This window comes from Lycium ferocissimum, chromosome 3 (assembly GCF_029784015.1).
Source record: "Lycium ferocissimum isolate CSIRO_LF1 chromosome 3, AGI_CSIRO_Lferr_CH_V1, whole genome shotgun sequence".
Classification (NCBI taxonomy): Eukaryota; Viridiplantae; Streptophyta; class Magnoliopsida; order Solanales; family Solanaceae; genus Lycium; species Lycium ferocissimum.
This window is the reverse complement of record NC_081344.1, coordinates 64,144,315-64,216,403: the sequence shown is the minus strand read 5'-3', so window position 1 is coordinate 64,216,403 and position 72,089 is coordinate 64,144,315. Positions and strand designations below refer to the sequence as shown.

Below are 72,089 nucleotides of genomic sequence, written 5' to 3'. Positions count from 1 at the left end.
AGAAAACTCAAATTGCACGTCCAAATAAAATTTTAACTTTCAATCAAGCTGAGTTCAAATCACTAATTTTAATTCATGATATCAAATCATGTCAAAAAACGGGCCCTAACACACAGATACACACTTTAACACTTTAATTAGTTTGTGACTAGATAGATAACTGTTTGATGGAATAATTGTGTCCCATGAACAATCGTACAAGCCATTAGCAAATTTGAAGTGTGAATTACAATCACCAATAACATGGCCTGAATACCTCTTACTTGATCTATATAAATAGTCAGAGTCCGGAACATAAATGACCTAATAAAAATCAAAATGAACTAAAATACCCCCAAGAAAAAAAATTGTTACCAATGTACCTTTAACGCAGGAATTTCCTGCATTAATGACGTTAGCTCTTATAACGCAGGAATTTCTTGCGCTATAGAGGTACAGATTAACTAAAACAAAAAAGACGTCGTAATCAGTAGATTAAATTAACAATTTTTCTCGTTCTAAGATGAATTACTGTCCGAAACAGAATTTCTTTCTCCATATATGCGCGACTCTTTTTTTTTTCTTTCTCATTTTCCACTTCTTCCACCCTCCAAAAGAGCCTAGAACCTTCCTCCAAATATATCAATATAAATTTAAGGAGAAATCAAGGATCAAGAGGTCAATATTAAGAGAATCAACGTCAATATTAAGAGAATCAAGTGTGGGATAACTTACTAGGGTTCGAAGTCAAGAATTCCATTGGTATTGAAGTTGGGGTTCCTCTCAAGTGAAGAACATCCATCCAAGGTCATCCTTATATGGTTAAAGTTGAGTTTTACAATTGTTTCATGTTATTGATGGTATTGAGTAGTTGAAGAACTTGAATTAGGAAAAATTTATGGAATATGAGCTCAAATATGCAAATAATGGTATGTTGAGTTGAAAGATAATTTGAGTTATGATTCATGGTGTAATATGGGTATAATCTTGTTACGAATGACATTGGTGATGTTGGGGAAGTATTATGTGAATGATGAACATGATGTTGTATTACAGTTATAGTTATGGAGGATTTTGGAAGTGAATTTGGGGAAGTTGAATAATGTCTAACTTGAAGGAGTTCGTGTAGTATGATATTATGGGTGTTGTTATAATGTTTGGGAGCTGTTTTATTATATGGGAAAAGTTGTCGAAACAAAGGAAATGCTATCCAATTTTTATTGGTCCTTAGTCGCTTTAGTTTAAGCTTAAGTATACTTCCGATTATCTGATTTTAGTACAAACCCTTTGTATGTAGAATTGTGAGCTCGGAAGGAGAGCGCTTTACTGATATAGTTAAGGAGACGTAAAGGTATGTAAGGCTAGCCCTTTTTCCTTCATAAGGCATGACTCTTACGTTTTATCTTCCATGTATTCCATGAGCTTCTTATATCCTAAAAGCTGAGAGTTTATGAACGGTAAGAGTTCTTGTGAGCTGAAAATGAGAGATGTTTCATGTTAATGATGATAATGCTATTTTGAGCTTGTTGATCGTATTTCTATAATTTCATTGATGTTATTCTTTGTTGTTGTCTCATTTCATGATACTAGTTCTTTCAAGGTGAGACATAGCGATGATGATGATGCCATAATGTAATCGGAGGTTACCGATCTTACGTCACTCTGATAGAGCTATAGCCTTTATTTGAGCTCGCATGCATGCTTGATGCTATGTTTATGTATGACTACACCGGGCCTAGTTGGCCGGGCATGACACCACTTCGGTGAGCAGCTTATGGATAAGGATAACACCGTGTCTTATGGCACGGGCATGACACCACTAGTAGGTAGCGTGAGATGATTACCCCGGACGCTGGCTAATGATGTTACTGATTCAGACAGTTTACGTATGTATGTATGATATGTTTTAAATGGTAAAAATGAGCATACATGATTCCGCCTCAAGAGGCACGCAGTTCGGTTATCTTTCTTACTATATTTTCTGTACTTTCCTATTATGTTACCATACATGCCTTACATACTCAGTACATTGTTCATACTGACGTCCCTTTTCTTTTATGGACGTTGTGTTCATGCCCACAGGTAGACAGGGGGACGACCCAGATTCCTAGGAGCCGGATTAGCGTGCACAGGAGCACTTCCCTATTCCGGAGGTACAGTTTTTGATATGTTCTTTTGTGTATATACTTGGGTATGGCGGGGTCCTGTCCCGTCTTCATGACTTCAATGTTTCAGTTAGAGGCTCGTAGATACATATGTGTGGGTAGTAGGTGTTATGTGACCCCTTTAGTGTATATTTTGTATATTATTATTATTATTTTTGTTGCCGTGGGGGCTTATGTATACATGCATGTTTTGTGGGATATTTTATGATCAATTCATGGTAAGCATTATCTTGGAGATTATGTATGTACAGCTTGGGCACGATAGTAGTATGATGTGTGGTGCTCGGTAGTTAGCTCCGGGACCCGTCATGGCCCCTTAATCGGGTCGTGACACTTATGGATCAAGTTTTATACTTAAAATTTTTGAAACCATGGTTTCAAACCCCAAATCATGCCTTGTTGGATGATTTGGGTTTCAAACCATGAGACCATGAGATGGAATGCATGTCCAAACGCTGATTTCATCTCATGGTTTCAAACCGCATGTCCAAATGCCTACTTAAATGACTCTAAAAGTGACAGGTGGTACCAAAATAATCCATCAAAAAAATAATTACATAACTACCTTTTGCGCACTAAATTAGTGAACAATAGGGGTATGAAAAAGTCCGACCCTTTATTCATTGGCCAATAGTTTTGAAACTCACTTTTTTTCCGTACTTTGACCAAAGATTAGTCATGTTTAATTTAGGATGTCGCACGAGTTATTATTAAACGACAATAAAAACTAAGATAACTAATTATCATTCAGAAAATAATACCAAAAAAATATATAATATTAACATAAAATATATATTTTATTTACAAATACACAATCTCCATCCTCTTAGGTCCCACATGTGGGAGCCTTTAGAATTACCTTAGGCCTAAGGCGAACCCCACCACCCTCACCATCATCGCCATCCCCCTTCTTCCTCTTAATCCGTACATGCTTTATGGCATGATCATCCTGCGTTCCCTTCCTTGGGGGCTTGTTCAAAATATGCTTCCTATGGGAGACGACGGTAGCCGAAATGTAAGCTTCAGTAGATGAGCCAATCTCAACAGGAGACGGGTCCATAGGCGCAGAAGAATGAACCTGAAATAACATATAAACAATTTAGTTTAGATTTATGCTAAACTAAACATGGAATAACATATAAACAATTAATTAATACATTCTTTTATTGTAAAAAATCAAACTTGTGTGTCGATGGGCTCCTGAGATGGCTGGCGAGAGGGCTCCTTAGAGGGTTCATGAGCGGGCTCCTCAGCGGTCTCCTGAGCGAACCCCGAAGCCGGAGATGTAGATGGTGCTGGAGCAGGAGACGGGTCCACAAGCGCAGAAGAAAGAACCTGAAATATCATTTAAACAATTTAGTTTAGATTTATTCTAAACTAAACATGAAATAACATAGAAACAATTAATTAATATATTATTTTATTGTAAAAAATCAAACCTGTGTGTCGACGGGCTCCTGAGATGGCTGGTAAGAATCCTCCTGAGATGGCTCCTCAGCGGTCTCCTGAGCGGGCCCCAGAGCCGGAGACATGTCGAAGTCCTCGAATAAGTAACCGAAATCTAGCTCCGTGCCACCCTGTAGATCACGAGTTGGCCGCTCACCCTGTAGATGACGAATTAGCGCCTGTGCAGGCGATAGCGGGAACATGTGATCTGGAAATAAATCCGGCGTATATACAGGTGTCGACGGATGCTCTGAAGTCGATGGTTGGTAAGAAGTTGACGGGATCTCTGAAGTCGACGGAGGCTGCTGGGCTGGAGCATGCTCGTCAGGCTCATCTATTAGACCACCATCCCCTCTGGCCCCACCCCCGCGTGACCGGCCCTCCGGCCTGCCACCGGCCCCTAGCCCCTCCGCCTACCCTTCCTCGGCCACCAGCCGCTCTGGCCCCACCTCCTCTGTCACCCCCTTCTACCACCACCACCTCCTGTATGACCACGACCACCCGCTACCTGATGTGGGACATCTGAAACACGCTCGTTGAGACATTGGAGCTCCTGTGCCTGTAGCATACCATCCGCGCTGCATATCCCGCTGTCTCGGGGGCATCCATATAGTCCAAGCTCTCCTAGCACATCCTCTGTACGGTCCGTAGCTGCATTTGTTTGCAAATATTAATGATTGAATAAATTTGTAACGTAATACATAAGACGGTTAATTAAGTTTAAGACTAATAAAACTTACCAACGCCTCATCTTGTCACTGCCGCGAGTCCGCATATCCTCGCGGGGTTGCCAATCAAGCTGCGAGTGATCCGGGTGTACCACTCTATGTACCTTTGGACCAGAATCGCATGTCCGACCACTGCTAGCGTCCCTACCCTCTGATCCCAACGGTGGACCTGGAGATGCATAAAGGCCCGCCATGCATCAATAACGGCCGCATGCTCGTCTAGCGAATAATGGTCGTGCTCCCAAGTAACTTGCTCAGGTATATTATGTACATGGCCGAACTGTCATAAGACGCGGTCGGGCACGTGATCCTCAACGTTATCCATATGTATCAACGGACACCGCGATATCCACGTGTGCATACCAGCCCTACAAAACGCCGGCAGCTGATCCAAAATCTGATTATACGGCGTCCATATAAAAGCCTATAAAAAGAATTGAATTAGCTAACAATAAAAGACTAAAATAGTAAAAAAAAAAAATAATAATAACATATTAATGTTAAATCAAAAAAACTTACCGTGTACGCCCTCTGTTACACCTTGGAAAATTTCCTGTTAACGTACAGTGAATAGACTAACGAAGGGCATAATGTATACGATGTTTTGGTAAGTAAGAAATAGCATTTGATGACCTTAATCAAGATTTCAAAGGCATATAAGGTAAGGAAAGAAAGTTGTTAAGGAAAGCAAGTTATATGTTGTGTGTCGGACAAGATTTACGAGCATCAAATTAATGAGAGTTTAATGATGTTTTGGAGAAGAGTCATAACTTCCCTTAGATTGTTAATGAAGTGTTAAACAAGTGTCGAGAAGGTTCCATAAGGATTGGAGATCAAACGAACGACGGAGATCATTTCAGGGAGAAGGAGTTATACGACTGACTTATACGGTCCGTATAACATTATATGGTCCGTATAAGGGTCCGTATAACACCCAGCAGAGATGTCGATTGCTTAGTGGTGAACCACGACCACTTATACGGGCCGTGCAATGTTCCACGGACCGTATAAGTGTCCATTGAAGTCCCGACGGACTGATTAAGTTGCAAACATAAATACATGTTCCCACTTCATTAATTTCATTTCCCACATTTCTTCATCTCTCTCAAGACCTATAGAAGGGTCCATATACTTCATATATAAGAACACAAGGGAAATTGATGATCAACTTCATCAAACCAACACAAATCAAGAGTGTGAAACACATTAAAGTCATCTAAGTCAAGAAATCCCATTGGAAGTGAATTAGGGTTTTGGTGCAAGAAGAGTATTGCCACTCAAGGCTTGTTCCTACAATATCTAAGGTAAGTTTTATGGTATTTTCATGATGTTTGAGGTATTGAAAAGTTGAAACACTTGGATTGTAGAAGAATATAGAAAATGGGTCATAAATGTGGGAATAGTGCCATTGTTGAGTAGTAGTTTGGAATGAATCATGAATATGGATATGTTATGAGTGTAAGTAGGTTATGAATGACATTTGAACATGGAATAAGCATTGTATGTGAAAGAACGTAATAGTGAGCTATGACCATGATTATGGAGAATTTGAAGTGAAATTGTGCGATGTGGATAATGCAAATGAATGATGATTGTTGTTTATGATATTGTGATTGATGTTATGAATGTTTGGGAGTTAATATGGAATATGGAGGAAATCGTATAAACAAAGGAAATGCTATCCAATTTTCTCTAGCTTTAGTAAGCGCGTTCTTATAATCGCTTAGCTAATGTTAATGCGAATTCTTTTGAAGGTAAAGACGTGAGCATTAAAGGAGAATGAGCAAGCAATAGAATAGTTAAACGACAAAGGTATGTGAGGCTAGTCCTTTCTTTCTAAGGCATGATTTTCCTCCTTCTTCATGAATTTCCTATATTCCGAAAACTAAGAGTTCTTGTTCATGAATAGCCATATGAGATAAGAGATACGTTATGAGTATGATAATGATATGATGTTTCTATAAAGTTAATGATCCTAATTATGATTCTTTCATGTTGTTCGTTGCGTTACACTCACCTTATATGCTAACTCCTTCAAGGTGAGGCAGAATGTTTATAAATGTTCCTTAATGGAATCGGGGGTTCACGACCATATGTCACCCTGGTAAAGTATAGTTGTCCTTGAGTTTCCATGCATGCATTATGATGAGTATATTATGATGAGTATATTATGATGAGCATATGATGATGACATTACACCGCGTCTATATGGTCGGGCCGACACCGCTAAGGCGGGCAGCGTATACACCATGGCCAGGTGGCATGGGCAGACACCACTAGTGGGCGACATGAGATGGTACCCCGGACGCGGGAGACCTGGACGCAGGCTAATGCTAATGATTATCACATCGTACCTGTATGGTCGGGCAGCTTATACATATATGCATACATGATATGATGATGATTATGAAAGTAAGCAAAGATGTATTATTTCTTTTATGATTCACGATCGATTCTGATTGCTCCTCATTTGATGCCTCATCATTTCATTGATGTATCATTATTGTTTATGCCTTACATACTCGGTACAATGTTCGTGCGACGTCCGTTTTCTTTGGATATTCGTGTTCATGCCCACAGGTAGACAGGGAGGTGATCCAGACTCGTAAGAGCTATTAGCTGATTGAGAGCACTCCATTGCTTCGGAGGTGCCATTGATTTATTCTTTTGGTATATACATGTTTTGGGCATGATAGGGTCCTGTCCCGTCTATATGTCTAGTACTCTAGTAGAGGCTCGTAGATGTGCAGTTGTGGGTAGTATGGTCTCACAGTTTCTCGTCATATGTATATATATTTATATATTATTTTGATAGCCAAAAGGGCTCATGTATATAAAGTGAATATGTTGTAAATGAAAATAGTTTTCTATGATTATGAGCATAAGAAATATGAATGAATGCAGGATGAGTAATAGAATGAGTGGTGCTCGGTGGTTAGCCCCGGGTACCCGTCATGGCCCTAATCGGGTCGTGACACCCTCATATGATCTAGCTGATCCCTGAATAGGAGAACTCGCGTGCATATCCACATCTCGGATTACGCCTCCCGTCCATCTCCGCGCGTAGGGCACCGCCTCAATAATATAGTCAAGCGGAGGGTCAGCAGCTGTGGGCTGAAAATCTCTCATCCTAGTCCATACCTATATCTGAAAGGGTCATTAAAAAAATATTTTATTAGTCGTTGTTTCAAAAAGTTATATTTAAAATAAAATTACACGCACTTAAATATATTACCTGGAAGAGCGGGCAAAATGCAGCGACATCTCGATGCTGTAGCGGGCATTGGGAATTCTAAGTTTAACCGGCTCGCACATACCTCATAAAAAGAGGGAGGTGTCCCGGGGAAGTACGGTTGTGAATCGTACCGGAAAAGTCGGAAAAACCCGCCAACCACTTAATGGTGCTCTAAAGGATACATCTTAGAGTCGCCACCTAATTTTTAGGAAATTAGGAAAACCTAATCTACCAAAGTCTAGGTAAGGGTTCTGGTGATCCCCCAGGGAAGGTGTTAGGCACCCCGGTATTAAGGATCCGCTCAATTACGGTTTACCTATGGGTTCTAATAGTGTGCCTTATGATTACAAGAGTTTTGATAAAAATTGCTTTATTTTTTATATTCCTGAAATAAGATTTAGTCATTTCACATACAAATACGCTTTTTCGAGAAATCGTCGAAGTATAGTTTTGCTCAAAATTGGGCGCGAGTGTCGAACTTGAACACCTAGGCTAATACCCGAAGGCTCTTAGCCTAGGTAGGACTCTACGTAAGTCTACCCAAAAAAGGTTTTTAAAAAAAGTTTTTTAAGTATTGAAAATAGTTTTAAAAATAGTTTATAGGCATATTATACGTATATAAACCGTAATTTACTTAACTAAATTATCTAATTTTTATACAAGTTTTAGGTCCATTTTTTAACATTTTCTATACAAGTATTTATCAAATTTTACAAGTTCTATATGTTACAAATCAGTCTAGAAGTCTCAAATCTGCTCTCAACGGTCCAGTCCACAAGTTCTTTAAAATGCCACTTTAGTCCTGAAGATTTTAGAAATCAATCAGATTCAGTCCCTTATCGTCCAAACAGTCCCAATTTAGTCTTTTACTAATTTTAGCGTCAATTAATTTGTGAAAGAAGTTTTAGCGACTCAAATACACAGTTTTAAACATAAGGTTCCCAATCTAGAATTTTAAAACTCATATAATCACAATTTAAATGGCATAAATGTAAAATTGAGGGACTTGGGCCGACCAAGCCCAAGAGAGAAAGTAAAATGCAATTTCGGGTCCTTAATCCTACGTATGCTCCAATTTGCGCTCCATTTTTGTAGACTCGATCTAATGGAGTTGATGGGCCTCATGGAAGCCCATCAACGAATTTTGGGGGTTGGAAAAGACAAGGGTTTAAAGGATTAGTATTTGCTCAATAATTATAAATAATACGGAAATTAAACTACATAAGATTACTACAAAGCCAAAAATATGAATTACAGCACTTTGGGCAAAGCCCAGTAATAGATAACAATAATCTGGAGCCACAGAGGCCCAAAATAGAGTACCAGACCTCAATTAGTAACCCAAAAAGATAAGAGAACAACATATATAGTTGACTGGAATAATCCAACTAGGTACCAGGCCCAGTTAATGGCCCAATACTTCCCCTTCCCCAAATAATTCTAAGTTTTATAGTGTGATATTCATAATATACAGCCTGATATATAGCCCACCTTTCCCTTACTTTTTCTAAGTGTTGGAAGAACAAATAATACACATGATATCCACTAGTAAACTCTCCTCTTTTCTTCAAATTTTTAAAGTGTAAGAACCAGATACACCCAAATATGCCATTGATATACTTGGATATGGAGAGCAAAAACCTCCTAAAAGGGACATACCCTCCCATATCCAAGATAACCTCACATATAATGCACATAACATAGATTCAGAACTTCTGAATATAGCAACCATTCAAGCACAAACCAAAACTCAAATATCAGAAAGCTTCAACAAGACATATAAGTTCACAAATCTTGGTGAGTCTCAAGTAAGCAATACAACACATAATATATGGTAATCAAACACAAGTAAAGAGCAAACCAAGACAGTATGATAATGCCATGAAGATACTAAGTTTCCAAAGGGTTCAGTGATGAGTCTACTATAGAAAACACAAAGGGGATTAACTGTACTAATAACAAACAGAGACAATGAGTAATATGCAATGTAGAGTGTCAAAAAATTTCTTTGTAAAACCAATTTTCTTAAATTTTAGTGCTAATGAAATGGCACAAATAGTCAACCTAACAATGCACAGGGGCACATAGGAGTAGGCTCTAATGTAAACTCTCAGAGACACAGATTGTTTTTAACTAATTATCCAAGGAGGTCAATATTTAATAAGCTAAGTTAAACAAGTATAAGCTAAGATCCCACCATGTTAAGCAGACAGAAAGATGATATAACAAGGCAAAAACATAAACACTTAGTACTCAAGAGACAAACAGCATAAAATTCTTAAATATAGGCAGTGACACTACCATTTCACAAGAAACAACAATCAGGGATGTGTCAATTACCAAATCACGTATCAACCTTCTTGTTTTACTCATCTTTAAACCAAACTCCTCTATAATTGACTGGACAAACAACACACAAGTAGATTTTCTTCACTTTTGCTCTTAAACTTTCTTATTCCTTCATTAGACATACTTAATAAGTAGACTAGGTGCTTTATTCCATTTTCTAGCCAGTTTTAGCCTCATTTGGACCATAGAACTTAGAAAATAAGCAAGCAGTAACCAAAGCACACCTTGCCTTTCCATATCTTTATCATTCAAGCCATTATCTTCAGAAAACACCCATTAACTTGCAAGTTTCTTAAAGGAGATATTCATACAGACTCAAAACCTAGTAGGACAACAATCTTAGAGCAAAAGATGTGCACTTTGGCTTTCAGAACCATTTAACCTTAATGTCATCAAAAACAATCTTGTAACATAATATAACTAGAGTTTTCACAAGTTGAGAGTCAATCAGAACTTCAAGAGATCTCAACTAACTCAATGAAACAATGAATCAACAATTACAACTAGACCTTAATCTTCATTTTAAAGCTTCTTCAACATCATTCCTAACTCAAATTACAAATAACCACAGTGGCTAGAGTATAACACAACCAACATGGAATTTTTAGAGTTAAAACCAAACAAAACTTTAAGAGATCACTCAACAGTAACTAGGGGGTATAAAATAAACCTTGTTCTTTATTTTAAACTTCTTTTAAACGTCACACTTGAATCAAGTTCTACATAACTACCATGGCACTGTCATAAAACCACAAATATATAGAGTTTAGGACTTTAGAAAACTAAATAAAAACTTATAGAAATCAGTTAACACTAGTGAGAAAATGAACTATAACTATGAGCCAAGCATATTCCCTTATTTTAAACCTTTAAAAAAAAAAACATATTTAGCTCAGACTAATCACAATATTAATGTCATATCATACAAATAGACCCCCATAAGCAATAAACAATCACAAAAAGAAACATTTAAGGCAGTTCTAACACAATAGGTGCAAAAATGGCATTTTTACAAATTAAATAAAGTAAATAGAGTTAGGATAGGTTGTTACCTTTCTTAGGGGCAACCTAAAGATCAAAGGAGAGATTAGAGTCCAAGTCTCAACACCAAGCAAGCCCTTAAACCCTTTCTTTCAAGAATTTTTTCAGAAAAAAAAAGTTTGTATTCTCCCTCAATAGTATGTTATAAATGTAGTATATATATGTATATCGGTTACTAATATTGTATTGTATATATGTAGTATATTGGTGTATATTTCAAGGTATATTGCTATATAGAGTAATAGTCTTAATAGGTGTTTTTAGGTTATCAAAAATCTAGACCTTTAACAATGAATAGAAACCTTCTATTTATAGGTAAATTCATATGCTTAGGGGTAGAAATGGTAAGAAACATTCCCAAAATAGATTTCCCCCCCAAAATCCTCAAAGATTTCGAATTTAGGCATAAAAATAGGATAAGAATTTTCTTTGATTTGTACAAATAGTACTATCCCCAATTCAGATTTTGTACATATCATACAGACAAACAAAATTCCAACCCATTCTAATTCAAAATCCCTAAATTAAGGAACAAATAACCGAATAGTACACCTAGTCATCATATAAGACAAATAACAGCCAATTAAACGCTAACATAGTACTAAAAACAAATAAGAATCCTTAAAATCGTACTCAAATGGGAAGGGATTCTAGGGATTTCCCCTAAGCTGATATCCCAATGTGGTAGGGTGCACAAGATGGTCAAGGACTCAAGGTCCTGCCCATGGCAACCCCTATTACGAATATAGCCCGAGTAATACCCAAGAAATTTATCAATTTGGAATTAAAAAAATACAAATTCAAGCAAACTAAACCTGGCAAACCATAGAGCACGCGTAGAGGAACAAAACCCCCAAGAAATCGAGCGGAGATAGCCATGGAAATGGCCGCAATTGAGTTTGCGAAAATAACCCTAAGTCAGTCGCGATTGGAGCAAAGCGAGGAAGACGAAGAGAATATTCTTGTTCTCTAAATGAGACGAGGTGGGACTGAAGTTATCAAAAGATAACTTTGGTCCCCCTCGTCTTATATACCCCCACCCCCAGAAGAGTTTAAAAAGTTTTAAAAGACCTCTAATGTTTTTAAAAAGTAAATAATTAAACCTTGTACACACTTTTAAAACAAAAATACTAAATTTTAAAAGAGCGTATTCACTTTAAAAGTCACTCGTAAAGTCATTTTTTATAAAAATAAAATTTATATTACGCCGTTTTGAAATACGAGCTTTAATACGAGCCCAATATTGACATACTTCCGGATAATATTTAAGTATGTGAAAAAATGCGGTCAAAATGAATCGTAACTCATACGTTGTTTTAATTAACAGTTTTTCCGAGTTAGACGGAACGAGATGTGTATTATTTATTTTTTGACTTACATTTATGAAAATAAATAACTCGTAATTTCTTATAATTGTCAATTTTTACAGAATAGTAATTAAACGTCAATTTTGCAATTTTCTCAGAATTTTTAATATTTTAATTTTTTTAAGGGCATCCTCACCCCTTATTGGACTCGGAAAATATGGAAATTAAAAATATACGTTTTATGAGATGAAAATTAGGTGTCAACAGACGCTCGACAGAATCCTCGATACATGTAAGCCAAGACAGTAGCACCCCAACTGTAACATCCCAACTTGCCCAGATGCTCCAGAAAGGGCAAATACCTTAAGCTCACATGGGAACCCGATGTGTTTGGGAACAGGATGCCCCCGAATATGATGAGAAGGTACAGACGAGTATGTCGGTCAACATCCACCTGAGGTGTGTCCCCTGTAATCGGATGCTCCATGTCCATGAGGCGCAAGTGAGTAAAGAGAGAATGCATCAACACCCGACTCTGTCCCCATGTATCACCCTCCTGAGGCGCGGAACCAGTGAGCCTAGTCAACTCCTGCCGATACGACGACATCTACTAAGGCTGCTCAATATACAACGCGCGTCCATCTACCTGTAGACCGTAAATAACCTCCACATCCTGAAGGGTGATGGTGGCCTCACCAGTGCGGAGATGAAATGTATGGGTTTTCGGTGGCCATCGCTCAATCATGGCTGTCACAAGAGCCTTATTATGCTGTATGCGACCAACAGCGATGTAACGGTAGATACAACCCTGATATAGTATATGTTAGACGCGACAATGTGGGGGCCGAGCGCCTAAAATATCCCATGCTTGTTCCATCAACCTGGGACTGACCAAGCGGCTATCATTTACATCTGAATCCCATACCAGCTGGGACCTATGCTGCTGCTGTAGATGAAGTACCTTTGACTCGAAGGGCCCCGAATGAAGGGGGCGGGATCCATGGAGGTGTCGTATCTGTTTTACGCATTTTAAATTAATCATTAACATATAATATTAATTATGTAATCTTTTATCAAAAATTTATACTAAGGATGTTCAATCCTAAACTAAGGATGTTCAATTATACTAACTACTAAGACTTTAACGGGAAATGACATTAACTATCTAAATTTGCTAATTAATTAATTATTATACTAACTACAATTAACTAACTAATATTATATTAATGCTATTTTAAATCTTAAACTAAGGATGTTCAAACCTAAACTAAGGATTAAATACAATTAACTAATAATTATAATATTAAGGATATTAAGGTTTAACTAAGGATGTTCAAGCCTAAACTACGGATGTTCAATCCTAAACTAAGGATGTTCAATTATACTAACTAACTAAGACTTTAACGGGAAATTATATACTATCTAAATTTGTGAATTAATAATTGTTAATTAATTATTATACTAACTACAATCAACTAACTAATATTATATTAATGCTATTTTAAATCTTAAACTAAGGATGTTCAAACCTAAACTAAGGATTAAATACAATTAACTAACAAATATATTATTAAGGATATTAAGGTTTAACTAAGGATGTTCAAACCTAAACTAAGGATGTTCAATTATACTAACTAACTAAGACTTTAACGGGAAATTATATTAACTGTCTAAATTTTCAAATTAATAATTGTTAATTAATTATTATACTAACTACAATTAACTAACTAATATTATATTAATGCTATTTTAAATCGTAAACTAAGGATTTTTAAACGTAAAATAAGGATTAAATACAATTAACTAACAAATATAATATTAAGGAAATTAAGATTTAACTAAGGATGTTCAAACCTAAACTAAGGATGTTTAATCCTAAACTAAGGAAGTTCAATCCTAAACTAACAAATATTTCACAAACAAAAATATAAAGATTAACAATTCATTATCATATAATTAACAATTAGCTAGAAAAAAATTAGCAAATAATTAACAAATAGTTAATAAATAATTAATAAATAAACAATTAACTAATGAAACTATTAACAAATATTTAATAAATAATTAACAAATAAACAATTAGCTAATCCGAAAATTAAGAAATACTGAATAAATAATCAACAAATAAAAAATTAGCTAACAAACAATTAAGGTGTCACAGCCCAACCGGAGGGCTATGACAGTGATGTGTCGTGAAATTACGGGATAGTCGATGCAAATTTCTTAAGCTTTTGTAACTCTTCAAGCATTTTTGTTGTTACTTTTTGTGTATTTATGTCGTTTTGTAGGATAAGATGCCCAGAGAGCATAACGGAGCAAAACAGAGCAAAATGGAGCAAAATAGAGCAAAAATAGAACAAGCAGCACTTTCTGGCAGCACATGCTAGCAGCACGCAGGGCATTTTTGTCCACAATTTGTTCCCGTCTTTGAATGTTATAAATACTCTTTTAGGGTTTGTAAAACATTATCTTTGGCAGTTTTTTACAAGTTTTGGAGACTAGGTTTCCTACACCACACTTTGGGGTTGAAGATTTGAAGATTTGGTTGAGCATTTCTTAAACCTTTACTTTATTTCTTCAATTCCTTGCTTTGTATTGTATATCTAAGTGTGTAGTACTTATTTTCTTCACTTGAATCTTGTTTATGGAAATATTCTATGATTAAAGTGTTGGATGAAACTCTTATTTTGCTTATGTATTGAATGATTTTTATTGCTATTGAAGTGGGTCTTTGTTGATTTAATTAATCTTGTTCTTTAATGTTTCTTAAGGGATTAGCTAACCCTAAGACTCGCTCATTCACTTTGATTGAGCTCGGAAGAGGAAATCTAGGTTGGGAAAGATTAATTAACAAGAATTTGGGTCATTAAACCCATCTAATAACATGAGCTCGGAAGAGGATAGTTACTTGAGGTTAAATTGATTGTGCCTAATATCACACTCTAAGGCTTGGAAAAGCTTAGAGTGAAATTCGTTGGTTTGGTTGAAAGACTTTCAATGAGATTTTAGAAATCATTATCTATTAACATAAACCTACTCTTAGTTGTAAAATCGTGAAATACATTGGATCGTTACTTGAGCGTAATTTCCTTTGTATCCAAACTTGTGGCCACTGATCATTTTACTCGTTTTCTAGGTTAGTTTTATCTTTGGTAGTTTCAAAATCAAAAACCAAAAATCTTATCAAGTGTTTGGCTTAGCGTAGAAAGTGAAAATTCCTTACTTGCTTGATCGCCTAGTATATTGTTCCCTGTGGGATCGACCCCGACTCATAGTTGGGTAAATTATATTGCATACGACCGTGTACACTTTCTCTTTGAGGAGTGAATTTGGACGTTATCAATTTTGGCGCCGTTGCCGGGGAACAATTTGGCGTATTTGGGTTAGTATGGGATTTTAGCTTACTTGCTTTGATCCAAACTTGTGAATATTTGTGAAAATGTGTTTGTAATTTTTTTTCTGTGTTTTGTGTTTAGTTTTTATTTTATTTTTACTTTTGTCTCTATGGCATCTTGGAATGAAAATGGGTTTGATGGTTGCAATCCATATTTTGATGATCCATGCCCATATTGTGGAGGACCCCACTTTTGGCAAGATTGTAAAAATGCTCCCGGGAGAGAGATGTGTGCACCGTCTCAATCCTATGATGGGAATATTTGTAATATATGTGATGGTCAAGGTGGACGTTGGGGTGATTGTCCCAATTATTTTGCTCCCCCTCCCCCAAGTTGTTCTAACGAAAATGGTGATTGTGCTTTTGAGTTTGATAGGGACAATGACATGACAAGTGAAGGACAAAGTGCCGGATTTGAAGGCATCATGGCAATGCTCCAAACATACTTAGATCGGGAAGTTAAGATGGAGGAAGAGAAAAAACTCCTCCAACAATCCATTTTAGAAAATGGAGAAGTTATGAAAAGAATGAATGATTCATTTGAGGATGCCAATTCCTCAATTGTCATGGAAGTGTCGACTCCTCAAAATGACTTGGTTGAAGAAGTGATTTCAAATTTGAAAGATGAGCCCGAAAATCCTTGTGTCCACAACGAAAGTTGTGAAAGTGAAGAAGTGGTTCAACTTGAAGAAGAGCAAGATCTTGAAGAAGAAATCTCCAATTCTCAAAAAGAAGAAGTTGAGGAAATTTGAAAAGCATAATGGGAAGGAATGAAAACTATGGGCAAGTCTTGACCAAATTGTGAGAAGAAGTTCAACATGGAGATGATGAAACTATCCAAAAGGTATATCTCACCATGAATGGATTTCTACAAGAGTTGGACGACTCTCACAATGAAGAAAAACTTGACAAAATGGAAATTTTGAGCCAAGATTTGCTAATGAATCAAGCTCAACAACTTGAAGCCTATGGAGATCACCGTGAAGGCACTTCACGGATGATGGAAGAATTTCTAAAAATGCATGTTGAGCAAAGTCAAGAACTGGAGCTACTTGAAATTGCTATCCGGAAATTGGAGGCCGGATTGAATGCAAAGATTGAAGCATGTAATGCTCAATATCAAAGGGCCATGGATTGTAATTTTGAGTTGGTTTCCAATGAAGAAGAGGTCAAGATTGATTTTCATGAGCTAATGGTGAATTGCCAACCGACCAATCCAAAAATAATGCAAGATGCCGAGATTGAAGAAATGATACTAGAGTTGCATAAAAAAGTTCATGAAATGGTTTTTGAAGACTCTAGTTCATTTTTGGGTGAGGATGTAAAAAATGAAGCGAATTTGAAATTGAAGCGCATTGGACCACATTCCAACCATTTTTCAACATTGTGCTTGGCTGATGATATGGAAGTTGAACTAACCGAACCTATGGAGAATTTTGGAGATGAAGAAGAAAGCGCTTTCATTTTGAAGTTTGCTATGCCAAGAAGACAAAATGGCATGCCTCACTTACGGGCCAAGAAGTGCAAAATGCGACACCCGAGAATTGGCCTCTTTGCTTTTCTACCACCGCCTCACGAGCATCACCGGAATCTTGATTCAAAGTTGAGGTGCAAATTCATATCTCCCAAATGGAGGGAAAAGTGGTAAAGGTAACCGTCGTGCCGCGACGTTAACTTAAGCGCTTGGTGGGAGGCAACCCATCGTTTTAAAAAATTTAAATTGTTTTTGAAATTTTATTTTTTAGAATAGTTTAGTTTACGGTTTTTGACAAATCTGCAAAGTTTCAGAATTTTTGGAGTTGTTTTGAGCAGGTCGGATTTCCGGGCATCCCCAAACTAGTAGCTGCTAAAAATTGCAGCACTGTTAACTAGATCGTTTTTGCACGCTTTTTTCAAAAGCGGTCGACTTTTTTGTAAAATTGCACGCTTTTGCAAAGCGTCCGATTTTTTGGTCATTGTGCAGTGAGAACACTGCAATGTTTTTAGTTGGGGGTGGCATGTCGTAGCACATTATATTTTAGTTATGCTTGATTGTGTGCCCTTGCCGGGCTTATTTTGTGACTGTTGGTGTGGCTGTGAATAAACGTTACGAATGGAACTTGCTCAAATTTCTGAAAATTTCGTTCTTTTGGCATGTTGTGGATTAGTCACTCTTATTGTTTTATTTTCTTTCTTAGCTTCTTTCATTAGTCTTGTAGTTTAGGTGTAGGTGCTCTTTTGAGGAAAAATGTGGAAACTCTTAGCTTGTTTGGTACTAATAGAATTAGTCTCTTGCATGTGAAATGTTGAAATGTGAATACCCCTCCAAATTGTTTTGCGTTAGTTAAAAAGCAAGGTGCATAGGAAAGAATGATCTTTGTGACAACTTTTTGGCTCATTTGGTGACTTTGTACCTACTAGTTGTGTTTACTTTGGATTATGAGATATTGCTCTAGTTGTTTTTGCTTAGGAAGTAAATTGATCCATCTTGACTAGTTCATATGCCATGTGCGGTGAGTGTTTGTTGAATAATTCTTGTGTTTACTTTTATCATCTAGAACTTGCCCGGTTAGTCTTTCAATGCTAAGTTTGAGTATGTTGGTTGGAGAGATGACCTTGGGCTATCTTTGTGATTTTTGAAAAAGCCTCTTTAGCCTTTCCAGCCTACTATTGCATAAATAATATCACTAGTAACCCCATTTAAGCCTATGACCTTTTTGTTGATTGCCACATTACAAGCTTTTATCCTTTTTGATGAAAAGTCTCTCTTTTGAATCTTTCCCTCCGTGAACATGAAATTGTGAATTTGAGGCCAAAAGCCTAAGTTGGGGGTGTTAGTGTTGCTTGAGAAGTGGTGAAGGTTGGTGTTGTGGAAAAGTCAAAAGAAAGGAAGAAAATTTGAAAAATACAAAAAGGTTGCAAACTTTTTGTGAAAAAAAAAAAAATGTATCTTTGTGAAAAAGGAATTGGAAAAAAAAAACATTAGAAATCAAGAAAATGGTTGCACAAAAAGAAGTTGGAATAATTGGGGAAACTAGTATCCAAAGGAAGGAGTGATGTTTTGAAATGAAGAGGATAGTGGACAAAAGGTATTGTGTAGTGTTTGAGGAGGGCGTAGTCACTTGTATCCCAAATACTTATCCTACCATTCCCTAAGCCTACATTACAAGCTTAAAAAGTCCCTATGTGATCTCCAACTGAATGTTCTTGAGTTAGTGATGATTGAAAATAAGGGCAAGCTTATGGTGTGATATTTGTTAGCACTAGAATTTCTTTGTTGAGTGTGAGTGACTTTGTGTATATATCACTTGTGTTGTTGTCGTGAATATAGTGATTTTGGGACTTTCTTTCTTGTGAGGGCATGTGGATTACGATAGATTGGTGATGTTGAAAAAAAAAATTTCAAGTTAAGTCAAATGAGCATATCTAGTAAGCTAGTGGTTTTGAGTCACTTATTGAGGCTTGAGTGTTGTTGCTTGATTGTTTTGAATCTCTATTGTATTCTTGAAATTGTATTTTGAAATGAGGGAGTTATTTGGTTGAAGTTTCACATGCTTGTAGCCTAATTGTTGGTACGACCAAAGTCGTGTTTTTGTGCTTAAAGTGGATCCTCATTGAGATTTTGGTTTTGATTTGCTTGAGGACAAGCAAAGACTTTAAGTTGGGGTGTTGATGTGCGTGAAATTACGGGATAGTCGATGCTAATTTCTTAAGCTTTTGTAACTCTTCAAGCACTTTTGTTGTTACTTTTTGTGTATTTATGTCGTTTTGTAGGATAAGATGCCGGAGAGCATAACGGAGCAAAATGGAGCAAAATAGAGCAAAAATAGAACAAGCAGCACATTTTACGGCGGCAAGACATGCTAGCAACACCCGCAACATGTTGTGCGTACAGACATCTGCGAGTGGCCAAACGCGAGTAGCATGTTGTGCACGCAGGGCATTTTTGTCCACAATTTGTTCCTATTTTTGAATGTTATAAATACTCTTTTAGGGTTTGTAAAACATTATCTTTGGCAGTTTTTTACAAGTTTTGGAGACTATGTTTCCTACACCACACTTTGGGGTTGAAGATTTGAAGATTTGGTTGAGCATTTCTTAAACCTTTACTTCATTTCTTCAATTCCTTGCTTTGTATTGTATATCTAAGTGTGTAGTATTTATTTTCTTCACTTGAATCTTGTTTATGGAAATATTCTATGATTAAAGTGTTGGATGAAACTCTTATTTTGCTTATGTATTGAATGATTTTTATTGCTATTGAAGTGGGTCTTTGTTGATATAATTAATCTTGTTCTTTAATGTTTCTTAAGGGATTAGCTAACCCTAAGACTCGCCCATTCACTTTGATTGAGCTCGGAAGAGGAAATCTAGGTTGGGAAAGATTAATTAACAAGAATTTGAGTCATTAAACCCATCTAATAACATGAGCTCGGAAGAGGATAGTTACTTGAGGTTAAATTGATTGTGCCTAATATCATACTCTAAGGCTTGGAAAAGCTTAGAGTGAAATTCGTTGGTTTGGTTGGAAGACTTTCAATGAGATTTTAGAAATCATTATCTATTAACATAAACCTACTCTTAGTTGTAAAATCGTGAAATACATTGGATCGTTACTTGAGCGTAATTTCCTTTGTATCCAAACTTGTGGCCATTGATCATTTTACTCATTTTCTAGGTTAGTTTTATCTTTGGTAGTTTCAAAATCAAAAACCAAAAATCTTATCAAGTGTTTGACTTAGCGTAGAAAGTGAAAATTCCTTACTTGCTTGATCACCTAGTATATTGTTCCCTGTAGGATCGACCCCGACTCATAGTTGGGTAAATTATATTGCATACGACCGTGTACACTTTCTCTTTGAGGAGTGGATTTGGACGTTATCAGACGGACACCCAGAAGCTAACCTCCTAGATGCCACAATACATACATAACATACTTGCTCATGCTCATTCTGGGCCACCTGAGGGCACTCACAACATAATCTGCTGACTGATATGTATCATAAACTGGAGGGTCACCACCCTCAAAAGGTATGGACACACACATGCATCACTAAACTGAACTGGGGTATAAGCCGACAAGGCTACCCGATAAAACTATATAACTAAATAAGTATTGAGCGGGCCATACTGTCTGACTGAATATAAGTGTCTATGAGCCTCCACTGACATTTGGACATCGCGGACGGGACGGGGCCCCGCCCTACCCATAAACATCAAAACATATACCGGATCTAGACGGCAACCCGGCAGAGAGAAGTGCTCACTTTCGAAAGTCGTAGAAGCATCCAAGGATGCAATCGTCTTCCGGCTATCTAAACTTGCGGGCATGAATGCGCCCCCCCCCTCCCCCCCGCGGAATAATAGGGGAGTCAGTATGAAAAATATACCGAGTATGTAAGGCAGAAGAGTAACATACACATAGGAGTCATGAATAAAATCTGAAAATCATAGGCTAAACTGGCTGACTGAATGTATTTATATGTCTGACAATCTGAACATATATGTATGAATGCATCTGTATGTCTGACTATCTGAACATATCTGTATATCTATGTTTACTGAAAATGCCTCTGAGGGTGTATGATATGCATAGGTCATAGTGCCGAGGAACGTACAGCCCAATCCATATCTCATATAATAGTCTTTGAGGAACGTACGGTCCGATCCATATATCATATAGGCCCCTTCGGGCATCATAATCATCATCACTGTGTACCAGCTGATCAGGTGGTAATGCGTATATAACGCCTCGCTCTTTCCCCATACCCCACATACATATAATATACGCGTATATAACGGCTTCTGGTCACGGGTCAATATGCATATATGTAAATGAATGCAATGCATAATTATGAACTAACATTATCATGATACAAAACTCAGGATGCATGAATAGAAGGGACCATCATAACAAAGGCTATAGGATCATCAAGAACTGAGATACTTCTAGTACTTCTAAGAGTAGAGTAATATGGAGATTCGATTACTCGTTGTTCGCTCATGTCATAGGATCATGCCAAAATGAAAGAAAGGGAAAGCCTTAACATACCTTTTTGGTCTCATGTTACTTAACGCTTATCCTTCCAAGCTTGTAAATCTACATTCAAGAGAATTCATATCACTGTTAGACTTATCGTCATATGCTTATCTTAAGCCTTCAAATTAAACCCCTTTAGAATCTGCCGAAATTCGGACAGCATCTCTCCTGTTTATATCCCTAGCCCGAAATCACAATACCAACAAAACAACAATAATAGCAATACTAATATCAACAACATCATCATCAACACCAAATATTCCATAAAACGTCCCACACGATGTTTTTCAACATATAACAACAATATACACTTCCTTTCTTCCCAATCAAAGAGCATAATCTCGTCAACACACCAAAAACACTTGATACCATCCATATACATGTAAATCAGCCCACCCATACGGCCACAACATGCTCAAAACAGTCCATAACACAACAACTACAACACAACACTTTATGACCTTTCTTCCATAACTATTTTCACTTTTAAGACTTGCTAAACCTTCAAATCAACTTAACATAAGAGATAGGATGAAGAACATACCTTATACTTGAAGAAATTCAGCCACACCAACTTTCTTCAAGACCAAACTTACCATAACATCAAGTAGAAGCAAGAGCAATCACCTTTTATGGACTAGTTTGGTGTAATCTTGTTAAATTCTTGATTTAATGGGCTATACATGTTTGGGGTATGTGTTGGGAAGTTTCTAGGAATCATGAGAATGTAAAATACTGAAAAAATGGGGTTGATGGGGGGGTTTTTATACCCCTCATAAGTCGGTTCCACCGACTTTTTTCCCAAGTGGGACTCGCGGAAGCCATTTGGCAGCTTGTAGTCTTTATCTTAAAATGGCCATAAATCCCTACTCCGATGTCGTTTTGATGAGCGGTTTGTTGCGTTGGAAACTAGACTCGACGAACTTCATTTTAGAATTTTGAAACACCTTAAAACTCCTGATATACCTGGAGATATACCCCTCCAAATTTGACTCAAAATTCTGTCCAAAATTCTACCAACTTTTTTCCAAATTTTTGTCAAACTTATTTTCTTCGATTTGCTTGGTCCCGGAATCTTCCGAGACTCTCCATACATGATATTTATCATTAACCATACTTGATAATGGTAATGTCCTTTGGTTCCAAGGTTGTCCTTCCTAGTTACGACTTACGAGATCGTAGTTCATCCTTTACTTCATTGTTACGTACTCCCCATGGTTGGTACCTTCCAGAACTTCATGGGACGTCTCCGATACTCCATTAATATGGTAAAGTATGTGGCATGCCGATGCTTTGAAAGTGTGAGGTGTAACATCAGGATGGATTGCCGGCCTTTTGCGGGGCTGGTCAAGCCGTGTGAATGTCACGGTGTCTATTGATACACCTGGACATCGTTGAGGATCACATGCCTAACCACGTCTTACGACAGTTTGGGAATCGACATAATATATCCCCCCCACCTCCGCGTTCGTTATGAGCTTCGCTACTACACGCAGGACGATCGTTCGGCCATCGATGATGCATTTCTGACTTTCATGGGTGTCCAGTCCAGCGTTGGGAGCATAGGTTGGGGATTTTAGTGGAGGTCGGTCATGCGACTCCCATCAGGGATTACATGCACTAGTCCCAACAGATCACATGTCACTCGATTGGCAACCCCGCTTTACGTCCCCTGAGGGATATATGATAGGCAGCATTCGCGAGGAAGTATGATGGGTTGGTAAGTTTATCGCACTTGGATTATTTAATAGTATTAATTATTACTTTGAAAAAATAACTAACTATTCTTTGTTGAAAACAAATGCAGCTGGTGACCGTACAACGGCTGTGCATATTGGGGTTAGACCTTATATCTAACACCGAGGAGGCGGGGCTTGCTAGGAAGGTTGTATGGATATCCGAGGACGGTATCTGGCAGGCAGGAGATATTAGGCGTATGCATGATCCTGTTCCAGAGGGTCAGTATCAGGCGGCGCGAGGGAGATGACATCGTAGAGGCGGACGGAGAGTACAGCCAGGCAGATGAGGTGGTGATATAAGAGGATATGGTGGCACTAGAGGACGTGGTGGCAGAGGACACCATCTGATAGATGAGCCCGATGAGGCCGCTCCCATTCCGGCCCGGTGCCGGCCGTTCGAGCCCCGGTAGCGACTTGGGCGGCCCATCGACTTCATCCCGACCATCGACACCTGCGTTTCAGCTGGGCGCCTATTTGCGGAGATACCCGAGTCTTCATCTCAACCGAGCCAGAATGCGTACTCGAGATATGTGATGCGTTTCGCGCATCATTACGTGAGGAGCGGCCAGTGAGAAATGTAGACGGTCCCAGATTTATTGATTCGAGGCATTTTTTATCCCGATTAGTTTATAAAATACTTATTTAATACACTAAAATACTTATTTTAAATAGATATGTTACTTATTATTTCGTAATTTATGATATTTTAGGATTTGGCGACAGTGAGTCCATCAGGGCCACCCACTCAGGTGTCTTCTCATGAGCCATTCAAACCACAGGTGTCTTCTCATAAGACTGCCGCGATACAGATGTCTTCTCATGAGCTTGCCAATCCATATGTAAGATTTTTAGTAAAACTTAATTTTATTCAATATAAGTTGAATATTACTTTAATTTTTTAAACATTTATTTAGACCTCGAACAGCACACCGCTCTAGCTTCAGCCTCTCAGCATCCCATCCATGAGACTACTTCAGATTATACACCAGACCCATCTCAAGAGCCCTCTCGGGAGCCTACTCAGCCACCCGTCGATACACAGGTTTGATTTTTTAACAAACGTTAACGTATTCAATATAAATATAAATTGGGACTAATTTTTAAATATTTTTCAGGTTCATCCTTCTTTTTGCGGTCTTGTCTCCAGACGAGGATGATTATGTTGAGGTCCAGTTTCCCGATGTGGATCAACCCATCATACGGGACATTCTGAGCGTACTAGCGGTACGAGATCCCAAGAAGAAGCATGTTATGCTCAAGGGCGCAAGGGGGAAGGGAAGAGTGGATGATCATGGCTTAAAGCACCCTGTTATTAAGAGGAGAAAGGGGGATGGGGACAATGGCAAGGGCAGTGGGGATGGTATTAGCCTTAGGCCTTAGGATAGTCTCAAGCATATCACATGTGAGACCCATCCACGATAGTGTGTATGTAATTAAGTTCTACAGTTTAAGTAAATATTATATTTTTTGTGTATCTATTTATATTTATAAATATTGTCTTAGTCTTTATTATCATTTATAACTAATTCGTGTGACATTCTAAATTAATCATAAAAAAAAAAATCTTGACATATTCGAAATAAAGTTACGCATTAATTTTAAAATAACACGCTTAAATTTACCCTAAAAATTAAAAAACTTAAAGCTGATGATAACAAGTTTTCAAATAAAAACTTACTTCGAGCACTTTTCAACCACTAAAACAATGACCCGATCTTTTGCGTATCCTTAATGTATTGAGCATACATTATTAATCGCACAAAAAGAAAATAAGTTTCTATATAAAATATTGAAATTCCGGAGTCTCGAAGCATGACTAATCTATCACCAAAGTACAGAAAAGTGTGAAAATTTCAACGAAAGAGAGTAACTAACCCCAAAAAAAATTTATCAAGGCCAAATGACACAGAAAATTGCTGCGTTAAATGACGTCATTAACGCAGGAAATTCATGCGTTAAAGGAGTTAACCGTGCCGTTATGGTTAACTCCTTTACCGCATGAATTTCCTGTGTTAAAGATACTTTGGTAACAACTTTTTTTCTTGGAGTATTCTGGTTCTTTTTTATTTTTATTGGGTCATTTTATGTTCTGGATTCTAAATAGTAAATAGTCATGAAGCAAGATACCATTTTTTCCTTTTTTTTTTTAAGTGATTATTTTTTTACAAAACAGCCTGAGTTACCCGTTTGGACATTGTACCTAACTTTTTCTTTAAAGAAAAAAAAAATCAAAAAAACATATAGTACATTGGACTGTGTTTTTGAAAAGAATTATGAAGACGAGTATTAAGTTTGAAAAAATGGTTTTGATTAGTTTTTCAAATGGAGTGTTTATCACTTACAAATTTTTTACTTTTTTCTTCCAAGTTAAATGCATGTTAATTAGTATAACTTTAACTTTTAAATACTCTTTTAAAATTCTTTTTAAATGCAATTTTTTAAAATATTGTATATATCTTATTACTATTCTTAGAGTACGTGCCTTGCACGTGTGCGTCACGTCAATATATAAAAAACGTATACAAGACAATCCAAACGGTGTGTTCAACTATAGAATAGAAACTTAAAAAGTTGCAAGTTACTAAAACTGATAAAGATTGATCGTGTTAAAAAAGTTTGGTGCTTTTTTCACGTCTAAACCTTTAAGTTAAATACATGGAATATACTGTTGAGAGAAAATCCATGTGATTAAGAAAAATAGATTACTTGTAGGGAGTTTAATATTGGACGATATGTACTACTTGCTCAGAGTAATTAAACACAGGTTATTCAAAATAGTTTTTGGTATATACACAAGAGTTTACACTCGCAAAAAAAAGATGTGAGCGTTTAAAAAATGAATAAATAAATTCATGTAATTAAGAAAATTTAATTATATGAAAAAATTGATATTCCAATAATAGTTACCACAGTTCAAACTAAACTTGACCTTTCATACAGAGGAAGGATTGGTTCAACATGTTCTTGTACCTCTTGGATTGGTATGGTGATGAAAATATAACCATAAGTATAGAATACCTCGTCGAATTTAAAGTCCAGGACTTCTTACATATTTTTAAATAGGAAAAAATTTAATAACTAAATTATTTAATTGATTTAAAAATCCTAAATATAAGAAATTAATTAAATTATAAATAATATTTTAAAGGATAAAAGAAATAAGTTAATGTTATTATCATAGAATGCAATTTAATTCAAGTAACATAATCCTCCCTATGTTCTTTTCCTTTTTCAAATCTGACCAATAAATTTGTACTTATGACCATACATGAAACTATCAAAAAATTTAATACAAATAGTGTATGATGAGTGATAGGGCTGGGCATAAAATACCGAAAACCGAACCGAACCGAACCGAGGGTTTCGGTATTTCGGTATTCGGTATTGCGGTTTTCGGTAATAAAATTAAAAAAGTTCGGTATTCAGTTTCGGTATTCGGTATTCGATAATTATAAGTTCGGTAATTCGGTATTTCCCGAATACCGAAATAGTTATTAAATAGAGGGCCATTAAATTAATAGTCCAGCCCATCTGCGATCTGCCCATCAGCGCATGTCCTCAGCTTATACATTTCTTTGATAGTGAATGTTCTCATGCTCTCCTTATATTATTAACCATTAGCGTAGATCATGTTAATTGCATTTTGAGCACTGATTGTTGAGAAAAACGAAAACCTGTTATTCTGATCTTTTACATCTTATAATTGTTGCAGATGATTTATCAAATCAATTTCATGTTTTTCTTATTTAATGTATAAATATTAAGCTTTAGAGGCACTAAAACATTGAGGAGGCTGCTAATTATGTGTTAGTGATACAACTTCATCATTTAAGGATATGGAGTTTTTACTCATAACAAATCTTGAAAGTTGAATCCCCAAATCAACGGTCACTATTAATCACATATATTCATTCAAAATGCACAAATCTGGGTATCCAAATTTACAGCTAAAAAAATTAAGAAACCCCAAATCTGTGCTTGTTATCTAACCATTGATGTAATACAGCGAACTCGACTTAATATGGTATTACCGAATACCGTACCGAACCGAAGTTTGATTTACCGATTATCGAATTACCGAACCGAAGTTCGAAAGTTCGGTATTTGGTATCTACTTTCAATTACCGATTACCGAATTACCGAACCCGAATTTTAAAAATACCGAACCGAATACCGAACGCCCACCCCTAATGAGTGATATTGTATTTTAAATTGTTTTTTCTTAGTTTCGATGAGAAGTTGTTATTAGAATTCAAAATATTTTCTATAAATATCTTTTATTTCTATTATTTAGTAATTACATAAATATATAATGTATTGGTTGAATACGTAAATGCAAAATCCAACTATTAGTACATAACCTTTTTTGCTCAAAGATAGGAAAATTTGAAGTTTTATAGTTGCTACTTCACTTCGGTACGTCGAAAAGAAAACTACGCAAAACTTTGACCACAGAAAATGGTGGAATAGTAACTCCTTTTATAGAAATCTTTGCTTATATATATAATTCGAAACATGAAACGATTTATATGAGGTAAAATCGTGTATAATTTAAATAGAAAAAGAATAAAGACTCCTAACTGAAAAGAAGTTCCAAGTGCACATTTTTCTACCTAATTTATCTTAATACATTTTTATAATTGATCTTTAAAAAAATTATTAACAAAAGAAAACCCCTTCTATAAACCTACAAAGACCACATATTGGTTGATACTTTCTTACTGAATTGAAATTGTTTGAAATTTAATACTCCCAATTCTAAATGGAGTTGAAAGTGAAAATTTTATTAATAAAAAAGGAAGTGGTCGAAACTTTCCTATGTGAATTGAACAGTGCAGGAATTAATAACAGAGACGAATTGAAAAATTAAAGTTCTAAATTTTAGAGAAATAATTAGATTACTAAATGATAACTTTGTCTAGTGTGAACTTTTCAAGCTAAAAAATATCAATTTGATATTTTACTTTTGAATTTTTAAACAAAATTTAATTCCACGGAAATAGACTTTCCATATATTCAAATAAGGACTTTTTAATTAATTTAAAGTCGTACATATTAAGATTTTTTACATATGTAAAGTAAAGAAAAAATTAATAACTAAGATATTAAGTGATTTCAAAGTGACAAAGAAAAACTCACCGTCCTTTTAAGCAAGTCTCAAAGCCTTACACAACGACTACTAAGCCTAAAATTTTCTAATAGCTCAACTTTTTTAAAGCCCTTCGTACTTTTAATATTCTCATAAATTAAAACGGAGGAAGTATAATATAGATATAGATAGATAAATACATGCATTATGTCAAGCCTACTGTACATTCCAAAAATCGTGATGTGTGTGTCTTTGTAGACTCGGTCTCCAGCTCACAAAAATCCAGCTCCAATACAACCCAACAAATAATAATAATAAAAAGTACCCTATAATAACAAACCAATAATAACCCGCCACGTATGACTCCTTCATTTTAAAAAATTTCTTGCCTGCTTTAGAGAGCGCGTGAGCACCGCAAGTATCTCCGTGCCAACACTTCGTTAACGTGCAAAGGTAGATCTACAATTCCAAATCACTCCTTTCAAAGTTTTTTTTTGATTAATAATTTTTCATATGTATACTTTGAGTTGAAAGGCAATTGTAATTGTTTCTATGCTAGATCTAGTTATTAACAAGTCCAAGGCTGCTCCGTTATGCATAAATTTGCAGTTTTTTTTTGTTGTTGAATTGATTTGTGTGGAGATATTGAATTAATCGAAGATTTTGGGAATTAATTGAGTTTGCTAACGTGCAAAGGTAGTTCCAGTGCAATGCATAATTTTTCAAAAAATGTGATTTATTTTTATGTATAGTTTGAGTTGAAGGCGATGATTGCATTATGTAACTGTAATTGTTTTTATGCTAGATCTGCTTATTAACAAGTTCAAGGGCTGCTCCTTTATTTGCATATATATATATATATACTAGTTTCTATGAACGTGCGCTGCACGATAATACCATGTAATAAAAGAAAGAAATGTTGTATAAATGCAATTGATGTAATAAATTTAATGAAAGACGAGAGTTTTTGAATCAAAAAGCATCAGAATGAATTTTGAATTGATTTGTGTGAGTAATTGTGTGCAGAGGTGATTTAGGGGATTTTTCTATTGGTGATTGTGAATTGATTATTCAATGGCCGCTCCACCGGCAAGGGCACGAGCAGATTACGATTACCTTATAAAGCTCCTCTTGATCGGCGATAGCGGTAACTGATTCATCTATCACATATTCCTAAATTGTTGAATTATTCTGATTTTTCTTTGGATTAGTCTTGTAAAAATGTGATTTTTTGGCTGTTTTGAGAATCGCATTGTTCGATAATTGTACGAATCAGGCATTTACATGATAATGCAAGTTTTAGTTTGTCAGATTTGGTCCTTTTTCTGCATTTGCAGCCCTTTAAACTTGTCAGCAAATTTCATTTAGACACTCGAACTACTGCATGTGGAATTAGACGCTCTTGGTTTAAATTTTGGAAAAGCTTTTTCGCGTGTTCTCAAATGCCCATTACGTAGATACGTTAACCACTTAAACAATGCCACCTCCTTTAATTATACGCATTCACATCAATAAGCCGTAAAACCCCAAACGTTTTTCTAATTGAGGTTGATGTTTATAATAAAAGGAGATGACTTTTTTTATGTGGTTAAATTAACTACCTAACAGACGCTTGAGAACATGCGCAAAAAGCTTTTCCAAAATTTGAACAGAAAGTGTCTAATAGAAACACCTTAGCATGTGTTCAGGTGCTCAATTGGAACATGTAGTAGTATGAGTGTCTTAAATGAAATTTGCTGGCAAATTTAAGGGGTTGTAAATGTATTAACCCTTCTTCTCTTTGGTGCCTTGCTTGCTATTTAGCTTGACCTTTTCTTTCATTATTTGTCCCATGGAGTAACTTGGTTTTTGAATCATCTTCTGAGTGTTTTTAAGCACAAAAAGAGTATATATTGCACCAACAGCGATTGCAGCAAGTTAATGCGTGACATTGATGTATGACTTATCAAGTGACCTGGATATGGTATTGTTTTATTAATGTCTATGTGGCTCGTGAATGTAGTGGCGGGTTTAATACTACACACTAGGTGGAACTCCAGGCTTGTCAAGCGATGATATGAGCATGGCGTGGGAAAATTCCGAGTGTCTTAGGAGGATCCTGTCTCTTTTGTTTACCAACTTCTCTGATAAATAGCTATATCCTAAATAATGAAGAGATGATGAGGCTTTGACGCCAAGCAAGTAGCATATTAGTTACATTTTTCATAATGCAGTTCTGTCCTACAGCAGATAGTGTAAACTCCTTTATTAAATGTCTTAGATTATGTGTCTGGAGGTGGAGGATTATTCTTCGGTAGGCTGCAGTCTGCATACCAAAATGGAGCTGAATTGTCAGCTTTTGTTTGAATCAACTGTTGCATTTGGGTCATTAAGACAAAATGGTATTGGCTAAGATATGTGGTTAGTGCGTGTGCTTGTCAACCTAGAAGGTTAAGGCCTCATTTGTTTGCACTTAATGGGGCTCTGAATCTGAATCATTCAGATTCAGAGCCCCATTCTGATTTAGATTCAGAGCCCCATTAAGAACATTTGTTTTCTTTTAAATTCTAGCACTTATTGGGTCTGAAGACCTCTGATTCAGTCAGATCTGTTAAAGTGTCTTAATATTATTCAGACCTAAGCCCACTTTCTTTCAAGTATTAAACTCGTTGGTAAACTCCCTAAAAAAGACTACGCTTTCTTCCCCAAACCACAAACCTTTAAACACTGTTTCTTCTACAAACTCCTTACACTATAATCTGCTCTTTTTGGGGGAATAACACAATGTCGATTTTATGCTCTCGTCGGATTCAGCGATTTTGAGTTTTTTCCACATATTCTTTCAGTGTGGAGGCATTTTTTATATGCGTTATAATATAAAGGATATCATGGATACTTTGGATCTTATATAAAATATCTTTGATGAAAATCATGGAAAATTATGATTCTTTGACATTCAATGATTTTGGTTCACTTATTCTTAACTATTTGTTCTCTTGTTTCATGTCAAATTGTGATGAAATATTTACTTTTTCTCGTTTGAATTCTGATAGTCCGTAGGAACAGAATCATTGTGTTGAATTTAAATTTTATGATTACATTTTATTATAACAATTTATTTATCCATATATCATTTTTTTATTAATTCAGATAGTTCAGTAATTGTATCATGCTTAAAATATCTATTTATATCTTTAAATACATTAATTTATCTCTAAAATAATAATTTTGTTGTTTAAGTTAATATTTTATCTAATATTTTCTTGATATAATTCTTAATTACTTTTTTATTTGAATAACATATTTATTATGTTTTAAATATTGATATATTATACACATTCAAATGATGAAAAAAAACAGTCTTAATCATTTAGTGTTCAGATCCGCATACAACATCTTAATATTCAGATGTGTATTCAGATTCAGACATCTTAATCTTTAAAAAAAAAAATGCAGCCTAAGTTGGTTCGTGGAGTCCTAATTATTGTTTGGTGTTATATTTGCTTCTGAAGTCAACTTTAGGATATTGTCTACGACGTAGAGCAGCATGCAGAACTACGAGTATTGAGTATGAGGGTTCAATGAGCTTGATTATGAAGAGAATGAAGAGAAATGTGATTTTTGATTTGACTTCCGTCTTTCTGATTTGCAAATTTTACTGTCTTTGGCTGCTTGCTTGACTTTGTTGCTTTTCATCTCCTTCATATATGGGCCACTTTTTGCTGCATTAGCTGGAGTCAGTGCTCAGCTGAATTGTCGTAGTTTGGTTGTTTTTATTGATTCATTTAGGCAAGAATGTTCGATTTCAGAACAGAGAGATGACCCACACTATTGACTAGGACTTCAAAAAAAAAAATCTGATGAGATCATGCTTGACTGTGATTAGCTCAACTGCCAGGAGATAATCCATGTCGCTGGCAAATAATCCACTAAATCATTTGCACACATGGTTTCTTTGTTGCATCTGTTAGTTAATTATACCCTTGATTACACAATTAAATTCAGTTTTAGATGTTCCTTTATGTGAAACTGAAACATGATTTGAAGGACGACCTACCAATGTGGCCAAATTTATTTGTCTTTCTACTCCACTCAGAACTGGTGATATAAGTTGCTCATCAGGAGTAGATGAAATATTTACCACATTTTATGATTATCAGTGATAATCTCTACTTTGAGAAAAAGGAAGAAGACAGATTATTACTGCTAATCATAAAAGGCGGTAAAATATTTCATCTACTCCTGATGAGAAACTTATATCACTAGTTCAGATTAGCAATCTCACTCTGTCCCTCCTCTTTGGTAATCGCACAAGAATTGATGTATATGTAGGGGGATGGGGTTTTCATGTTGCTTTCTTTTGGATGATTTCCTTCTAAGCAATCCAGTGAGTCTTCCACACACACCGAGTGCACCATCTTTTGTTTATCGGGAGATTGCACCAGGGTTTAAGATGTAGTTTATTGCTTGACGTGTAGGTGGGATGTTAACTTTGCATGATTTATATATTTTTTTTCCTCCTCCCTTGGGGAGCAGGATGGCGAGGGAAGAAGTTCAATGCTTACAGCGTAGGTAGGATGATTTTGTTCCCTATGCAGTTTTCTTGATATCCTTTCCCTCAGAGATTCTTGTAGGCGTTTGGATGTAAAGCGATTTTGAGAAAATTTTATTTTTTCTAGTAACTTTTTGGATGTAAGTTGCTTGATTGACCTTTTCAACCAAGAAATCTTCTTTCACTCACATAACCCTCTCACCAAACTTAAAGAAAACTACGACTATCCAGGCACATTCTTCTTTTGCACAAACTTTTCCCCATAAATATTTTTCCTGCAATAACCTTTTTCAGAAAATTGTCCAGTCTGGATGGATTTCTATTAAGTGTCTTCTTCATCGTGATTGGAAACTATATAATGTGTCTGCATTATTTGGCAGCTATAGAAAATGATGACTAGATTTTCAGCTGAAATTTACTTTTTTGACATGCACTCTACAGGTGTTGGTAAGAGTTGCCTTCTTTTGCGTTTTTCTGATGGTTCCTTTACAACAAACTTTATCACCACCATTGGGTTAGTTCTCTCCTTCTGGGTGTTATATACTTGGTTTTAGTTCTAAAAAAAAGGCTTGTCAAATTTGAATATCTTTCTTTTCCTCTCAGGATCGATTTTAAAATTCGGACCATTGAGCTCGAGGGGAAAAGGATCAAACTACAAATCTGGGATACGGCTGGTCAGGAACGGTTCCGAACAATCACCACTGGTATGTTTTTACGTCTTTTAACTGGAAAAGAGTTTTCATTTAAGGGCATTATAACAGGAAATTTGGTTTCTTAACTGACGTTTCACGTTTTATCTTAAAAAAAAGCTTTCTGTTTGTCATGTCATTGTCCCCTTTTGGTTCGTCCCAACAGATCAGTGTCACCCTTCATCCCCTGGCCTCACTAAGTACAAAGTTGATTATAATGTACCTCATGTATCAAGTTACTAGAAAGTTAGATAAGCTTGGAAATGCTTAAACTATAAAAAAGAAGAAAAATGATCAAGCTTGCAAATGTTTATACATTTTCCTTTTCTTCACAATATGTAAGCTTGCTTTGTCTTAGATAAACACTTCGCTTTGATCCTTGCATTATGGTTTACCTGTGTACTTATTGGCTCCTTTTTTGTTTAAAATTTTTCCAGCTTACTATCGTGGAGCCATGGGTATATTGTTGGTTTATGATGTTACTGATGAATCTTCCTTTAACAGTAAGGTTCTTTCCCTGATACTCATGTCATCTAAGACGTAGTTTTGTTTGAAGCTACCTTTCTTTTGACCCAGGTGAATTTTCTGGACGAGTCCAGATAACCTCATCAGTGTCTTGTGCAGGAGAATGCCTTATTTTTCCTTTTCCCCTTGTGGATGGATTGTAATTGTCTTGTTCCTATTCGTAGATATCACGAACTGGATTCGTAACATTGAGCAGCATGCTTCAGACAATGTCAACAAAATACTAAAATGTAGGTTTTAGTCCTTTAACTATTCAAAAACTTATCAAAGGCGAGATTAATGTTAAATCATTCCTCATGCTTCTTTTTCCTCAAGTTCTCTCGAAGGCTGACATAAAGTACAAGAGGGCTTTTTTCAATATTTTTTAGGTGCAAAAATGCGCGAAAAAATATAATTATTTTCTAAAATAAATCGATGGAGTCCGTCGGTCTTTTATTTTTATTTTTAATTTTTTTTATTCTTGTTTTTTGTATAAATTAAATCCCAACTTTAATCTTTATCAGTCATTTCATTCTTTAACATTCTCGATTTTTTCTTCCCCCGCCCCGAGAGAGAAGAGGAAAAAGTTGAGGTTAAAGAATGAAGAAGAACCATTAAAATTTTAAGACAGCAGAACCTGGAAACAGGATAAGAGCAAGAAAAAAGTTGGGAGAGAAAAAGTTTGGATTTGTATTTCAATGAGTAGTAAGCATGAGCCTCTCAAGTCTAATGTTTGCTGCATTGAACTTTTTGTAGGCTGTCCCGACCTCTAAGGGCCAAGCACTTGCTGATGAGTATGGTATTAAATTTTTCGAAACTGTAAGTATGACGTGATAACATATGGAAAGAATTTCTGGTAGGTGTGCTTGTACTAAGAGATTGTTTCCGTGCAGAGTGCAAAAACAAATCTTAACGTGGAACAAGTTTTCATGTCAATAGCAAAGGATATAAAACAAAGGCTTTCAGACACAGATTCTAAAGCAGAGGTATTCACTTGATCTAGTTTGGTTGTATTATTAGGACCCCACTGCCCTCTCACAACCCCACTCATAAAAAAAAAAAAAAAAAATGAAAAAAAAAGGAAAGAAAGAAAGAAAAAAATAGAATTGCACGGATTGGGGTGAGAACGGAAAAAGAAAAACAGATAACCTTTTTTCCATATGTTGAAGGCTAATACTTGTGCTGTTGCAGCCTTCGACGATCAAAATTAATCAACCAGACGCAGGAGCTGGAGGTGGTCAAAATGGCCAAAAATCAGCTTGCTGCGGTTCATAAATGGACTGATCACGACAGAAGCAGGTGCACTGATTGATCTCTAGACCACCATGAACTAAGAGCAAGCAAGAGCTAATTTGAAGGAAATATCTTAGGGGCTTGTAATATTTTTATTGTTCATTCTTTTGAAACTTGTTCTTAGTGTGTGAAAGATAGGTTGATTACCATTTGAGAAGTCAAAATTGTTACTAACACCGTTGCTGTTTCCTTTTCTACTTCATTAGCTCAGGGATGCGAATGTGATAATCTCACTTTTTCTCAAGTTTAATTGTAAGAAATGCTACTTCTATAATGGATATATGGAACCTTTTTTTATCGAGGCTATTAAGGTAGGTCCTGGTAGGGTGTTGCAGGATTTGTTCATTGGGAAGATTTGGATTAGGGATGGTGTGGACAGAGAAAAAGAGATGAAACAATGTCTGGTTTGCAAAATCAGTATTTCATGAAAGAAAAAATGTACTGGGGACTACGACTGTGATTTGTTAAGACTGAAAATCTTATGTCCTACCTAAACAACCCCACAACCAAAAAAATAAAAAAATAAAAAAAATAAATTCCACTGCTAAGACTAAAACAAATTGTATTTCTCTTCCAAATGGACAAGGGTATCCCAATCTTAGATTCACTTCTTGGGCAACAATATATTTGTGAATCAATGTTTGTGCCGTTCGAGTTTTTGCTCAAACACCTTAAAATGTACCAAGTATTTGATTACAGAAGTGAAACATTAGTGGTTTTATGAACAGAAAATAAACAAATGATTTGCCTTTTAAATACCTCCGTTTGCTTTGCCTTACACTGCCTTTCCAAGACACTTAGAGAGCGTAACAGTAAAAACATCTCCTCATTACACTCTCCGCGATGTCCGAACTCCCAGCTGTTCTTTTTCTTCTTCTTAGGAACTCGGCAAGTTGAATCTTGTATCCTTACTAGTCTTGACGAACGGTATTCCATGAAAATCGTTACCAAGCAAAATAAAATTATAAATTATCTTTTAGTTTTAAGAATATTTAGTTATTTAATTTAGTTATTCTAAGTTGATCACAAAAGTAAAATATAATATTTTAAAAAAGGTTCAAATTCTCCCGTTGTAAATATTTCTAACTTCATGATAGTTTCATGATGAAATGTTTAAAAAAAGAAATAATTTCAACTGTTTACTTTCTTTTAATATAAACTTTATATCTTTGGACTTGTTTATGATAGTTATTCTTGTTTTTTCTCATCCTCCTATTCTATTTAAGTATATATGTATTGATTCCCACAAAAATATCCTAACTGATCGTCATTCAACTTTGAGTTTATAAGGTAAAGTCACTTTTTTTTTATTACATAAAAATCATCCAACTTAAAGTTTATCACACAAAAATATTTTTTATTTTTTTGTTATGTAAAAGTCATCCAACTTAAACTGTCATGTCATATTTTTTAGTACAAAATATGAATATTCAAGTGAGATTTTTTTTTTTTGTTAGCTTGGCCCAAGTTGGATGACTTTTATGTAACAAAAAAAATCACTTTGTGTGATAAGCTTTAAGTTGGATGAATTTTATATAACAAATAAAAACTAAAAAATGACTTTTATGCGATAAAATCTTCAAGATTATAATATCCAACATTTACTAAACTCATTATCTTAAAATAAGTACGTTAATTGACTTTAAATGAACTCTCACTCCATCTTTTAAGACCAAACATATGAGGTAATCTAAAGATACCTAAACCTGTTAGAATATGATCTAATAATAACATAATCATTGTCTATGTTAAATGTTTTATTAGTTTTAATACGGACAAAGCAACATCCAATAACAAAACTATTCCTAAGCAAAATACGACTACTGGTTGGATATCTCCTAATTAATTATTTGAACGTAAATACTCTTTAATTAATTAGATTCAAAATCAAAATTCAGAAGTTGTATTTGTTTTGGATTCTATTTTTGGTTATTCTATTTTCTATTTACCAAAATATATAACCAATAGGTATATGATAGAATTAAACTAAAAAGGTATAAAAGTCGTTCAATATGTGAAGGATATTTTTGTCAACCAATATTGTTATTCGTGCTTATATAATAACTAGTCTCTATGAACGTGCTTTTGCACGTTATTCCCTGAAAATCGTTACCAAGCAAAATTAAATAATAAGAATATCTCTCAATTTTAAGAATATTTTGTTATTTATTAAATAAATTTTAGTTGATCACAAAAGTAAAATATAATACTATTAAAAAAAAATAAAATCAAGTCCTCCCATGGTCGTAAATTTTTCTGACTTCTTGGTAGTTTCATGATGAAATGTTTATATAACGAAACAATTTCAACAATTTTATTTTCTTTCATAGTAGAAATTTATATCTTTCGACTTGCAAGATAATCAATTAAGTTTACGATAGCTATTCTTGCATTTTCCTATTTTATTTTGAGCATATCTGTATCGTCATTCAACTTTGAATTTATCACGCAAAAGTCACTTTTTATTTTTTGTTGCATAAAAGTCATCTCACTTAAAGTTTATCACACAAATGCACTTTTTTAATTTTTTGACTTTTATGTGATAAATTCTTCAAGATTATAATTTTATCCAACATTCACTATACTCATTATCTTAAAATGAATACGGTACTTAGCTTTCATGAACTCTTATTCTATGTTTTCCGACCAAACGTATGAGGTAATCTAAAGATACCTAAACTTATCAAAATATGATATAATATTACCCTAATCTTTGTCTAAAAATAATGCGGCCAAAGCAACATTCAATAACAAAACTACTCCTAGGCAAATACGACTGCTGGGTGGATGTCTCCTCATTATTTGAAGGTGATAGATAAAAGACTCTTTAATTAATTAGATTTAGAATCGGAATTTAGAAGTAGTATTTGTTTTGAATTATATTTTCAATAATTATGTTTTTTCTATTTATGAAAATAATCAATAGAAATATGAGAGAATTAGACTAAAAGGGTATAAAAGTCGTTTAATAGTTAAAGAATATTTTGGTCAACCAACAATGTTATTCGTGCTTTTATAATAATGTAGATAGATTATTTACAGTCCTCTGCATGGGCAGAGAATGCATAGGCAGATTCAATTTTATCACATTCTCTACTACTTATTTAGTGAGTTTTTTTAACACGTAAGTTAAATCTATTAGGTTCGGATGAACCTGTAGCTCCTACACTACATCTACCAGAATCCAGATCTCGCGTTGCAGACAACCAAAATTACAGCTTGAGAGGCAGTTCTTCTTTTGTTGATGATGGTACTGCTTTTTTGATACTACTACAACTTATCACTGCATACATGGTAAAACGCAGCTTTACACGTGGCGTCTAGCTAGCAAAGCACGTGGCGGTTAGAGTAGGAAACGTCGGGTCGTTTCAGCAGACTAAAGAAGAGGACTACATTTTTACCCAAGGCAGATCCACTCCGAAGTAGCAGCCCGACAAGCTCATTAAATGAAGATATCACGTCTTGCAGCCGCTATTCAACCGGACCATATTCGGTGCAGACGTTACGATTAGCGTGCAGACGTTACGATTGGCATTCAAGGCGGCTTTTAAGATCCTTTATTAGTCATTATTGAGAATGGTTATGGGCTAATGGCTGATTCATGTACTATAAATAAGGACACGTTATTTGTAATCGATCATCAGTGAACACAAGGAAATATTATGCTATTAATTTCAAATCACATTACTTAAAAGGCTCTTTTATCTTTTGTCAGGTCATTCCCTTTGTTTTCCCTTAATATTTAAAACTTAAATATCAATCGGAGGCATTCCTTGTTACGGAATTCAGTCCGAAAGCTCACAGAGGCCCTGGCTTGTTCCTTAGTTTTAACTTTATCTTTTCGATATTTCATACTACTTATTGCATAATTATATACTAAATTTGGAAAATCAAATCATATATCCTTTAAACCGCGTACAAATTCAATCGTACCCTTTTCAGGGGTAAACAGTTTGGCGTCCACCTTGAGGCTAAGGATAATAGCAGTGGTTTGTTCAAATCTCACTTATTTCATTTGAAGTTTTCTTGTAATTAGGATTTTATCAGGAATGTCTGGGAGCCATAATCGCAACGATGCTAACAACAACAACAACAATGTTATCATCAATAACGAAGCACCGACTCTTGATCCAGTCATTGGTGAAACTAGGAATGAACAGATTGTCTCACCTCAAGGGTCCAGAAGAATGAGGACGAAGCAGAGAACGTGGTTCGAGCGGCTAGGACTGATCTGGACAAAATATTTGACATGTTGGATAAGCAACAACAAGCTATTACTAAATTGGAAGAGAATGGGACGACTGTGCCAAATAAGGATGTTGAGGCTCGTACCGAAGGTCAGGATGATGGGAACTGCAAAGGTTCAGAATCGAACGAATCTTTAGAGATCTTGAAATTGCTCAAAGATCTCAGTAATAGAATGGAGAAGAATGAAAAAAAAGTGGATATTTTCAATTCACGAGTGGACCAGATACTTGGAACACCGCCAATTTTGAAGGGTCCAGATTCCAAGAAATATGTTCAGTTGCCATTCCCAGCAAGTGCTGCTCCGAAGTTGATCCCAAAATGATTTAAGAAGCCAGACCTCCCATAGGAGCACATGATGCCTTATACGTGCGCAATCAAAGGCAACGACATACAACCAGATGAAATCGAGTCGGTTATGCTAAAAAATTCGGTGAAACATTGGCCAAAGGAGCTATGACTTGGTATCATCATTTACCTGAGCATTCTATTACGTCTTTTGCTATGCTTACAGATGCGTTCATCAAGGCTCATGCCGGAGAAAAAAAGGTGCAAGCAAGAAAGGCCGGCATATTCAGAATAGCTCAGAAGGATGATGAATTGCTGCGGGAATTCGTTACAAGATCTCAAAAGGAACGAATGCTCCTCCCCGCAGTACCAGATGAATGGGCAACAGAAGCTTTCACTAAGGGCTTAAATCCAAGTAGTTCTAGTGCATTGCTAAAATTGAAGGAAAATTTGTTGGAATATCTAGCAGTAACGTGGGCAAATGTGCATAACCGGTATGAATCAAAGATACGGGTAGAGGATGATCAGTCTGAGCTTCCAGCCTTGGCTACAGGAAGAGTTAAGGGACGAGAAAAGTAAAAAAGAGTAGCAGATTTGGACTTGAAGGCGTTAAAGGATAGATATCAACCTACGGAACTTCAGAGCGATCAAATTTTTGATCGGATCGAAGGAAAAGTAATCGATCCTCTTCATCCGATAGAAGCAGTGGTGACAGGCGTTATGATCGTAGACCCTTCAAGCAGAGGCTTGCAAGATAAAAATTCCATTGGGACTTCCTCTGCTAATCATGTCGTTAGTCCCAGCCAGTCCGAGTATAATTTCTGAATTGATACGGCGGAATTGGTGTTAGCTATTGGACGCATAGAAGGTGCTAAATTTTTGAAGGATATCCGAATTGATCCTAATTTGAGGGATCAGACACTGATTTGTGCATTTTGATCAAACGCATGGTCATCGGACAGAGGATTGTGGTCACTTGAGGGATGAAGTAACATGATTACTGAAGGAGGGTCACCTAAGGGAATTCTTAAGTGAGCGCGCCAAGGCAAATTATAGCAAAATTAAAGATGCAAACAAACCGGTGGAACCAGTCAATCCTCAACATGTTGTTAACATGATTATTGGAGGAAACGACGTGGCAGAAATCACTATCGCGGCGTCAAAGAAAACCAATATGTCGGTGTCTCGAGAGAAAAGGTCTAGGGATTACTTACGCAGCGAAGCGATCACCTTTAACCACGAGGATGCTGAGGATATTGTCTATCCGTATAATTTCGCGCTGGTAATTTATGTTAACATCAATAAGTTTCTTGATAAATGTATTTTGATTGATCCAGGTAGCTCAGCCAATATAATCCGATGGAAGGTGATAGAACAAATGGCTTTACTCGATCAAATTGTTCCGGCAGTTCGAGTTTTGAATGGCTTTAACATGTCGAGTGAAACTAGAAAAGGAGAAATCATTCTCCCGGTTGATGTGGCAGGAATGTTGCGATTGATGAAGTTTCATGTCATAGATGGGGTAATGAGATATAACGCGTTATTTGGTAGGCCATGGATACATGATATGGAGGTTGCGCCATCAACTCTGCATATGACGCTAAAGTTTCCAACTCCGAAATGTATTAAAGAAATTCGAGGATGAAGTTTCATGTCATAGATGGGGTAATGAGGTATAATGCATTATTTGGTAGGCCATGGATACATGATGTGGAGGTTGTGCCACCAATTCTGCATATGACGCTAAAATTTCTAACTCCGAAATCTATTAAAGAAATCTGTGGAGATCAACCAGCGGCTAGGGAGATGTTTGCCATCAAGGGAACCAGAAAAGACACAAAGAGTAAGGAAACGTTGGAAAAATAGCAATTACAGAAAATGAAGGATGTGATTTCAAAAAAATTGGAGGAAGCAGGAGCCGCTATGAACTCACAGAAGTTGGAAGGCGAATTTGAAGACTTAGATGAAGAAGAAGATTTATATCGAGTTCCCAGTTCATTCATAGTGCCTGACGATTCAGATGCAACGAAATCGACCATAGAGGAACTCAAGCAAGTGGTCTTGTTTATCCAACAGCCCGAAAGGAAAGTATACATGGGCACCGGATTGACTCCGGGGCTCAGGGTTAAGTTTATTGAATTTCTTAAATCTAACATAGAATATTTTGCATGGTCCAATTTAGACATCACATGTATACCCTAGGAAATCACAACTCATAAGTTGAGCCTGGATCCAAGTTTTCCTCTGGTAAAACAGAAATGGAGACCCATTGCAGAGGTCAAAAACAGGTTTGTTAAGAAAGAGGTAACCCGGCTATTAAATATTGGTAATATCTGGGAAGTTGAATATCCTGAATGGTTGGCAAATGTAGTAGTAGTGCCGCCCTACCTTTCAAGGTGGGGGTTAGGTCTGCGTATACTCTACCCTCCCTAGACCCCACATGGTGGGATTATACTGGGCTTCTTGTTGTTGTTGTTGGCAAATGTAGTAGTAGTACCTAAAAAAGGCAATATATTTAGGATGTGTATAGATTTCAAAGATTTAAATAAAGCATGCCCGAAGAATTCTTTTCCTGTAACGACCCGCCTGATTGTTATTTAATACTTCGCGAACCCATGCCCAATCTAAGTCTATGATCTTAAATAGTAAACCCCATGAGGTGTTTAAATGATTAATAGTGGGAAAAATTAATTTCGGAAAGAGTTAAAAATCATGTGCCCGGGGCAGAAGATGGCCCTCTATAGCGGCTAAGGGACCGCCACAGTGGTCCCGCTATAGCAAAGCGACGTCCGCTACGGGCCAGTAAACACGTTTTTCTATACTCAGTTTTATATTTCACACTCTTTTTTAATAAAAGACCCTCCAAGACTGCTATTAGGTTTTCCCAAGAAGAAAAACCCTTGACACCAAGATAAGAGGCTTTTCCAACATTCTCCACATCTTTCCCCGCAACTATCATCTCTCATAGATTCAGATAAGGGCTAGGAAGGCGAGTATTTCATGGAAATTCAAGTAGCTGTTCGTCATCGAGGTAGGTTACGTTACTTGAGTTATAGTTTGATTAGTGAATCGTATACACATTTAGAATTGATGGGAGATTGCATGATTAGGTCTTCATTGCATGATTAGGTCTTCGGATACGGAGTTCGGATGATATATTCATAATTTAACGAAAGTTATGTACGAATAGTAATTAGGGTAACACGAGTATTTATTTTAGTCTTTGGGTGCTCCTATTGTTGATGTTCATGCTTTACGAGACATGAAGTGATAAATTATGGTGGGTAAAAAATGGGTATTTCGCTGTTCAGAGTAATTATCCCTATGTATATTTGATTTACGTATTTATTTTCATGTATATTGAAATATTCATATGATTGCCATGCTTGTTAATAAAGAGGACTGCATTGTGTGAATTGAAGGAAGGCATAATAGTGCTACACCCCTCAAGGGCATAATCCATGACATTATTTTCATTCATTGGCATAATTGCATATAATGCTCATGGTTATGAGGTATCACATAGAGCAGAAAGTGATGAGTAAGTGCTAGTCGTGTTATCTGGGTTGTATGACTGATTTGCGTTGAATACGAGGTACTATTCGACAGCTAATAACTGACAGTATTGTAAGGTAATTATATTATATGTATGAAAAGGCATATTTGACTGGGGGTGAGGATGTGGCAATCAAATTCGAGGAGTGAATCTGGAACGAGTGGTACATGGACACCATGGGTCCCCTGCAGGTCATGACTATTGAGAAATGACATCAGTTAACATGTATGTACAGCGTGATTGGGCCCTTGCATCGCATCTGCATTGCATTACATTTCATACTTCAATGCCCTTATGTTTGTGTCTTTGTCAGTCTGTTATATTGCATTGTGCATCTCTTATAATAGTGTTGAGTTGTGTGAGGTGGTGATCAATATAAAGGTAAGTGTAAGAACGAATTACTAAATGTAAAGTTTGTTCCATGGGTGCATCATATTTTAGTAAGTGAACTAGATAGAAAAGCTCTACGGCTAAAAGTTAGGAATTAGATGTTAGTGTAAATGAGGACATAAGACTTAATTAATTGGCTTAAGGGAGTACGGAATAGGACTTCATTGACTAGTCAGATAACGGGAATCACTATGGGGTTAAGAGAAGCGAATAACTTGGTGTAGAAAGGTAAGTTCGTATCGGTGTAAGAATCTATGTTGGGAGTCTGGAGGGCCGTTGACTTTATCTGCTTATCTTATTGACTTTACATTGTGTTGCATGAACTAATCTTAGTCGACCTATAATTCTTACCAGTACGTGTGGTATACTGATACTACTCTTGCTACATTCTTTTTGGGTGTAGGTATGTTGCAGGTTTAAGTTTAAGTTTCTTCGTATGGATTGCCAGGCATCTTCCTACAGCCTCGCTCATCTCATTCCAGGCAGAGGCTGGGTCATTTATTTTTATTTATCCTTGTGTAATAGGAGCTCTTGTACCTTTCTAGACTAGATACCGGGGAGTTTTCAGTTTTCTTGTATCAATAACAGAATCTGTATTAGCATTTACTTTTAAATATTGTGATCATTAAGAATTTGTTATTTATAAAACCGGCTGAATATTGGGTTGATTGGTAAGGGTTCGCCAACTAGTTAGTAACATGGTAGGTGCCCGCATGGCCCTTAAGTTGGGGTCGTGATATTTCCTTTGCCTCATATCGATCGTATGATCGACGCTACGGCAGGGCATAAGGTGTTAAGTTTTCTTGACGGCTACTCCGGGTACAACCAAATAAGGATGAATCCGGAGGATCAAGAGAAAAATTCTTTTATTACCAAGAATGGAACGTATTGTTATAATGTAATGCCATTCGATTTAAAAAATATTGGAGCAGCATATCAACGCTTAGTTAACCGCATGTTTGAAAAACAAATTGGAAATACGATGGAAGTTTATATAGATGATATATTGGTTAAGTCCCTGGAAACAGGAGAACGCCTTAAGCATTTGCAAGAAACATTTTATGTCCTCCGAAAATACAACATGAAATTGAATCCGGAGAAATGAGCTTTTGGAGTAGGCTCAGGCAAGTTCCTAGGCTTTTTGGTGTCAAACAGAGGAATTTAAATAAATTCGAACAAAATTAAGGTATTGAAGAACTTCCAGAAGTCATTGGGATGTGAAAACAGTACAAAGCCTTATCGGAAGAATAGCAGCTTTAAGCCGATTCATTTCCCGGTCCTCGGAAAAATGTCACAAGTTCTTTTCGCTTTTGAAAAAGAAGAAGGACTTTGACTGGATGTCAGAATTCCAACAAGCATTAAGAGATTTGATAAATACCTTTCTAGTCCGCCATTGCTTCATAAACTAAAAGCGGACGAATAGTTGTTTTTGTACTTAGTCGTTTCAGAGGTTGCTGTAAGTGTTGTATTAGTCCGAGAGGACCAAGGTACGCAATTTCCAATCTATTATATAAGTAGAATCTTTGGCTAGTGCAGAAACTAGATATCCCTATCTAGAAAAATTGGCTTTAGTGCTAATAACTTTAGCTAGAAAATTAAGACCATATTTCCAATGTCATCCCATTTGTGTTGTAACAACTTATCCCTTAAGAAACATAATGCATAAACCTGAGCTGTTGGGTAGGTTGGCCAAGTGGGCTATAGAAATTAGCAGGTATGATATAGAGTATAAGATCTGTACGACAATAAAATCCCAAGTTTTGGCTGATTTTATAGCAGATTTTACTCCGGGTCTGATTCCGGAAGCAGAGAAGGAGCTTGTATTAGCTTTTGAGGTTATATCGGGAGTTTGGGCATTATTTACTGATGGTGCATCCAATGCAAAGGAGTCCGGACTAGGAATTGTGCTTAGAACACCCATGGGCGAAGTTATTAGATAGGCAATAAGAATTATGGAATTGACTAACAATGAAGCCGAGTATGAGGTCGTGATTGCAGGTTTGGAATTGACAAAGAGCTTAGGAGCCACGTCAGTCGATGTCAAGTACGGTTCGCTTTTGGTAGTGAATCAAGTTAATAGGAGCTTCGATGCAAAAGAAGAGAGGATGCAAAAGTACTTGGATAGAATTCAAGTATTAATGTGTCGGTTTAAGGAGTGCAAAATAGAACATGTAACCCGATAGCAAAATGGCGAGGTGGATGCCTTGGCAAATTTAGGGTCTTCAGTGGATACTAAAGGTGTAGGTTTCGGGAAAGTGGTGCAACTCCTAAATTCGGCCATAGATAACTGCCACGGAGAAATAAATTCCACAAACTTGACTTGAGACTGGCGAAACAAATATGTCGATTATTTGAAGGATGGTAAACTTCCGATTGATCCGAAGGAAACAAGAGCACTTCGTACAAAGGCTGCTAGATATTGACTAGTTGATGGTCAATTATACCGGAGGTCTTTTTATGGTCCTTTGGAAAGATGTTTGGGTCCTGGAGAAACTGATTATGTAATGCGTGAAGTACATGAGGGGCGTTGTGGAAATCACTCCAGGGAAGAGTTATTAGTACGAAAGCTAATTAGAGCCGGGTACTATTGGTCGACGATGGAGGAGGATTCCAAGAACTTTGTCCAAAAGTGTGATGAATGTCAAAGGCATGCGCACTTGATCCACCAACCGGCAGAATTATTGCATCCGATCATCTCACCTTAGGCTTTCATAAAATGGGGAATGGACATTGTGGGGCCATTGCCTGCGGCTCCAGGTCAGGTAAAATTTATTTGAATTATGACTGAATATTTCTCTAAATGGATTGAAGCAGAGACTTTTAAGAAAGTTAGAGAAAGAGAAGTCATCAATTTCATTTGTAATCACATCATTTGTCGGTTCGGAATACCGAAAGAAATAACTTGCAACAATGGTCCACAGTTCGTTGGTAGAAAAGTCACGGAATTTCTTAAAAGACTTAACATTAAAAGGATTGTGTCTACTCTGTATTATCCCAGCGTAAATGGTCAAGCTGAGTCGACGAACAAAACGATCATTCAAAATTTAAAGAAAAGGTTGGATTCAGTAAAAAGTAAACGGAGAGAAACTTTACCAGAAGTGTTGTGGGCATGTGACACCTCTGATTTTCGTATGTTAAAGTCGCATCATGAGTTAGTCGACGAAAGTTCAAAACGAAACTTTGTTGAGGATAAAAGGGATTGATTTTATTATTAAAAATGGTTACAAGAGTCTATAAATAATATTAGTAAGTGGAGGAAGATTTGGAGGGTAAATGAATCAAAGAAGCATGAGTTTCGTCAAAAGTCGGCAAGTTGGGAATACGATAACTTGTACTTTTGGGTGAGATTAGGAGTGATCCACATGCTAAGCAAGTAATGATATGAAGTATTTGAATTGTATAATGGTCTCTTGTTAAGTTTGGGAGTCAAACGAGTTGTACTACGAAAGTCGACAAAGGGCATCGAAGTTTGTAAATTTCACTGAAATTTGGGTCAGATGTCTCAGAGCTTTTCTCTCAATCTACTTGGAGTTACGGGGTGATCCACCTACCAAATCTAAGGTCTACGAGTCTAGTTTCGATTTCATTTTACCGTTCGTCGATATGACATCGGAGTAGAAAGATATTTGCATTTTCGTCCAAGGATGCAAATTGCAGCGGGAACAGTGACCAAGGTCGGTGGCTGCTCACTTTAAGTTATATAAAAGACCCCTCTTCACGAATTTTTCTCCATTTCCTCACTATACAGGACCTGCAAAACTCTTAAACCCTCTCCAATTAATCCTCCATCAATCTCGATCCAAACCGAGAGCAAATCTATCAACTTTAACATGAAGAACAACATGGCAACTACGGAATTGTGATTTTTTTCGCTAATTTGCTTCTTGGATAAGGACTTCACCTTGAAGTAACTTGAAGTTTGGAGTGATTTTGATCATCTAAGGTATATTTTAACTTCCTTTTGATCTCTTTGAACTTCTACAAGTAATTAAACCTAGAAATTTGGTGAAAACCCCATAGAATAAGCTTTGACAATTCTTGTGAACTCTTATGGACTTGGCTTGATAGTTGGGCTATTTTAGGTGGTTTTAACATGTTGTTTGGAGCTGTGTTGATATGGATTGGATCGTATTGAAGAGGAGGAGTAGAAAATTAGAATTTGATAGTGTTTTACGAGGAAATTACGCTACAAAAAATCCTATAAATTCACGCCTTTTACGAGTTTCTTCGATTAAATGTCTAAATGAAGATTTCTATAAGCTATGACCATGATTTTGATCTTGAATAGTCTGTATTATGTAGGAAATCATTCGTAAGACGTTCGAGGACTCGTAGAACTTGGAAAATTTCATCGTTGAGGTATGTAGGGCTTTCTCTTCTGTTTTTGGCATGACTAGAATTCAAATGAGCTTTCATTGAAACGTTATTTCCATTAGCTTGTGTCGACCACGTTCAATAATGATCGAGCTAATCTCTACTTCATATATGACTTGTGTCAAAGTAATTTCTATGGTTCCACATCTCTTTTGGTTAACGATTGAATGACCTTCCGTTAACTTGTATCAACCACATTCTGAAATAGTTAAGATCATCTCTTCTCATGAATAGCTTATATTGGAATACTTTCCCGCAGTTCGTATCTATTGTTTGTCAATTGAAGAATGATGTTCATTATGGTACTCTTCACGTCAAAGTTGAGGCGTTGTATTTCCAATCATTTGAGTTGATCTTTACCTCGCGTGTAATCTGTATCAAATATATTTCATATTCTTTACATTTATGGTCTTCTTGATTGAAAAGCTAAAGAACGTAGCGACAATAATGAAAATCGAAGGGTAACGACGACAGGTCACTCCGACTCTTTCTATGATGTCTCTTCTGAGGTCAGTCTTGCATTGCACTTATATATATATATATATATATATATATATATATATATATATATATATCGAGCCGCGCTATTGTCGGTACGAGTAGGCACTTATATATGCACCTAGACATGTTTCTATTTTTATCGAGCCGTGTTGTAGGCGGCCGGGTGGCCTGCTTGTTCCGTGCACCTAGATATATTTATTCCTTTACCGAGCCGTGTTGTGGCGGCCGGGTAGGCACGTAGCTGTGCATTTCCACTGATCAGTTGGGTAGAGATGATGTTATGATGGTGAGCTCACCCTACAGAGGAATTTATTATTGTTATATGATATGATATATGCCTCCACAGTGAGGAATGATTTTACGAGCATGCAGTTACATTTATGTCATGGTTATGGTCGCCCTCAGTGGCCTCGTTCAGAGTTTCAGGTTGTCTCTACATCTTTTCCTAAGTTATTCAGATTCTTTATGCTTATGTTATGTTTATGCTTCGCCTACATACTCGGTACATCTTTCGTCTTGACGCATTTTGTGCGTCGTGATCATGCCCACGGGGATGGTAGACGGATTGTTGTACCTTTCTCGCAGGATACCAAAGTTCGGCCGGGGATGTTTGCACTCCATTCTCGAGTTGTTGGTCGAGTCATTAAATAGGATGCATATATATATATATATATATGACTATGGGTACGTCGGAGACCCCTTTGTCCGACCGGTTGATCATATTAGTGCTCTTAGAGGCTTACGGACTATCGGTCAATGTATACGGGTGTGTGTTTGGCCTTGCGGCCCGACCGGTTGTCTTTCTTGGTTGTTGCCTTGTCGGCCCTAGTTATGCATATATGTGTTGTTGGGCCTTTTCTGCTTGCAGGTTGTTATGATATACTTCTTACTATTGTTATTCAGCGGCCTCGTCGGCCTATGATTCATGTTATAGAGTTTAGATATCACAGTTGGTTCGCTCGGCCCCTTCGGGTGCCGGGTGCCGGCAACACCCCCAAGGTTGGGGTGTGACAGGGCATACAGAACCACGCTGTAGACTAGTATGGAGAGACTCCGTTTTCTCTAGTGTATGGCACGTAGACATTGATTTCGATCGAAGTGGGTGAACCTAGTTTAAGGTTCACTCTTGCCACTGAAGAATCGAATAACGAAGTTATGACAATAAAGTTAGATTTAATGGAGGAGCACCGAGAAAAAGCATTCCTGTGAGTTTTTGGAGAAATATTATAATCAACAGACAAATCTTAGACACTTTCAAGTGGAAGATTTGGTCCTCCGAAAAGTAACCCCGGATATTAAAAATCCCAATGAAGGAAAACTAGGTTCGAATTGGGAAGGGCCTTATAAAATATCGGGAATAAAGGGTAAAGGCTCGTATCAGTTGGAAGATGCAGACGGGTGTAAATTCTTTGAACAATAGGAATGTCAGTCATCTGAAGCGGTATTATTGTTAAAGAAAAGGTATGATTTATTTTTATTTAATAAGTGCATTTTGAGGTTTTTCGAGTTTTTGCAGGAAGAAAGATGAAAACTCGGAGTAAATCCACATGAGCAAAAGGCGATCCAAGAACTGAAAACACATTTTGCACTCTTTTTCCCTTAGACCGTTTTTTGTCCAAAAACGGGTTTTTCTGGCAAGGATTTTAATGAAGAAACAATGTAAAGAATTTTACTATCAAGAGGAACTCGTGACTATTCGGCGAGTGACAGCCTATCATAGCATTTGAATTTTCATACTTCAAACACAAATGCTAGGAGGATACCCTCGGATAGAAGTGTTTAGTTTATGAATTGTAATTCATTTGTATAAGTATGATGGGAAGAAAGATCGAAGGAATCTATCCCCAATGTTAACTTTTTGTTGTAAGGATATAAAGGTTCGATTGAACTTTGTCCAAAATTCATGAAGTATGAATAAATGTTGATCCGAATTATTTCCTCCGAATGATTGTGTTGAAATTCTATTTATTCGAAACTTTATATTAATTACATCGAGTCTTAAACTAAGGACTATCGATATGGAAAAAGGGTCAGAATGAAATCTGAATCTTTTGTTTGAAAGGTGTTATACCGTCCAGAATAAAAAATTAAATAAAATCATGCTCGAAGTAAACAAGAGACGTCTTGTTTACAGGCATAAATAAACGCCTAACACATTTATTAAGTTAAAACGAGAAGATTGTCTTATAAGAATATCTGAGTAAGGTAACAAAAATAATAAAGATCAAAAGGTTGGTAAAAGTCGATCATAATTAGAAACTGAGAATGGTTCATTCATAAAAGACCGAAATAGTCTGGAAAACTACAGGGTTATATATAAAAAAAAAACACAAAAGCAGAAATTTTTAATGAATCATTCGGATTCATCATCTGAATTTTCTAGGTCAGAATCTTCCAGGTCATCCTCGGAGCTTTCAGCAACAACCATCCGTTGGTAAGCTTGAACCTCGAGTTCCTTGGCTTCGTCAATTTTTGCATCCCAATCCGGAAGGCCATTTCGAGTTTGTTCTAGGGTAAACCTACAAACATTCCATTTAGTGCGTTCAATCCTTAGAACGGATAAAGCCTTTTCAGCCGTTAAGTTGGCACGAGCCTATTCCAGGCGAGTTAAAATTTCTTCGTTTTCTTTAACGGAGGCATCAAGATCAGATTTCAACTTGGCAATAATGCCAGCTTATTGGTGATTCTCGGCTTGGGACTGCATAAGTCTTTGTTCGAGCTCAAGGAAGCATCGGTTAGCTCAGCTATCCATTCTTCATCAATCACAGGGAGCTCGTTATTGAGCCTATCAACCTCAGTAGAAAGAAAGGCTTCTTTCTTTTCTTTAAGAAATAAGGCCTTCACGTTGAAATCAAGTTCATTTCGGAGGTCCTTGAAGTCATAAAAGAGTTGATATGCCTCTCTCTCCAAATTGAGCTTTTCAGTCACTCGTTCAAGATCTTCCATAGCTCGGGAGTAATCATTTTTGAACTTGGCTAGTTCGGCTTTCACTGAGGGAAGCTCTTCTGCGGATTGATTGTTTCTTCGATCGAGTTCTTGCTTAAGATGAATAATTTCTCTCTCTCGAGCATCCAGCTGAGCTTTCAAATCATCGTTCTCTTTGAGACAAAGGTGAAATCCTTCCCCGGTTAAGATAGCTGACTGTATAAAAAAAACGAACCAATTAGAAAAAAAAAATTCTTTTTACAGAAAAAACATAAGTATAAACCAAAGGAAAGTTAAAAGCTTACCTTATGAGATGCGTGCATCCTTTCGTTGATCAAACACCTCCAAGAGACTCCACTCATCTTCTCTTTGTCGCACTTTGACACGAGAGGCCTCAAATAGCTAGCAATTACAACCGGTCGACCGAGGAAATTTGTATCTTCCGAAACAGAAATAGTAGTCGATCTACGCCGAGCTGGATCTATGCTTGGAGCTGGAAAAATATTAACCAGATGGGCGCGCGAAGAAGTTTGGCTCCTGGTCGATCTTGAAGACGAGGGGAATCCTTGTGGAATTGTAAGATGCTCAAAACCCGAAGCATTCGCAAAAGGTTCAGGCCCCCCGGTAGTTCCATCCCCTTCAAAAAATTGATCAAGGCCAGTTTGACCAGTTAGTGAAGATGGAGGATCTGATGGAATGGCAGTTGGAGTGACTGCCGGATCAGTTTGGGAAGTGGAGATCTGCACCCTCTTGAGAGGAACATGATCATTCGTTTCTTTCTCATCAATATCCACCATATCTATAGGCTATTATGGGGGAGGAGCCTCTATTGCTTCAGTTGGCTTGTTAGTTGCTGCGGTGGACTCGGAAGGAGCAGTTGATCTTGGCTTCCTTTTTCTCTTGGGAGCCGAAGAGAAGATGGCACGGGAGATGGTCTAGTAGTCCTCTTCTTTGGGACTGCAACTCGAGCAATCAAATGGAAGATGAAGCCGGATCTAATTCAGGTTCATCCACAACCCTTGGAATAGAAGATCCCTTCGGAAGACCTGTAAAGGAAAAAATAGTTTAAGTTAAAAAAGAGAAAAAAGGAAGAAGAATAAACTCTTCTGAGAACTCCTCCGAGCCTAAACTAACCATGATTAGTAGTCTTCCATCGATCCTTGGAAATAACTTTCCAAGAGCGGTCAGCTTTGGTGGAAACGGCTAAAATGGCTTGAACCCACTCATGTATATTTGAGATGGTTGCAAGGGTCCGGGACGTAGCTGCATAAAAAGACGTTAAGTAAAAAAAAGTGGTTACTTACGAGATAAGTTCCATGCCTATGGGAAAGGCTTATGTGTTGCCGGAATAATTTCAGTAGTCGGGATTGCTACGAAGCATTCTGTCCACCCCCGGTCATAATCTTCATTGAGATTAGAAATAATGGGGGGTTTTCCCCCATTTTAGAAAATGAATCAAACCACCCCAGAAAAATGTGGAGGTGTGTAGACGGATCAAATGATCCAAGGTAAAAGGAACCTCGACTTTCGTGGTAAAAAATTGAAGGCATGCCACTAGCCTCCATACGGATGGACCAACTAGTGCTAAACACACGTTGTAGGTGCGACACAAGTCAAGGATTATGGTATCAATTGGTGGGTTGAATTTGAGAGTGAAAGGGTAGGTATATACATTAGAGAAGCCCGATCGGTAAGTAAGGATAGATTCATTTTCCGATGGAAAAATAATTTGGGAAATTACTCTTCCAAAATTCGGGTGGGCAGCATGGGTAGAGTCATCTTCCGATGGCATTTCCCAACCACAATCCTCTTGGACTTGTTTCTCAAACTCAGGTTTGATAGAGGAGGGGTAAACTTTGATTGATGCCCCTCCGTCACCTTTGGACTTAGCCTTACTGACTGCAAATTCTTTAGAAAAATTGAAGGAGGAAGAAAGCATGTTGAAGGCTCTAGGCTCAGTATTTCCGTCGGCGCCGACAACCGTTAACGGAGAAGAAGGTGGAGAAGAATTCCCTGCCGAAGTAAAAGCGGCGTTAGTACTTTTCTTAGTAGTTTTTACCATTGCGAAGAGAATCAGTGAAAGAATTTCGGCGAAAGAAGTGATTGGAAAGATTGGTTGTGATGATGATCAGAAAAGGAAGAAGAGGTTTTGAGAGTTAAAAACTTTAAGGTTGAAGTTAAAATAGTAAAACTGAAAATGGTAAGAGGTTTTATAGTAGAGGTTGTCATCATTACGGTGATGCTTCGGGAACCTGCACCGTTTCAAATTGGCAATTAAAAGCTGACACGTGTCTGGAGTCACAATGTGATAAGACTTGCATCAGAATATGGAGAAGTGGAGGTATTTGGTTTTCCCGCTTAATTCAGAAGTTATTATTTTTTAAAGAAGTGAAACTTCCAAGAGAAGTTACCGACGCAATTATTTCGGTTGATTAGTAATTTAATGAAATTAGTTCCAAAAGATTTGTATATACGCAAATCATAAACGGAAAAAAATTCAAAAGAAAGCAAAAATAGAAAGCAAGACAATTGTTATGTCATCCGAATATATTGCAAAACATTGATTCAAGATTCTGGTTAAAATACCGGACAAAACATAATAGGGAGAACAAAACAGTTCCCCTTGGTATGGAAAGCATTAAAGGGAAAAAGCTAGGCCTACGGAGCAATGTTAGCAGCTTCAACAGTTTCTAAATCTTTCCCCTCAGGCTAAATAGGCCCGAATGGTTCCATGCCTTCATGGGTCCCTTCTGCAGATGATTTGGATCGAGGACGTAGCTCTTTACACTGGATCTTGAAACGATCACGGGAAACTTCGACACTAACAAGCTGTTCTCGTATATTAGCAATTTCTGTTTCAAATTTAGCATTCTTGTTTTGAAGGCCCAGGTAAGAAGTGATCATGGATTGAAGGAAATCCTCTCGTTCTTTTAGAGAATCGGTTACATCATTCAAGCGCATTATAAGGGAAGCTTCGAGAGAATCAGAATCTTGAAGATTCGACTTTAGTGGTTTATTTTTAGCCTTAAGGTGTTCATTTTCTTCATGAAGGTCCACATCTTGTTGAAATGGAGCGAAGGAACGAGTATTGCTTATAGCTGAGGTAGCAGCAGCATGTCCCTGGGAAAAAGAAAAAAAATGTATGAGGAAACGAAGGAAGGAAGAAAATTCAGAAGAAAGGTACAAATAAGGGAATACGTACCTGAAGGAGTACTTCGGCCAACTGAGTTAGAGATGATTCTTCTTGGCGACAAAGGATTTGGGACCAGGTGATGTTCCCAAAGAGGCTTCATCTTGAGAAGCAGAATTCCTTAAATCTGACTCTTTGGTTAGAGAGCTTGGAGGAGTAAGAGGTTGTTCGGTGAAAGGAGTCATGTGCTTCTCGGAGAGTTTTTCAGCCTCGAAACTGTTAGGCGTTGGATCATTAACTTCAATAATCTGCTCGTCCTCATCAAGTATGATTACTGGAGGTGTTGTATGTTGTCAGGTATGATTCATAGTCTCTAAAAGAAGATGTCGGGTTCGTAATCAGGAATCGATACCTATAAAACCTCTCTTTGTTTGCGCTTTCGGCTAGAGGAAGCAACATTTTTGGTTGCGTCAACACAGGAAAGGGTCTTATTTGAAATAGGGTTCTTCGTAGGAAGTCCTGGAAATAAAAGATACAGTTATGATTTTTTTAAAAAATCAATAAATTCATTAGGGTTTAAACTTACGATGGTTTTTTCCTGTCCACCAATAAGAGGTGATACTTCTCCAGGAGCGGGTTACATTGCCAGAAGCATCAAGCAATTCAACGACCCAATCAAATATTTTTATCATGAGTTCCAGTTCTACTAAAACCGCTGTGAAAGAGAAATTTATTTACAAAAAAAATAGCGCTATACGATGCTAGATCATGAGAAGAAGAGAAGTTGTGGAAAGCTCATGAGTAAGGTTTCATGGTTCAGGAAAGGGTTCGGATAGTTGACTGTGGAGTTGGTTTGTTCGGATCATGACAAACCGATGTAGCCAGCCTATATCATAATCATCCTCCAGATCAATTAAACCACACTTTCCATGAGGGTATAAATGCACTAAACCACACTCAAATAACTTGAGGAATGTATATGGGGATCAAGTGGTCCAAAGTAAAAGAGACATCAGCTATGTTAGCTAGGGGTTGAATACAGTAAATCAATCTCCAAACTTGCAGAGCAATTTACACGAGGCAAACTCTATAACGACGATAGAAGTCCTCTATGATTTGGGGAATGGGGAAGGAATAGACAATTGCAAAAAAGTAAGTGTAGGTCATGGAAAAACCTGCAACATGATGAGTCATTCTCATCCCCTTATCGACATTGATGATGTCAATATCGGCAGCAAATTTGCTCTCCTCTCGAACCTTAGGACGAATTGATGCATCGATAAAGGATTCCATTCTTTCAACGGACTCAAGATGGGTAGAGGCGCGACAGTCATCATGGAACTTGAAGCCGACGGGAAGAATATCGGCTGTGAGAAACTCGAGTTCTTCTTTCGAGTTAGGGGAAGACATTGAAATATGTTCTGATTGATGAATTGGTGATGCAGAGTTTGCTGGTGATTGGGTTAATAATGGAAGAGAAGACATAGTCGGTGGCTAAAAACTTTAAGAGAAGGTAATTGTAAAGATTATAATTTAGGGTTTGTTGTAGAAGGAAAGTGAGTAAGTGACAAGAATGGAAGAGATCTTTGCCTTATATATATTCGAATTGGGAAGTTGAAAGGATGGAAGTTCAAATGATAGCAGTTTCCAAGACAGATCAAATCAGTGATGCAATTATGAATATTTTGCATCGTGTAGAGAGCATTAAATTTGAAGCCGATGGCTGTCTTTTCAGACGGGGACCAGTGTTTTGTGTTCCTGCCATTAGGTAGCTTCAGTAACGGTTCAAATCCATTCCCCGGAGTCAATGCTTTCCACCAGAAAATGGAGGGACTATCTGTATACATGGTAAAATGCAGCTTTACACGTGGCGTCTAGCTAGCAAAGCACGTGGCAGTAGGAAGCGTCGGGTCGTTTCAGCAGACTAAAGAAGAGGACTACGATTTTACCAGAGGCAAATCCACTCCGAAGTAGCAGCTCGACAAGCTCATTAAATGAAGATATCACATCTTGCAGCCACTATTCAACCGAACCATATTCGGTGCAGACGTTATGATTTAACATTCAAGGCGGCATTCAAGATCCTTTATTAGTCATTATTGAGAATGGTTATGGGCTAATGGCTGGTTCATGTACTATAAATAGGGACACATTATTTGTAATCGATCATCAGTGAACACAAGGCAATACTATTATATTAATTTCAAATCACATTACTTAAAAGGCTCTTTTACCTTTTGATAGTTCATTCTCTTCGTTTTCCCTTAATATTTAAAACTTAAATATCAGTCGGAGGCATTCCTTGTTACGGAATTCAGTGTAAAAGCTCACAGAGGCCCAGGCTTTAGCTTTAACTTTATGTTTTCTATATTTCATACTACTATTGGATACTTATATACTAACTTTGATAAATCAAATCACATATCGTTTAAACCGCGTACAAATTCAATTGTACCCTTTTCAGGGGTAAACAATCACACAGTTGTTCACGAAACAAGAAAAGCATCATAAACCCAAAACAAACTCAAGCTTTGTGTTGTTCTTGTAGACCGGTTTACCTTTGTCTCCCAACATATCCTCTCAGGGTCGAATTCATGATTTAGAGTCAGTTGATTATTCTCTCTCTCTATATAAGTGTATGTGCTCACGTGTGTGTCAATTTCTTCTGGGATACTTACCCATATGAACCGTCCAAACAAACAATTTTCGATGAGCATAGCCCAATGAATTTTTACATCTAGAATAGCCAAGATATGTTTACATTGAGTTTTATGAAGCCAATTCTATTTTAAAGTTATTTTTTTACCGTCTTCCCCAAGTTGCCACAGAACCCTCTTCATTTTTCTATTTTTTATTTTTAAAATCTGTATAACATGATGTACAAAAGTGAATATACACTTTTTTTATATACTATTATACATAACAAATATGTTACATATACATCCTTATACACTATTATACATTACATATTATAATGCACTGTAATAATATATACATTCTTATACACAATATACATTGTTATACATTACATATACCCGGTAAATGGTAATAAAGGAGTAATTGGGGCAAATCTGATAAACTAGGTGGCCGACTGCGATTGTGCCGTAATTATCCCATTTCTTTTCACGTCCAGATCCGAGCTAGACATATTGGGTTCCGAGGTCTGCTGCATCTAGTGTAGATCAGCCACTGCATCATCACAAAATGTATATGGATTTATGTTACAAATATGTTACAAAATTCAGATGAAATATAGATGAATCTATGTTACCAAAATATTCAGATGTAATATAGATGGATCTATGTTACAACTTTCAGATGTAATATAGATGGATCTATGTTACAACTTACAAGTACGTCACAAAAATGTTCAGATGGATGAATGTGGAGTAATGTCTTCTCATTTGTGTATTTTAAATTTCCATGTAATTCTTGAGCCAAGTGTTCCAGCAGGGTGTTCTCCTCATTTGAATGTAAATACTTCAGTAGAGTGAAGCTTTTAATGAATTAAGCATGTTTATATTTGAGGTTCATATTGACGTCTATTCCATTTTATCCAACTTTCATCTTTAAATCCCTAATTAACCCTATAAACTAAGCACAATAATTATAACAAATATGTTTTCATCAATAATTATTTCCCTGAAATTCTTGTATCTTATGATTGTGAAAATCATGTAATTCCACAATCCTGAAATTATAGATAGGATTTTATATAGATTGTTTATGAACTACAGTCTAAAAGGTGCAAATATATCCCTCAACTTTGCGATCTAGAGCAGATATATCCCCCGTTTAGAAAGTGATGTATATATACTCTTGCCGTTACAAAATGGTTTAAATATACCCCTGCCCTTACACAAATAGTGCAAATATACTCTTTTCACTAACGGAATTTAAAAAAAAAAATCATTTATCTTATTTTTTAATTAAAAAAATGCCATGTGGCTTTAAAAAAAAATCTACCCATTTTTTTCATTTTTTTAAGACATATTTTTCATTTTTTTAAGACATATTTTTCTAACGCCACATGGTAAATTTTTTTTATGGTGGGTCGGGTCTAGTTAGTTTAAAAAAATATCTTCGTGGCTTTAAAAAAAGTAAGTCTACCCATTTTTTTAAACGAATCAGATCCGACCCACCAGGAAAAAAAATTATCATGTGGTTTTAGAAATATATGTCTACTCAAAAAAATGGGTAGACTTTTTTTTTAAATCCACGTGGTATTTTTTTAATTAAAAAATAAACTAAATGATTTTTTTTTAAAATCTGTCAGTAAAAAAGGTATATTTGCACCATTTTGTAACGATAGGAGTACATTTACACCACTTTTATAACACCGGGTATATCTGCCCTAAATCGCAAAGTTAAGGGGCATATTTGCATCGTTTCGCTTGTTTTAATGGCACCAAATTAATCATTTGTGTTGATTACGTATTTAAGAGGTAGCAATCAAAATCAATTGAATCGAAGCATAATGTGACACTAATTACAATCAATGATGCGTTTTCATCGCTAACCATAAATATATATGCAGAAGACACGTATGTGAGGATAGTGTCAGACGAAGAGGAGAAATCATGATAAGGTGATTATCCTAAATTAACCAATGAAAAAAAGATAGATACATAAATAAAGGAAAAGTTCAATATTTCCACAATGCTGTTATCTTTTTTTATTTTTCATCCGGTGTTCGGTATCCATATTGGAGCTCGATTAAATTCATATTCGTGTCGTAAAGTGCCACGTTAGAAGCAAAACGCTTCTAAACAAAAGCAACTACATATCCAATAGGGCTCGAATCTGAAACTTTGATTAAGGATTAAAAAATAATACTTAATTACTACTTCACCACAGGTGAAACCCTCGTTGGTTTCCCCAGTGATGTTATTGCATGTCATTTAAAATGACCAAATGGATGCAACTAAGATAAGATTGCGCATATTTCCTTCTAATAGCCTATCAGAACATCGTACAATGCCCTCTTGTGTGTGTGCGCGCTAGTGCTAGCAGAAACTTATGTGACAGCCAATTTTTTTTTTTTTTTTCATTTCATTTCATTAAGGCCAAATATGACGCTGAAAATATGGTCCTTAACCTCGAATAAGTCTTCGATTTCAATTTGGACATTTTGTATGTTGTATATATGGCCTCAATGGAAGAAGAGTTTTTTCTCCTTTAACTGAAAAGTCGTGTTGGATCTTACTTAATTAGGAGTTGGGAAACTGAACATCAATCGCTAGATAGGATAATTTCAGAGGAAGTTATGTTGTACTTCTTTTGTTTCAATTTATATATGTATGTGGTAATTTCTAATTCTACACGGAGCTTAAGTAGAAAGAAAGATATAATAAAAGCCATGCCATTAGCCATTAAGAATGAGAAATTTTAAGAGTTAAATTAGTTTCAATAGGTATAATTCTTTTTGAATGAGTTAATGAGTAAATAGTGCCACATAGAATGGAGTAGAAGGAGTGTTAGAATTTATCTTTAAATTTGAAATAGAAGAAATTGCTTGTCATTTTCAATCGTGAAGATTTTATTTTTATATGCTAACCACAAACAAGTTTTAGTGGGCAACATGAATTCAGTAATGTCTTCGTTGGAGAAAAAGATAATAAGCTGACGGTTTGAAAGTGCCCATGCTAAGTGCCAACACACTATCAATAATCAAGAAGAGTACTCCTAGGATAACAAAGATATTGTTTAACCATTCAGTTATACATTCCGTTAAAGTAAAAATACTAACTCCTAGACAAAAATAGATAATTTGACTAAACTACCCCTAGTTAAATAGGTATTGGGATTTGATCACATAACGCTTAATAAGGACAACTTTGAAAAAATAAGATTAATTCTTTCTTGATTTGATAAGTGGACATTCTTTTTTACCTAAGAAAAAAAAGATTAAATGGACATTCTTTTTGATCTGGAGGGAGTAACACATAATTATGTGACGTGATTGAAATTCAATATGTATTTCCGTTGAGTGAATCGTATTCTATCTGTCTGATCGTTATTAATAAATTTAGAACAACAATTAATATAGTCTGAAAAACACAAAATTACGAACACAATACACAATCATCTGAAAGCTAATCCATAACAGTCACGAGCCTTCAAGGATCTGAAATCTAATACATACTCAATGGCGCATTCCCCGAGAATAATAATAAATATTTGAAAGGAACTACTACCTCTGGATGAATCAGCGGAGCCTATTGGCTGAGCCTAAGAGATCTTCTTCTAGTCACATATTTCGGTACCTACTCACTCAACACCTGTCACACAACATCGCAGATCTAAACAGGCTAAGTATCTCCAAGGGTACCCAGAATTCTTGTTTACAACCTCCTAAAACAGAGGAGTAAGATTTTTCTAGACTAAACAATTATAAGAATGTAGTAATCATAACTTAAGCAATTTAATAAATCAACTAAATTATGAAAGCTGATCAATTGAAATATGAAATTTGAGTTAAATTCTGACTTCAGCAATTTAATACATTAAATCAATTGAAAATCTGAAAGATGATCTAAAACATGAAATTGTGGGTTAAGTTCTGACTAAGAAATTTAGTAAATCAACCGAGATCTGAAAGATGGACTGAAACATGAAATCTGAGTTAAGTTTTGATTTAAGCAATTTAATAAATCGATTGAAATCTGAAAGCAGAACTGAAACATGAATCTGAGTTAAGTTCTGACTTAAGCAATTTCATAAATCGATATTGAAATCTGAAAGCTGAACTGAAACATGAAATATGAGTTAAGTTTTGACTTAAGCAATTTAATAAATCAACTGAAATCTGAAAGCTGAGTTGAAACATGAATATGAGTTAAGTTTTGATAGCTGAATTTAACTAAAATTCTTTATTCTGATAATTTCATCTATCAAATAATGCATGGCAACTACGAGTGTGAGGATGACTGGCTCATTTCCCGGCCCTTGAGAATTTTACACTCGGGGAGGTTGGTCACTCCTTCCAAACGAATAAATCTGAACAAACGATGGCACCCGCAAGTGTGAGGATGCAGCTGGCCTTTCCCGGCCCCGGGGGTTTTACACTTGGGGAGGTTGGTCACTCCTCCAAACACAAAATCTGAAGACGTGGAGACTTGCAAGTGTGCGGTAGCTAGCTTTGCCACCTTGGCTCTCACACAGCTCTGAGAGGTTGGCTACTCTCTCAAAACACATGTAATCACATATATTTAATCTGAGTTGAATCTGAACAAATGCAAGCAAACCAAGAGCTTCAATTACTTCTAATATTCTGAGCTAGCCGAGTTATTAAGCAAGGAAACTCAATTTCTGTAAGATAATATATATCACGAACTAATGATAGATTCATAGTGTTTAATCAATCACGAAATTCTCCTCTATGTGGCTATATGCCTCCATTAAAATAGCATTCTTTATAACATGTTCAAGTCGCTTAGTGCACTCCCTCCTAGTGGTATAAGTGGTGATGGGGAGAGAAAGAGAAGGGAAAGTGGAAGAAGATGGTGGTAAAGGTGATGATGACAATAGTGACAGAGAGAGACAATGAGGAAGGAGGAAGAAAGAGTGGTTGGGCTAGTGGTGGGAAGAGAGAAAGGAAGGACAAAACAATTAAAAAAAAAACTCAAAATTAGAGTGAGAAGAGGATGATTAATCATCTGTTTCGGGCAGAAATCGAAGAATTTCTTGGGAATCCTACAAGATCCGTTCGTACTTTTTTTCCTGATAGATGGTGAGAACTTCATCTGGGTTTGATCATTTGGACCTTTTCAATTCATATATGTAGATCTCAGACCTATGAATGGGGACATTTCCAAAACTCACACAGAAAGAAAAAAAAAATGAGTTAGACAAAAAGAAAAGCAACTTGGACAATGATCATCTAAAGTTGGCCTAGTTAGAGTGTGGTATTAGCAGTAATGCTCATCCTTCTATCAGAACTATTTTAGGTAGTTATAACAGTTACTCCCTCTGTCCCAAAAAGATTATCCTCCTTTCCTTTTTAGTTTGTCCCAAAAAGATTGTCCCCTTTCTATATTTAGAAACAATTTAACTTTATGAGATGATTTACAGCCATACAAATATCTAAGGCTTATTTTGGACCACATTTCAAAAGTCTTCCTTTATTTTTAAAACTTTGTGTCAAGTCAAAAGAGGACAGTCTTTTTGGGACGGAGGGAGTATATTAATGTCAGGAGAGGTTACAACAATGAGATGCAGGACTGTTTCTACCAACAAGAGGCAAGACATGCAGTAGTACTCTTGTTTGATTGGTCATGGGAATTGATTCCATAGCACCTGGTGAGAGCTTTGAGGTGTCTGATAGTGGTATCTTCCCAAAGCAAGAGCAGATAGCAACATTGACAGTTGATTGCAGTTTCTAAGAGATCCTGTTCAAAGCTTATTCCACTTTTAGCTTTTCTTTTCTTTTCTTTTGTGTTTTTGGATTCTTCTGTACATATTCATCAATTTTGAAATAAAATACCACTAGCATCCTGCTAGGTGGTCTTAAGTTTTTTTTAAAAAAAAGCAACTTGGACGAAAAAAAGAAGTGACTTGGACAAAAAGAAACGAAGTGGCTTAGACAAAGAAACAAAGTGACTTAGAGAAATCTTTTTGTCGATAATCTTAGACCAATCAACAGTCGAGAAGCATCAAATTTGCCCCTGTACTATGCAAAATATTCAAATTAACCTCCGTCTAAAAAAATTAATCCTATTGCATGATACATGCGGGTGCTAAGTTCCACCGTTTAAAAATAAGGATAAATTTGTTCCATTTGACATAGTTGAGGAGCAAATCTGGCCCCAACTTATAACGGCGAGGGCATATTTGACCCTAACTATCAACGGACGACAACTCTATTCCTGTTTATCCCGAAATTAGATAATAAGTTGAATTTGTAAATGCGGTATAGGATATGTGGATACTTTAATCTATTTCGATTAATGATGAATGTCTATGCGGATTCGTTTATAAATGACTTATATATATAAATCTATGTGCTAATAACTTGAATGAATATGTTAATATTATGGATTTGAGCTAGATATATATGTATATTTTAGTGCTATATCGAATATGGTTGAATGAAGTTAACAACACTACAACCCGGACCAAAATTAGAAAGAGAGAGTGAGAGAGAGAGAGAGAGAGAGAGAGAAAAAGCTTCAATATAAATTCTAATACAATGTTTTGGATCTGAAAGCTAACTCTTAAAAGTAGGGAAGTGCCCCCTATTTATAGTTTCTCTCTATGGGCCTTTTATACATCATAAAGCCCTTTTTGAATAAAGGAAGCCCTAATATGGATAAGGTTGGGTCGTACGGTCTAACACCTGTACGACTGGCAGTATTAGGTGGCAAAACGGTCTTCACACGTGGCAATTGAATCACTGATTGACCGGACTAACGACTACGATCAACTCGGCCATGAAGAAATTGGACTAACGGCCACGATCAACTCGGCCATAAAGAAACCTGACTAACGGCCACGATCAACTCGGCCATAAAGAAACCGGACTAACGGCCACGATCAACTCGTCCATGAAGAAACCGGACTGGCTGTGATAAGTAGTTTGCCCCGGATAAATCGGACCACGCTTATCTCCGACTTTTCGATCAACTACTACTGATGCAATACCCCCGGTCTGAGCGCTCATGCTTGTTTTCTTTCTTTTCTTGTTCCCCCGTCCAACCGGTCAAGCATGAATCCGACTTTTACCGTATACAGATAGTACCCACACTTTCCGGACCGAAGCTTTGCCGGAGTAACGGGAAGTGGATGAGTCACGAAATCGGTGGTTCTATAGGCTCGTTCTTATCTTTTCATTTTGGCGGGAACAGTTACGTCACGTCCTTCTGCCATCAGCCACGTGTCACACCCCGAACGGGAAATTTTTGTAACCGCCGTTACGCACGTCTTTTTAAATCACGTCTCATTAATTATGAGACACGTGGCATCTCCCGGTTGGCTGGGATCTGTAACTGCCTCAGACCCCATGCCTATATAAGACGTTTTACCCTTTCACTTCTTCACTTTTACTTCTTCACTTCTCCATTTACCTTCAATTCAACTTCATCTTCACTTTCCTCGTTGATTCAGCCGCTCTAATACCCAAATTCGTTGCTTACATTTGTTTGCAAGAACCTTGTTTAACCCTTCAACTGCTGTTTTTCGATTGAGAGCGCTACTACGCTTCTTGCCACTGTCATTTTCAATTCTCCTTTCAATTGCTGTTTCTCTTTTCTTAACTTGGAACTTTTCCCTTACCAAATTTTCAATCTCCTTTACCATTTCTTCCGAATGTCTGCCAACACCGAAACCACTTTCCAGGACGTTCCCTCGATTTCTTCTTAAGGAGCCGAGCCGGTATCTCAACCGAAGGGAAAAACCGTAGCCGAGCCTACGGCTTTAGACATAGTACCGTCCAAGACCAACTACAACAAAGAAGCTGAGAAGCCTTCCTTGGTTGCGGACAGAGGGTACGATGTAAGGCGCTATCCCTCGTCCGTTACCGAGGACAAACTTGATCAGGTCCGGGCTGACTGTGGATGGGATAACCGTCCGGTGCAAGTGTTCGCCCCCCGTCCAGATGAATCCATTACCAATCGTAGGGAAGGCTTCTTGTACGTTTACACCTATCCCTTCACGCTCAAGCTCGAACCCCCAATTGATCCGATCATATTGGAGATGTGCCGGACTTATAACGTAACCCTTGCCCAAATTGGCCCGATAACCGGAGGACCGTAACTCGCTCCCATTGTTGGCCAACAACGCCAAAAATGAATTCATGATGACCCATTTCGATCCGCTTATATTCCCGAGGCGATTCGGGGGGAGGGGGAGGTGTAATAAAGCTCGCCAAGCGAGGCCGGAATCCGATCTTTTTCCAAAATGGATGAAGACAAGAGACCGGGCCGGTTAGAGCGCTTCGTCGGGTGAGGACCGCAGACATTATTCTGGTTGAGTATATGCCCTTCCCGGAAAAATGGAACGATACCCGTAAGTTTCTCAGTTCTTCTTCATTAATTTATTCTTGGATTGTTTCATCTAACCCTTTGAATTTACACTTCCCCTTTTCTTTTTATCAGCCGTGGCATGGATACCTCCGGCCGTTCCACACATGAACGAGTGGGTCGAAGCGCTTCTCGACCAACACACCCACGAAGAACCCATACGGGGAATCGTCGTCGCGTGGCCGATGGGTTGCCTAAAATCATGGTAATACTACATTTGAATTAGAATATAACGTATCTTCTTCTTTTTCTTCTTTCCATAACCTCTTCGATATTTAGGTTTACCCAAAGGCTCGGTGGATCACAGACGTGGGCAGCAGCCGAGCAAGCTGTGCGGGCATCAGAGTTTGATTCAGCCAGGTCAACCCGCATCATCGCTGCTGCCAACAAAAGACGAAGGAAGCCCTCGGACAAAGGGCAGAAACTGAGGAAAAGGGCTAGGAGTGTTGTCCGGACTCTCAGAGATGAAGAAGAACCCGATTTGATTATCCGACGGGTCGGCGTGGCCCCATCCATCGAGTCTGTTCCGGAGGAAGAAGCCACCGTTCCGCCTCCTTCAGCCGAGGAGAGACCTTCCGCTCCGGCTCTGCTAACAGGTGGGGAAGAAATCCTTTATCCGGCACCTCTAAGGTCCATTGAATTCATTGATATTTCAGGTGATGCCTCTTCTGAGGAGATTCCCCTGCAAAGGTCGAGGAGATCCGGCCCGACTCGACCGTCGAGGCGGGACCAAGAGCCGAGCCGACACCCGATACCGAGGCTCCAACGGACATCGGCTCACCGCCCGGGCCGGGACCCGCCTACCACATTCAAAGCACCGCTCCTACCGAGGCCGCCGGTGCCGTTACGGCCTCTCTCATCGCTCCGAGGTCGGACAACCTCGATGACATATTTTTGGAGACACCTCCCCGCAACCGAGAAGCCGGCGGGTTTCGGACATCTTCCCATCCCTCGAGCCACGAGGGAAGCTAGTCGGTCCATCGAAACTAGTGCAAGGGAGAGCTAGTGCGCACCTTCCCGACTCCAAGTGTGGAACCTGGGAGGACCGATCGGCCGGTGGTTACCGTTCCCGAGGATCGGCAGCTCTTTCGTCTCGTCCGGTGGGAGTAGCAAGCTATTTGAGGCCCCTCGTCTCAGACTCGGACAAGAGGAAGATGGCCGGAGTCCCCTGGCAGAGCCTAATTAACGAAGGCATGCACGCGTCAATCGGGTAAGCTTATCAGCCTATCCTTGCGTAATTCGATGTGAATTTTAGTTTCTCGTTTAACTTCTCCGTTTCTTTTACAGAGTGTGGTGCTTGTTAATGAAGCCTTCATCCGTGCTCAGCAAGAGGTAGACGACCTTAGAGGCCAGCTGGACGCCCAGGGTTGGGAAACGGAGAAGTTCCAGCACCTTTTGCAGGTAAAGGAGGATGAACTGAGCCGAGCAGTTGCCCTCACCAACCTTCAGCCCGAGCTTGATGCAACAAAGGCTGGAAACCTTCGATTAAAGGATGAGCTGGCCGAGATTGTCGAGAAGAACCGGCTTCTGGAAGCGGAGAAAGTCGATCTCAGCCAAGAGAACGCTCGTTTTTCTTCCAAGCTTAGCGAGCTCGAAACCATTATCTCTCAACTCCGAGGGGAGCTTGACTCGGTTAAGTTTGATGCCGTGAACATGGCCGAGAGGCATTGACGGCTTGAATCTAAGAGCGCCAAGTATAAGGAGAGAATGAGAGTGTTCGAGCAAAAAGCAGAGGACAGGGCCCGAATATGTGACGAGCTGAAAGCCACACTTGAGGATACGACTGAGGCTAACGATCTTCTTAAAGCCGAGCTTGAGTCGGCCACTCAATTCCAGAGAATCCTCGATGAAGAGAGGGGTGAGTTAGTGGCGGTTCGGCCCGGCCGAGGTCGATTTGGCGCGAAGCCCCGAGGAGTGTGCTGCCGAGGCTTACTCCACGATTGCGGCAGAGCATGAACGGTGGAAGTCTCGGAGGATCACCCTCGAGGAAGCCGTGCGTGGCTATCGATCTCCCGCCCTTATACTCGAGGCTAGAAGGACCGAGTAAGAAGCCGAAGAGCCCTTGATACGTACCCGAAGACTCTCGAGCGGACGATTGTCCGAACACTCGGTTCCACCACACCGCTCCCGCAAAAAAGAAAAGGTTAGTAAATAAACAAAAAGTGTCCATACCTTAGCGTAGTCTCTCTCTTCAAATGAGCCACATTCCAGCTTATTGCGCAACCGTTGCCGTCCACAGATTCACCGATATGACCCTTTGCCCGTTATCTCGGTTATCTTGTACGACCATTCCTAGTTCGGGCCGCCCGCCTTTCCCTCGTTGGGATTCTTGGTGTTCAAGGTAACTTTTCGAAGTACCAAGTCCCCAATTTGAAAATGTCGAAAATTGGCCCTGCAGTTATAGTACCTTTCCATCCTCTGTTTCTGGGCTGCAATACGGACCAACGCGTTTTCACGAAGTTCATCCGTGAGATCGAGTCTTACGGCCATGGCCTCCTCGTTTAACTCCTCGGTGGTGTAAGTGAATCGGAGACTCGGTTCACCGACTTCTACGGGAATGAGGGCTTCGGCCCCGTAGACCAACGAGAAGGGTGTTTCTCCCATGCTCGATTTCGATGTGGTTCTGTAGGCCCACAGTACCTCTGGTAGTATTTCCCTCCAGTGATCTTTGATGTTTCAAGTCTTTTCCTCAGATTCTGAATTATTGTTTTGTTCGTAGATTCCGCCTGTCCGTTCGCACACGGGTGATACGGAGTCGATACAATTTTCTTGATCTTCAATCCTTCGAGGAAATTATTGACTTTGCCACCAATGAACTGAGGACCGTTGTCACAAGTTATCTCGGTCGGAATGTCGAACCGACAAATAATGTAGTCCCATATGAAGTCAATAACTTCCTTTTCTCTAATCTTTTCGAAGGCCTGCGCTTCAACCCATTTGGAGAAATAGTCAGTCATAAACAAAATGAAACGGGCCTTACCTCGGTGCCCATGCCGCGGACCAACAATGTCCATGCCCCACTTCATGAAGGCGGCTGGGTGATATCACCGTGCGGCAACTCCCCGGGCTGATGAATCATCGGGGCATGTCTTTGACACCCGTCGCACTTTCGGACAAAATTCTTCGAATCTTCCTCCATCCGGTTTCAGTAGTAACCGGCTCTAATGATTTTCCGAACTAAGGCTTCAGCACCGGAGTGATTGCCGCAAGTCCCCTCGTGTACTTCTCTCATCACGTACTCGGTTTCTCCGGGACCTAAACACTTAGCCAAGGGACCGAAGAAAGATCGTCGATATAATTGGCCATCCACCAAGCAGAACCGCGCTGCCTTTGTCCTCAGTGACTGTGATTCCTTTGGGTCACTCGGGAGCTTTCCATCTTGCAAGTATTCGATGTATTTGTTGCGCCAATCCCAAGTTAAACCTTTTGTGTTTATTTTAGCATGCCCGTTTTCTATTTTCGAATTCATCAAGTGCACCACAGTCCCGGGGTTGATTTCTTCCCCTTCGACTGAAGATCCCAAATTAGCCAATGCATCGGCATTTCGTTCGCTCCCTCGTACGTCCGCATGGTCCATTCTGTAAACCGGTGAAGTATCATTTGGATTTTTTCCAGATACCTTTGCATCCGTTCGTTTTTGACCTCGAAGACGCCATACACCTGGTTAATGACCAAGAGAGAGTCGCATTTTGCTTCAATTATTTCGGCCTCCATACGTCGAGCTAATTCCAAACCTGCAATCATAGCCTCATACTCGGCTTCATTGTTAGTCAATTTAACAGTTCTAATGGATTGTCGAACCGCATCTCCGGCGGGGGTTCTAAGAATGATTCCTAACCCGGAACCCTTAAGGTTCGAGGCCCCGTCCGTGTGTAGCGACCAAATACCCGAGGCTTTCCTCGAGGTTAGCAGAAGTTCTTTCTCAACCTCGGGGACCATGGCCGGGGTGAAGTCGGCCACAAAGTCGGCTAAGATCTGGGATTTGATGGCCGTCCGTGGCTTGTATTCGATATCATATCCGCTAATTTCTACCGCCCATTTAGTTAGTCTACCCGATAATTCCGATTTGTGCATGATGTTCTTTAGAGGATAAGTAGTCACTACACATATCGGGTGACATTGAAAGTAAGGCTTGAGCTTTCTAGAAGCACTTACCAGTGCCAATGCCAACTTTTCAAGATGGGGATAACGGGTCTCCGCATCCCCCAAAGTTCTACTCACATAATATATGGGGAATTGTGTACCTGACTCTTCTCGGATCAAAATACCACTTACCGCTACCTTGGACACGGCAAGGTAGAGAAAAAGCTGCTCGTCCGTTTTCGGTGTGTGTAATAGAGGCGGGTTGGATAAGTACTCTTTTAATTCTTGTAAGGCTTTTTGGCATTCCGGTGTCCAAGTGAAGTCATTCTTCTTCCTTAATAAAGAGAAGAAACGGTGACTCTTATCCGAAGATCTCGATATGAACCGATTCAGTGCCGCTATCCTTCCGGTAAGCCTCTGCACTCCTTTGACGTTATTTACTACCTCGATATCCTCGATCGCTTTGATCTTGTCCGGGTTAATCTCAATTCCCCGGTTAGACACCATGAAACCCAGGAACTTGCCCGACCGGACACCAAAAGCACATTTCTCCGGGTTAAGCCTCATGTTATATTTTCGGAGCACATCGAAGGTTTCCTGGAAATGTTTTAAATGGTCCTCTGTTTCCAGGAACTTGACAACCATGTCATCAATATAAACTTCCATTGTTTTCCCTATCTGTTCTTCGAACATTCCATTAACTAGGCGTTGGTAAGTTGCACCGGCATTTTTTAATCCGAAGGGCATGACATTGTAGCAGTAAGTCCCATATCGGGTAATAAATGATGTTTTCTCTTGATCCTCCGGGTGCATCCGGATTTGGTTATACCCGGAGTAAGCATCGAGAAAACTTAATATCTCATGCCCGGCCATCGCATCAATCATTCTATCGATGTGAGGCATCGGAAATGAATCCTTCGAGCATGCTTTGTTTAAGTCCTTATAATCAACGCACATTCGAAATTTATTACCTTTTTTTGGCACCACCACTACGTTAGCCAGCCAATCCGGGTATTTTACCTCCCGAATAGAGCCTATTTTCAAAAGCTTTGTTACCTCATCCTTTACGAAGGCGTGCTTCGGTTCTGCCATAGGCCTCCGCTTCTGTTTCACCAGGGGAAATCTCCCGTCGAGGCTGAGCTTGTGAGTTGTTACTTTCGGCGGCACACCTGTCACATCTATGTGGGACCATGCGAAACAATCGGCATTAGCTTAAAGAAATTTAATTAACTTGTTCCTGAGCTCCGAGGTTAACCCGTGCCCAGGTATACCTTTCTATCCGATAGATGATCTAACAAAGTGACTTGCTCCAACTCCTCTACTGTAGATTTTGTCGCATCCGAGTCATCCGGCAAGACGAATGATCTGGGTATACCGAAATCATCCTCTTCATGCCCCGGGTCCAACCCCTTCTGCTCCGTTGTCGAACCCGTGCACGGTAGTTGCTATTTGGAGTCCTTTTCCCCGGTTGACTCGTCTTCTTTTTTATCCGCCTTTTTGGGAATAGGTGACGCTTCCTCGACCGCGAACATCTCCCTTGCGGCGGGTTGTTCTCCCCAGATAGTTTTTACCCCCTCCGGGGTTGGGAATTTCAGCAGCTGATGCAACATCGATGGCACGACTCTCATGCTATGTATCCACGGTCTACCCAGCAATGCATTATACTTCATATCCCCTTCGATCACATAGAACACCGTTTGCTGGATAGTGCCATCAATGTTGACCGGCAAAGAAATCTCACCCTTCGTGGTTTCACTCACCATATTGAACCCGCTGAGCACCTGGGCTACCAGTACGATCTGGTCGAGTAGCCTTAGCTGTTCAGCCGCTCTCCACCGGATGATGTTGGCCGAGCTACCTGGGTCAATTAAAATACGTTTAACTTGTGATTTAAAAACAAGAATAGAAATTACCAACGCATCATTGTGCGGTTGAATGATGCCTTCCGCATCCTCGTTGCTGAAGGTAATGGAACCCTCGGGTACATAATCCCGGCTGCGCTTCTCACGAACAATGAAAACCTTTGTCCGTTTCATCACCGGCCCTCTAGGAGCATCAGTACCCCCGATTA

The 72,089-nt window shown here is 37.8% G+C and overlaps 3 protein-coding genes across 3 annotated transcripts; 2 read left to right on the top strand and 1 right to left on the bottom strand.

The window, feature by feature from the left end:
* Positions 1-2,970: 2,970 nt before the first annotated feature.
* On the bottom strand, positions 2,971-4,512 carry LOC132048996 (uncharacterized). The gene is made up of 4 exons (XM_059439676.1): positions 4,423-4,512; positions 3,584-3,769; positions 3,327-3,479; positions 2,971-3,222 (listed from the first exon to the last, which is right to left on the bottom strand). Exons 1-4 carry the CDS (start codon positions 4,510-4,512, stop codon positions 2,971-2,973), a joined length of 681 nt encoding a protein of 226 aa, XP_059295659.1.
* Positions 4,513-28,952: 24,440 nt separating this feature from the next.
* LOC132048995 (ras-related protein RABE1c-like) lies at positions 28,953-35,786 on the top strand. The gene is made up of 10 exons (XM_059439675.1): positions 28,953-29,187; positions 29,518-29,638; positions 33,464-33,536; positions 33,626-33,726; positions 34,149-34,214; positions 34,401-34,466; positions 34,740-34,807; positions 34,972-35,034; positions 35,109-35,201; positions 35,407-35,786. Exons 2-10 carry the CDS (start codon positions 29,566-29,568, stop codon positions 35,488-35,490), a joined length of 687 nt encoding a protein of 228 aa, XP_059295658.1. The 5' UTR covers positions 28,953-29,187; positions 29,518-29,565; the 3' UTR covers positions 35,491-35,786.
* A 5,369-nt stretch (positions 35,787-41,155) lies between these two features.
* LOC132048994 (uncharacterized) lies at positions 41,156-41,686 on the top strand. Its single transcript, XM_059439674.1, has one exon. The coding sequence runs from the start codon at positions 41,156-41,158 to the stop codon at positions 41,684-41,686; it is 531 nt and encodes a 176-aa protein (XP_059295657.1).
* The last annotated feature ends 30,403 nt before the right edge of the window (positions 41,687-72,089 follow it).

What these genes read in the sequence shown, in the direction of transcription:
- LOC132048994 (XM_059439674.1), top strand. Translation starts at nt 41,156, where the DNA reads ATGATTATTGGAGGAAACGACGTGGCAGAAATCACTATCGCGGCGTCA.
- LOC132048995 (XM_059439675.1), top strand. Translation starts at nt 29,566, where the DNA reads ATGGCCGCTCCACCGGCAAGGGCACGAGCAGATTACGATTACCTTATA. An exon ending in CCTCTTGATCGGCGATAGCG is followed by an intron (nt 29,639 to 33,463) that starts GTAACTGATTCA and finishes TGCACTCTACAG; the next exon opens with GTGTTGGTAAGAGTTGCCTT. An exon ending in GTTCCGAACAATCACCACTG is followed by an intron (nt 33,727 to 34,148) that starts GTATGTTTTTAC and finishes AAATTTTTCCAG; the next exon opens with CTTACTATCGTGGAGCCATG.
- LOC132048996 (XM_059439676.1), bottom strand. Translation starts at nt 4,512, where the DNA reads ATGGCGGGCCTTTATGCATCTCCAGGTCCACCGTTGGGATCAGAGGGT. An exon ending in CATGCGATTCTGGTCCAAAG is followed by an intron (nt 3,770 to 4,422) that starts GTACATAGAGTG and finishes TCGCCTGCACAG; the next exon opens with GCGCTAATTCGTCATCTACA. An exon ending in AGGAGCCCGTCGACACACAG is followed by an intron (nt 3,480 to 3,583) that starts GTTTGATTTTTT and finishes ATGATATTTCAG; the next exon opens with GTTCTTTCTTCTGCGCTTGT.